At 47.7% G+C, this 60,948-nt stretch overlaps 1 protein-coding gene across 1 annotated transcript; it reads right to left on the bottom strand.

The window, feature by feature from the left end:
- Positions 1-1,754: 1,754 nt before the first annotated feature.
- Eno4 (enolase 4) lies at positions 1,755-29,217 on the bottom strand. The gene is given in 19 exon segments (XM_042054484.1): positions 1,755-1,891; positions 3,075-3,192; positions 3,714-3,781; positions 6,897-7,092; positions 8,425-8,550; positions 10,706-10,870; positions 11,086-11,095; positions 11,890-11,939; positions 13,847-13,903; positions 15,217-15,354; positions 15,446-15,600; positions 15,603-15,614; positions 17,236-17,331; positions 17,334-17,376; positions 25,532-25,653; positions 25,656-25,722; positions 27,067-27,195; positions 29,052-29,120; positions 29,122-29,217. Coding segments are annotated over 19 exon segments (1,854 nt in total).
- Positions 29,218-60,948: the final 31,731 nt, after the last annotated feature.

Here is a 60,948-nt window from a genome sequence, read left to right as displayed (position 1 = left end):
AGTAAGAGGGTTATTGCACAAGGAACGTCAGCATGGCCGGGGGTCATCTTTCCAGACCACTTTAGGTTGCATGTTGGCCAAGCGACAGCTTGTACCACAGTCTCACACACATCCTGGAGTGCTTTTGCACAGACCCAGTATGTTCAAATCACCTTCAGCAGAGAACAACTTGGAGGGCTGTGGAGGATGGGGAGCCCATTTGTTACTGTTATAGAAGCCCCGGAATGGCTTCATATCCATCGCACGGACATCTAGGCTATGATGAATTCCTTTCATCTCTTTATAGATGATGTTATGCGTTTTATCAGCAAGGGAAGAATGGGGAGAGAGAGGGAAGGAGCATGCTAATAAGAAAATGAATAAATAACAAAGAGAGGCAGTGTTTAGCCCTCTAAGAAAAGTACACCTAGCCGTTGGTGCACTGTCCTCGAGCAAAGCTAATATGAGCCGAGTGCATTCTGGGCGGATGCTAAGGTCGTTATTTCGCTCTGGTTTCAATGGTTAGAATTTATATCCATCGCAAAGCATACTCATGTCATGAGGACAACTGCTTAAGGCCAGGTAAACACCTCCTCTTCTCCGTCCTGACTTTAAAATGGATTTTCCTTTCAATTTCTTCTGCCCCACTGTTTGTTGTTAAGTGTCAGGAGAGACAGTGGCCACCACAAACTGTGACACATTTTCCCAGGCTTGGAATGATGCTTACCAGTTCCCCATGCCATGCTTCAAAGAGACTGCCACTGAGCCAATCTCAAATCGCAGTGCTGAGAGGGAGGGGGCTGGCTCTCCCATGAGGACATGATGTTCCCTTGGTCATTCTCCTCAAAACAGACTATTTAAGCCCGGGCTGAAATGATTCGGCTGCAGGCCAGGACCCTGCGATTTATGTAGTCTTTAGTTACCAACAGCCCTTGTGCTAACTCACCTAACAAAGGACGCGATAATGTAAGGGGTTGGCTGCTATTGTCTCCCTGCTTGAATATTCACTTCGGTGCTCTCACTAAAAGCCCAGCACAGACTCACAGAAGAGGTGCGTCTGTCAACATGAATTTGTCATCGTTGTTTTAACCACTTGCTGTGGTGTAAATCAGAGGGCACTGGATGATGCTACAAATATCCATTTGCAAGTATGCTTATTAAGTTATACCCAACTCTGTTCCAGAAAGGATCTAAGGAAAAAGTCATACGGGAATGACGAAAACCTGAGAGGAAAGGATGGGCGGAAGGCAATCAAGAGTAGGAAGAAGCTAAGAGAAAGAAAGTATTGCTGCAGACAGCCCTGTGGTGCTGCCCTGTGGTGCTTGGTGCTTGTGGCTGGCTATGAAAACCATCTGAAGTTAGCAGAGGTCCTAATACAAATCAGTGGATGCCTGTGGGGCGCTGGGAGCTATTGAGGGAAATAGCCTTTTGGTTATGGAGGTGTTCTGACTTGAGAGGGGTGCATGACTGAGTATGGGCCTACCATCAAACTGTATTACCCTCTAATGAAGTCAGGTCATGACCTTCAGACTTAGACAGTAGATCCTGTGTCCCCATGGCAATGTGATGGCTGTAAAATAAAGTTCACGGAACTTAAGGTAAAACCACCAGGGGTTTACTTTATCCAATGGTGAAACTGAAATAATAAAAAGCGTGCCCAAGCTGGTGGAGCTTGGAGTCGAGCCAGCATGGAGACACCCTTCACGCCGGCTAGCCAACACTTGCTAGCCAACACTTGCGGTGTTGGTATGCTCTGGAGTCCAGCCCCAGGAGGCTCATGGCTTAGCTGATTCCTCCACAACTTCTGTAGGGAAGATGGAGTCCAGGGGCCCAAGAGTTTCCTCCGCCATCGTGGCCGGTGTCTTTTCAGCATCCTCTTGGAAGAAAGAAAAATTGTGTTCTTCGCTGGAACCTATTTAAAATAAATAAATAAGGCTTACATCCTGACCAGTGGCACTGATTTCAATGTTGAGTGTGGCAGGATTAAAGGTCATCACCAGACCCATCCAGAAAGGATCCAGATTCTCAGAACAGCCTGTCGCTTGCTCCGGTCTGTTTGTGTTACACCTACTGTGACATTCAGGGCACTGATGTACACCAGCAAAGGCCAGCCCTGCACATGAATACAAAGGAGCACCAACCACCCACCCCAAGGGAAACCATGGCAGACAGGGCCCATTCCAGGCAGAACCACATATAGTAACAGCCATACTTTAGTGGCTGACAGTTTGCCAAGACAGCTTCCTCAAAAGTGGGAGTGGAGCTATTTGTTTTGCTAATTCGGGTGTTCTTGGTGTTTGCCTAACAGCTTTAGAGAAATTCTCACTAATCACCCTAATCCATTCCAGAATGCCAGGGGCACTGGCCTAGCACCTAAGGAGGGGCTGGGCCTCCGGTGTCCCAGGATTCTTTTTGATGGTCTGAAGCGGTTCTAGGGAACTGGAAATAGGAGGGGTCTTCAAAGGCCCCACAGTCAGAATGAAAAAAACAGATGAGATGATATTTAGAACAATAATCAACACAGTAAACAACACAGACTAACTCTAGACTGCCTTTAAAAGTGAGTATTAGTTAGCTTCTCTCCGACAGAGACACAAGAAGCTCCTTGTGCAGATTTACCAAGTTCGGGTTTCATAAGCCATCGGTTCCTTTCTTGGGGGACCTTATCCTCTCTGTGGTATCGCGTTAGAATCAACATGCTGCCTACTTGTGGGAAGCGAAACAAGTTGTTTTCAGAAGGAACACATCTGCCTTTAACTTCCAGGGACGGCCCCGGCCTGCAGAAACCTTAAGTATAATTTGGGCCATAACAAAAGGCAGGCTTGGAGATTCCAATCAATTAATTCTATTGTAAAGCACCAAGCAGCCCATTCAGCCAGGAGAAGGGTGGTGAGAGTCTTAAGCATTCAGGTAAATAGATAATCCATTAAGCCAACAATGGACATTGTGACGAGTGCCATCCTGCTCTTGTCAGCGCTGATTTGTAGTCTTTGGATTGTCCCGCCCTCCTGCCGAGGGACTTCTATTCCCTCCCTTCCACTCTTTGTTCCCTTATTCAGGGCTAAGGGAAAACAAAGCGAGAAAGCAGCGCCTACCCCGTGTTCCACTCTGGATGAGTTCTTCCTCTATAGCGAGAAGGCGGTTGTATTTGGTCACTCGTTCGCCCCGAGAGAGACCCCCCAACTTGATAAACCGGGCGCCGAGTCCAACAGCCTGAAGTGGGGAAAACAACTTATTTTAAACAGTGGAGTTTTGGTTTTGAGCAGTCCTTTAACGAGACAGGGAACCGCTGCAGGACTCTGTTGAGGGGGGTTTCTCTTCATCTTTGTGGGAGTAAAGTGGCCTGCTGGCAAGCTGAACACTGAAGGGCAAACAGATGGTGTGCCTGACAGACCATCAGGCACTTTACGAGTCTTGAGAGTGCGCCGATTTCATCGGAACACGGCCTGGCCTTTCGCGCCCCGTCTTGAGCAGGGGAGGGGGTGGGGGAGATTGCAAGTGTACACCCCAGTCATTTTATTGTGCCCGCCATTTTCCCTGAACTTCAATTTTGCCTCTTTTAAAAAGTTCAAAGATTAGCACTTTGCAAAAGGGAGCTGTCTGGGAGGAAGCAAGTCTATTTCATAAAAGGTTACTCGACTTTCTCCACCAAAGACTGCATTTCCCTGAAATACCGATTCATCATAAAAGCGGTGTTTTGGCAATTCCGCAATTGACCACCGCTCTGCACTTACCAGATCGACAAGGCTGTCATCAGAGGACTCTGCCTCCGTGCTCCCGAAGACCGCGAGTTGCTTTTTACCTGCAAGAGCAGCCCCCGTCAGTCACGCATGACTTACAAGCAGTTCACGCTCGTGGGGGACTCTGATCAAAACGACAAGTTTCCCCGAGATTTCAGAGTTTCTGGGGAAGGAACCCACGGTCTAACCCCTTCAGCATTCTCACCCAAGCATCTGTGGCTTTATCTCCCTGGCTTTATCTGTTCAGTTCCCCTTCAGTGTCTTACATGCTAATAAAAAACAAAGAGGGGCAGAGGAGATGCTCCCAACAGCACTTTCCGCACAAGCGTGAGGGGCCCCGGGAAAGCTGCAAATAACACCGCTAATGTCTGTAATCCCACTGTACCATCAGTATTTCTACAGGGAGAGGAGATGGAAGAAACCGGGGATGCTCTTAAGGATGGCCAGCCTGGCCTGCACAGTGGGTCACTGCCAAGAGACTGTCTCCAGCAAGGTGGAGGGAGAGGACCAAAACCTGAGGCTGGCCTTTGACCTCCACATAGAACATGCATACGAAACCACAAAGGCTATTAAATTTAAGATATGTTGATTGTAAGATACAGTGTTATTACTACTAAAAGGAAGGGGAGGATGCTTGAATCTGATGGAGTTTTTATTAGCATAGCTATGACATTCAGTTCCGTTGCTGCTGCTTGGTGTATAAGAATATGCTTCAAGGACATGGACTGTGGAGTCCTTACCTAGCAGGAGAACTTTCTCAACTCATCCAGGGGAAATTACAGCCCCTCCCCTCAGGTGCTGTCCCACCATGCCCGCCTCTCTTTCTCCCATCTGGATGTCAGAGTTGCTGGCATTCAGACATTTAAGAGTCTTAAAACCTCTTGAAACTTGCCAAGGTCTCTAAAAGGCAAAGTTCTATAGTGACAGGGTTTGTGTTTTCCTGGCAGGAGGCATTCCAGCAGGCCCCTCCTCACCAGTTCTGCCAGCCCACTTTCTGGTACCTGCCCCATCCCCTGGCTGCCAGTCTGGCTCTGAGCCCTGCTCCAGGTCCGAGACTCCTTCTGCCTAGCTTACAGCCCTGAGGATGGTATCTGTGTGTCGGGTACTGTGCGTGAGTGTACAGGACAGCTGTGACCTCGCCAGATTGATGCACTGTGCTGGGGATATCAGCCATCAACCACACAGGTCTTCACAGTGATCGCCACAGGGAGAAAACAGGTTGCTATTGCAATGAAGAAAGTTCAGGGCAGAACCATTAAGGGTCAGCAGGTCAGGTGTGGTGTGAACGTGAGCACCAGTCCATTTAAGTCAAAACTTGAAGGATGGGGAGGAACTGACCAAGAAAAGGGCAAGGCGGGGCATCTGAGTCAAAGGGGCAACTTGCCCTGACTTTGAAACATTTGGAACTGAAAAGGAGCAAGGGTGGGCAAGTGGGGTGAAGGGGAGATTTAACCTCTGCAAACTTCAATTTTCATCAGGAAAAGGAAGAGGGCCTTGTGTACGGCTACTTCAGCTGTGAGGGTTTACCCTGGGGTTGAAACAGCTGCCACTTCCACCACACAGCTGCGCTCCCTGGTGCTCCGAGTCCACAGGCAGCGATGCCTTGAGTCTCACTTGGCATCCCCTGGTGCCTGTTCTGGGATCCTGTTCCTTCCAGATTCCTTGCTGGGGACCTGCATCCAGATGCTTTTCTCCCCTCCAACACTACTTGGAGGACTGCACGGAATAAGGCGGAGAGGAAGGCCCCCCAAAACGCTGGATAGACAGCATAAAGGAAGACTGTGGTACCCTGGGTGTGAGAATAACACAAGCATCTAGGACTGCCCAGGATAGGAACAACCGGAGAACCGCCATAAACGGGCTGCCCGTGCATGGTTCAGCATTGCATCATTGTTATTGCTGGGGCACACATGATGGCAAAATGATTACGTGCACTGGTGTGAAGGTATCAGATGAGCTGCCACATGGGTGCTAGGAACTGAACCCAGGTCCTCTGGAAGAACAACCAGTGCTCTTAACTACTGAGCCGTCTCTTGGCCCCCAGATGTTACATAGCTTTGTTGACCTGCTGGCGGCTTTCTAGTACTGCAGTTAGAGAGCCTCCTTCCTTCTCCAGGGCCCTAGGCTCACAGAAAAACTGTTTCTCTTAAATGGGGCCTTCTTGGCATTTCCTTAATTGTCGAGACAGATCAGCTCCCCTCTAAGGGTGACCTAGCTCCCAACTGTGCCCAGTCTCCAACTTCCCCAGGCCAGTGTGAAGTAGAATGGCCCCAGGAGGTCTGGAGGCAATTAAGGTTCAATCAAGTTAATTGCCGCATCCTTACTTGGTCTGTGCCTGCGTGGAAGGACGGACGCTTACCCTTCCACATAGAATCTCCTAGATCCATGGAGGAAATGAGCCTGTTATTAAATTAATTGTGTGTGCCCATGTGGGTGTACGTGTATGAACAGGCGAGCATATGGATGTGTATATGCATTTGGAGGTCAGAGGACAGACAAGATCTCTCATTGGCTTAGAACTGCACCGAGCAGGCTGGATTAGCCAGCAAGCAAGTCCAGGGATCCTCCTGTCTCTGGCTTCTGTCACACCATCACTGGGACTAGAAACATATACTTGACTTTTTACATGGGTTCTTGGGATTCAACTCAGGTCCTCATGCTGAAGAGCGAACGCACCGGTCCTGATATGTAGGGGCGTTCATAGGGCCTTCCCGGGTGTGGCAGGCTAACACATCCAGCCCTCTTGGCCTCACCTTTGTGAATGTCACTGAACTGTCTCTGGCGACCTGGCCAAGGTACCAGGGACTTCCCGGGGCAGAGTCACAGCTTTAAACCTGTTGCTTAGCAGTAAGGGCTGGGTACCCCTTCTGAGTCTCGGATATTTCTCTGTACCCCAAAGTTACAGCCTAAAGCAAATGGATGGGTGTGCTAAGATGGCTCTGCCCTCTGGAAGGAGACCGGGCAGAAAGCCTGACGCCGTGAAGCTGCCAGCGGTTGTGACCAGCGAAGGGTCTGACTCAGTCTGTCACAGAACATCCTGGCTCCAGGCGTAGAGCTGCACTTGATCCCCCACCAATGGCTGGACTTCCTTTGCCTTCAAGTTTTAATCCTTGCTTTTTATTAACTTGGATGTACTGTGTGGATTTGGCTCGTCTCTCAGGTCAATATTTTACTCACTGTTGAGAAGATGGGTTATTTCCACCAAGTCCGACATGGTGGTTTGGTTTGTGTGGTTTATGACCAGCCCGTGGGACTTGGGGGTGCTGGTGTTCCTATGTGCCAGGAGTTTAGAGACGCTTCTGGAAGCAGCCCCTGCAATGATGTAGCACCTGGAAGCAAGAGCAGTATAGAGGCCGTCCCACTGTTCAGAGTCCTGGGTAAATAAATATTTAAGAGGTGATCGTTATAATGCATCGAAAGCTTTCACAAAACAACAGGAATAACAGCATATAATCAAATCATACACTTTTTCTGAACACATAAAATATTTTCCTTGACATCTGTGCCCTAAGGATTTTTGTGCCACTGTCAAACAAATTAGCAAGCTTCGTGGAGAGAAGCCTTGAGTGATTTAATTTGAGCCTAAAGATCTTGCGGGTGAAGAAACCAAAACATTAGCGCCTTAAGTATTATTCCCCACACTGCCTATGGAGTTACTTGAGGCCCGGGTATCACCACCCACGGCTTTGTCCACAGTGCAGCTAAACACTGACTGGTTAGAAGATTCTTCAGTTATTTCCATGAAACAAACTAACACCTGAAAAAAAGCTTATAAGGGCCTTGAGCATCTTTATTTATTGTATCAATGACGGTGAGACCACTGTAGGGCATGGAATATTTAATTAGATGTGTGTTCATGCGTATACCTAGATGCACATAAAGTTATCCTGGCCACTGGACCAGATTTCAAGCCATCCCATACTTGCTGACTATGCAGTGGGTCCTCTCAAATGGACAGAACTTGGTCAGCCTCAGGACTGTCCTGACAAGGCCCAGTGAGGTCCTGAGGCCCTGAGTTCAGCTGCATTTTCCGAGAGTACTGAAACTCCAATTCGATCTAGCTTCCCTATTGTCTGGAATCTAATTCGTTGTCTCAGAGAGGATATCTGCTCCACATACAGATGGTTCTCAAAGCCATAAAAATCAAGAAGTCCAGTTTTGGATGTGGTCTTCCCAGGTCTTTAGATGGCCCTGGTCAGATGTGTTCCTTTGAATACGCTGCGAAACCTCGGAGTCTGAAACCTTCTCAAAATATAGCCGTGCTACTTGTAGGCATACACAGTAACCGGCCTTCGCCTGAGGAATATCTGGCTTTATAGAAGTCCTGTTTCCATGAGCGCATGAAAATGATATATGATTAACCTATCGAAGCACTGGCTGGCACAGCAGGGCCGGCTTCTGTCCGTCAGGCTGCTGTAAATACGCAGGTACTCCTGAAGGGTTTGCGAATGGCTCGTTTCATTTCACAGATGGGCATGCTCCCTGGTAATTGTGTTTCTGCTATTCACGGGCTTGGTGAGTGCCTTTTCACAAATGCCAAAACAAAGCCGTCCAGCCCAGCCCAAATTACAACACGTTCCCAGCAACAGACGTCCAGAAGAATGGGTTTTGTATTCTGCTTTGCTATGAAGTGTGGCAGGTGAGGCTCCTTACTTTATCACGTGTAAAATGTATGTTGGGGATAGAGAAGGTGGGCCCTGCTTACCTCCTTCCTGAAGGGATCGATCAAGGCAACGATGGCAGGATACTTGTTGATCAGATCCACGTACAGGTCCACCATCTCAGCCACGCTTTTGTGTGTGCCCGCCATCACTTCGTACTTTCCCTTGCTCTGAGGCGTGTGAGGAAGGCAGTGAAGGATAAATGATGGGCTCTTCAGAGGGGCGACATGTCATTCAAACCCTATCGTACCGATGATTATACACTAGTTCTTTTCTGGGCACATTCCACTGAGCACTGTACTTTCTTCTTTTTTAAATTCTCTCATATATTATATCCCGACTGCAGTTTCCCCTGCCCTGTACTTTAGATTTCATTTGAGTTTCTAACCCAGGGAAGGCAAGTCACCGTTGCTCTCGATGCCCCAGAGCGAGCTCTTCCCACTGACTTCAGATGGAGCCATCTGCACACACACACACACACAGATCAAGGCAGAGAGTGGGAGAAGAATGGCTTTCTATTTAGGGTTATGACATGGTAGTGCAGGCCCCTAGCGGCCTGGGTAGGTGGGCGATAACACCAATCCCTAAGCTGCCACACACAGCAGCAACACAGCCTGCCCACTCGAGAGGCCCACTCTCCTTCAGCTCACAGGGAGCAAGTCGCTTGTTTCCCCTTTCTGTGAACATAGCAAACTCTGAATTCAGGGCAAAGTTTTCTGCAAACTAACACCCAGCAGTGGCGGCAAGTGGTCCTGGCAAGGTAGCTCTCTCCCAGGTAGCCTGCCCCTTGCCCTGGAAGGGGAGAGTGCTGGTGCAAGCCTTTTCATTGATTTCTGCAAAGATTCCTGACCTAAGTGTGGAAGCAAATGGGGTTTGAAGGATCCAGTTTAGTTCTGCTAGACAAAGCAGTTTTTCTTTCAAGCTTGTGACCAGGGGTGGCGCCGGGGTGCTTAGGTTAGGGAGGGAGGTGCGCTAGGAAGTAGGCGGTTCACTTCGCTAATACCCCTCCTGCTGCTCCAGCTAACAGGGCGGACTCTACTGGAACTAAGCGGGTTCCTAAGAAGTCTACAGTTAAAAGGATTTTCTACCTTTTTCACATTAAAAAAAAAACAGCGAGAAGTTTTAGCTTCTATAATGAGAAGCTTAAAAAAATCCTATCTTGTCAGTAAAGAAATGCTAATGACTTTGAACTAACATTATTGTAAGAATTATCTGATATCAAGCTAATACATTTTACTGCCTATAAGCGATAAGTACTGATTCTAGTTAGCGCTAGCAGTCAGCATATTCATAGTTCTGGGTATACGTTGCTGATGCAAACATGCAATTATTTTTCTCAATGGTGTGCCTGGGAACCAATCATTACGTGAAGAATAGGAAATTACTTCAAGCATCCCTTTATGTGCCTCGTTTCTGTACAAAGTAGAATAACTTCTAGAAATCAGCCAAAACTTAGGGTTCTTCTAGACTGTTCAAAACTGTCTTTGTAGTGGCAGTTAGAATTGCAGTCAGGTGAAATCCCATTGGCTGTGTCTCCTGAGCCGACGTTAATTACCAAGTTGGCACTGGTGTGCTTCAGTATGACAGGCATTAGGTAAAACCAAGAACCAGCCGTGGTGTATTTGAGGATGGGATGTATGTGCAAGCGTGTAACATGGAAAGGGACTAGATTTCTTAACACACAGATTCCCAGGCAGAGAGGTGAGCTGCTGCTGTAGCCTGGGGTGGGGGGGGGGAGGGGGGACAGCGTTCATTTCCTTTGAAGTGTTCCTCTCTGTAGGTGAACTGATTGCAAGGCGTGGTCCAGGTGGGGGGCAATGATGTATTTAGTTGGGATAAAAACATATTCCTCATAAACTTAATAACTTGGGGATGTAGCTCAGTGGTAGAATACTTGCCTAGCATGTGTGAATCAGGGCTCGATTTCATGCTTGACGAATTCAGCATTTAATAACCAAATTATTTACACTCACAAACGTACCGGACTGCTATTTCCCAACAGCTTTCATGCTTACACTATGAATCACACAATCAAGTAGGTTCCTAAGGAGTCCACAAATGAAGGGATTTTATACTTTTTTTCACTTTTAAAACCTTCATTTTACGTGTCCATTTTAATTGCAGAATTTCTCAGTATGTAACCATGACATTTTATGCTACTTTAGAAAACCAATAGTACATTATTTTCTAGTCATTACCTAATCTGGCGTTCTCAACTCCTCTTTTATTTATGCATCTACGACAGCATCTGCTCAGAAAATACCCAGGTAAGTTCTAATGTAGACATCACATCCTGCAAACAGGGAGGCCGCGTTGGGAACTCACATAGTCCATTAACTCGTGTGCAGCGCAGTTGATGGCCAGGTGCAGGCTCATTCCCAGCTCTAGCCCCAGGTTCGCGCAGATCCCCTGGATAAGAAGCAGCGGCTGCTCTATGGTGTCGTAGTTAACAGTTAGACAGCCAAGGTGGGACATCTTGCCCGTGATCGGCTGCTGCAAAATCCAAAGCAGACGGTTCAAGTCACCACGGTGTATTTAGGTTCCTGGAACACCCTGTGACAGACGTGGGTCTCCAAAGATCGACTCCTTCCACTTTTGATGACATCTGCTTCCAAACCACCCCACCCCCACCCCTGGTCTGGGCATTTAATTCCCCTACCCCATCTGCTTGTCTTTCTTCGGTGCGCCTAACTACTCTACCTTACTGGCTCTGCCCTTCTCCATTGGGCTAACCTGAGCCACCTTTCACCAGGCTATCCCTGTAATCATCCATGGATCTCCAACTTGGTCAAACCTCCCCTTCCAAACTGACTTTCTTATGTTCTGGTTTCCTCTAGGTGAGGAGCACTGATCAATTTTTTTTTTTTAAAGATGAGTGCTAGCAAGGTAGCTCAGGGGGAGGCACATCCTCTCAGACCCGGCACCCAAGTACCACGTGGTGGAAGGACAGAACCAACTTTTTCCACGTGTTCTCTGGCCCTCCACAAGTGTGAGCACTGCCCTTTTCCTTTCTCCCTCTGTTGGTGGTACTTGGACTTCTAAACGATCCTTTGCTACTCTGCTATTTATACAGACAGTCTCTCTCCTAAGTCTTTTACCTGCAGGGTTAAGTTCAGTCCTGATAGTCATAAAGCCCTACCCTGCAATCTTAAGATTTCAGATAATGCTGGGTGGTGATGGCACACACTTAATCCCAGCACTCAGGAGGCAGAGGCAGGAGGATCTCTGAGTTTGAAGCCAGTCTGGTCTAGAGTGCTTTCCAGAGCAGTCAGGGCTACACAGAGAAACCCTGTCTCCAAAAACCCAAATAAACAAAGATTCAACAGTTGATGATGGCTCCAGGAAACCGTGCAGCCAGGAAGAGAAAGGCTGGGACCCCAGCTCCACATTGCACCTTGAGCAAAGTTACCACTTCTTTGACTTGGTCCTGGTCTTTGAAGCAAAATACTACGTGTGGGGTGCTGGAGCAGGGCGCATAGGCGCCCAACCGAGGTGGCGAGCACGCTTACCTGGCCTCTTTTGTCATGCCCCTTTTTGTCTCTGGTTTTGGAGGTGGGAGCTGTGGGATGAGAAGATAAAATGTATCCCTTGTATTTCAGACATCTCCGAGACAGCAAGCAGAGCTGAAGCACCACAATCCTCATTTCCATTCACATGCAGATGGCGTCGGCCACACACACACACACACACACACACACACACACACACACACACACACAGATCATTCCAGAAATTGCTCTTCTTAAAGTCCCTAGTTCTTTCTCCACTCAAGTCCACTTTTAGTTCATCCTTTTCCGCCCTTCACCCACTACACGTTGGTTTTCTCCAAGCATGCACAGGTCACACCAGCAACTCCTGGTGTGGCAGGAGAATAACAAACCCTCTCCTGACCTTCAGAACTTCTACCGCCACTGCAGGATTTGCTCTTACAGGCCCAATATTCTCAGAGTAAAATCAAGGTGTATTTGATCCTTGGAGAGAGCCAAAGGTCGTGAAATACTTTATAAATCCTAACAGATGACCTCAGCAAAGAGCCAGTGTCTCAGGAACTAAATCGGGATTGTCTAATACCTCGGAAGGGAGATCCACTGCCAATGAACAATGTACGCATTTGGATCACAGGGAGCTTCAGCTGTCAACTTGACAGAAACCCAGAGTCACCTCGGAGGAGGGACCCTCAGCTGAAGAACTGCCCAGGTTAGACTGGGACCATGTCTATGAGCGCTCTCTCTCTCTCTCTCTCTCTCTCTCTCTCTCTCTCATGGGATTCCCCTCTGTATGCTGTGAATATGTTTTATTACCATTGGTTAATAAAGAAGCCGCTTTGGCCTATGGCAGGGCAGAATATAGCAAGGTGGGAAATCCAAGCAGAGATAGCAGAGGAAAGAAGGTAGAGTCAAGGAGATGCCATGTAGCCACCCAAGAAGCAAGAGATAACAAACCATGAGTCTCGTGGTTAAATATAAAATAATAGAATTGGGCTATTTAAGATGTAAGAACTAGCTAGGAATACACCCTAAGCCATTTGCCAAACCATGTTGTAATTAATACAGTTTTTAGTTTTTGTGTGATTATTCGGGGCTGGGTAACTGGGAACCAAAGTACAGTCTGTTTCTCCTCTCTCTCTCTCTCTCTCTCTCTCTCTCTCTCTCATCTCCTCTCTCTTCTCTCTCTCTCCCTCCCTCCCTCCCTTCCTCCTTCCTCCTCCCTCTCTCCTTCCTCTCCCTCCCCAGCCTGCAAGTGCTGGGATTAAAGGTATGCATCACCACCACCCAGCTGTGAGGCTTTCCTAACTGTAATTGGTATAGGAGAGCCCAGCCTACAGTGGTGGAACCATCCGCAGACTGTTTTGACTGAGCCCCCTTTTGTAACATGCCTTTTGCCCCCCCCCCCACCACCATTAGGACAATTCAGCCCCTCACACCTGGAGTCCCTTTCTTTTTCTTAGTCCTTCCTGGTGTCTATGACCTAGGGTGCCTCCTCCTCTCCTGCCCACTCCATTATTGCCACCCTGGCTGGATTTGTATACAGTGAACCCCCCACCTCTATAATTTAAACAGGTCCAGCACTGTTGGTTCTATTTAATGGACCCAAGATCAATGTTGGACATTTTAAAGTGATTAACGTGCAGACTGTGCGAACCAGGAGAGAAAGAAGGTAGCTGAACAAGCCGGAGGAAGCAAGCCAGCAAGCAACGTCCCTCCATGGGGGTCTTCGGTTCCAGGTTCCTGCCCTGACTTTTCCTCAGTGATGGAGTGGTACCTGGAAGTGGAAGCCAATAAACCCTCTCCTCTCAGCTTGCTTTTAAAGTCATGTTGTTTATTGCAGCATGAGAAAGCAAACTAGAACAGCCTGGTTTGGATGGAAACCCAAAGCAAATGAATGCAACAAAAGCAATACCGATTTAACCCGGAATGAACCAGGGGCTGAATTCGGCTGTCGGCGACGTCCCCGGGCTGCCTTCACCTACGTCTCAATCACCCTGCTGATTTGTTTCTGAATCTCCAGAAGCAGCTCTGTACCCTGTAAGCAGAACAGCCATAGTGTAACAACTTCAGCCTGCAGATGACAAACATGAGACGCACACCCCGATGGCCAGTGTTTACTGAACTGTTCTTGAATTTCTTCCTGAGGATTGCCAGTTAGTGGGGGTGTAGCCTACATAATGAGAAGAATGAGTGTTCCTCCTCTGACCCCTGTGGGTTTGATGGTGAAAACCGGCAAACACTTCTCTATCGTAGCCTCTTGGCCAGGCTGGACAACGTAGCAACGCATGCCGCAGGTCACCAAGGAGGCCTGGCTAACTAGTCACGTAAAGAAGTAGAACAGTGGGGCTAGAGAGACGGCTCATCTGGAAACACACTTGTCTTTTGCGGGGCACACAGGTTCAGTTCCCGGCATCCACAGGACGGCTAACGGTTATCTGTAGTCCCAGCTGCAGAGACTCCAGTACCCTCTCCTGGCCTCCTCAGGCGCTGGATAGGCAGGGTGCACAGACATATGCAACCAAAACACCCATACGCATAAAATAGAAATAAGTGCGTCTTTAAAAGGAGGGAGAGCAGGAGGTGGGTCGTGATGGTGAGGGCATCTGCACAGGAAGGTGAAGATGGCGTGCAGAGTGCTCTGGAGTCCAAAGACCACAGAGGGGTCCTGCCACAGGGTCTGAAAATGGCCTCACAGATAATCTGACGGCTGGGGTGTCACGTGAAAACGGAAATTGTGAGGTAATAAGAATGTTGTTTAAAAGGGATTCTTTTCACAGAGAAAGCAACTGAAATTTTTGTACAGCTTATGTTCAATATTTTACAAAATTTCACTCATCACAGGAAGGATGGGGGGAGCTTCCTCTCCTTTTTCTGAAAGCACTCACCATTAGCATGAACCTTGGTGGTTGTTTCTCATGCCTAATTGGTAGAGGGACTCGGGAACATACTGAACTCTCAGGGCACCAACGGGCGATGTAGACTTTCACCAGCACACCTGAGAAATGAAACTCCCACATAGGAGCATGGTCCGCTAGCCTGGAGTTCTTATTGAACGGATAGGTCGCTGGGGAGCGCCAGCTCCTGCTACGGCGACAAGCAGATACTCCCACAAGACCTCGCTCCTGTGGGTCACTAATATGAACCAAGGCTGTACCAAACCATACCACTAAGAGGGTCCTGTTTCCTTTTGTTTGAGTTCCTGCTTTCTTCTGATTCATTTGATTTCCTAAAATATCATTTCATATATTTTAGTCACTCCCCCTTGATTGACACTAAATTCACCAATGGTAGAGGATGGAAGGGGGGGGGGGGGGGAAGTAGGAAAACTGTCTTAGCTGAGTCAGGTACTTGTTTGGTTGTTAATCCAGGATGGGGGATGCAAATCACTTCCTTCATTAAGTTTAGCTTCCCAGGTGATGCCTTCCCACAGCTGAGCACAGATCCCATCAGCAGAGGCATGGTGAGTGTCGCCGCTGAGAGCTGCTCCTGCCAGGGAAGCAGAGGGGAGAGAATGGAAGTTCAGAGGCACCGCCTTGTCCCAGGTCCCGTGCAGAGATGGGGTGCAACCTCCACTGACCTGGCCATGCTTCAGGGATGCAATGTTCATGTACAGAGGAACACTGGCCAGACTGGCACTGGTTTTCGCCACTGCTAGTGAAACAGCACCTATGGCCATGCTACCGTGGAGGACGGGTTCAGGGGGCTCTGGGGGGATGACAGGCTTTTCCAAAGTGTGTCCCTCCGCCCTGGAGAGGAAACACAGAGACAAAGGATTCGCTTCTAGAAGCCTCTGCTGTAATAAAACCGCATCTTCTTCGGATCTGCACTCACAGAAGACCCAGCACAGACGGAAGGGTGGGGTTAAGGTTGGCCTTCTCCCCCTCAGCTCCCAGGGGTTTTCAGATTTGCTCACTTAGCCATGGGCTCTGCCTGATGATTTTCAGGCCACTCAGCGTGGACGCGGTCCGTAATCATATGAGTTCGACACTGATACTCCCACATTCGCGTGTAAGTGAACTGAGATTTGTTGTGGTGGCAAGACCACAACATAATTATTGTACAATTTTGTTGGGGGATATTCGACCACACTGTGAACCCCGAGTCTGCATTGGTATTAATTAAATAAAATTCACCTTGGGTCAGGAGGCTGAGTTAGCAACTAGTTACAGAAAGCAATTATGGAGCATCAGAGGGCATCCGGGAGGGATAGAGAGGGGTACCAAAAGTAGTGGGTTGCAGCTTAGGGGATGCACTCTTGGGGAGACGCCAGCAAGGCGAGATGAGCTAATTGCAACTCATCCTCTCTGAGCTAGTGGGTTTTCACCCCAGTCTTTGAATCTCGAGTCTTATTTATAAATAGAACAATAAAGATTTAAATTAAAGCTACTGTTAGTGGCAGCCAAAACTGGTGCCTGCAGGAACAGAATTCCCTCCAGGATGCAGCTGAGCGCCAGGGCCGCTGCCAGAGAAGCAGACCAGGACTGCTGACTGAGCCTCTGTGCCAAAGATAATACGATATCTTACAGGAAGCAGATGCAGGCTCAGCTTGGAGTGCTTGAATTCCAACCCTGCTCTGCAATGTCACCGTGGTTTCCATAAACCTCACATCGAGCTCCTCTTCCTAACTTATCATCCTTTTTCTCTAAACACCTTCCTCTTAGCCCTCTCTTGCCTGCCACTGTTTTTAAGGCCTTTTATTCATAAGTGGCTCACGTATGAATAACAGCACATCGTTTCGTTTCTCAAATAAAAGGGGAGGGTTAAAGTGGGAATAAACCTAGTCCACCCCAGCACAGCAGTTTCAAGAGAGATGGATGGCACCCTTGCTGGGCACTGCCTACCCTAAGTCCGGCCTTTATTCTTCATACCTTTGCTGCCAACGGTGCTGTGACGTGGGAAGTCCTTCTGTATATGTATTGCTTTTATTGGTTGATGAATAAGCTGCTTGGGCCAGTGGCTTAGCAGAGTAAAGCCAAGCAGAAAATCAGAACAGAGAGAGAGAGAGAGAGAGAGAGAGAGAGAGAGAGAGAGAGAGAGAGAGAGAGGAGACAGGCAGATGGCATGTAGCTGCTGAAGGAGAAGGATGCCAGAACCTTCCTGGTAGGTCACAGTCTCATGGTGATACATAAAATTAATAGAAATGGGTTAATTTAAGATGTAAGAGCTAACTAGGAATACACCTAAGCTATTGGCCAAACAGTGTTGTAATTAATATATTTTCTGTGTTATTATTTGGGACTGAGTGGCCTGGAAACAAATTACAAATGGTGCCCAACATGGGGCACAACCATTATTCAGGTCTGGGTTGGCTGGCTGGAAATGAACACGGTCTCTGGTTATAGCACTGGAAGATGGCAAGCCACTCACCTGGCTTCTGCCCTTTCTTCTTGGAGGGAGGGGGAGGAGGTGGTGGCAGAATTACAGGCGGAGGTACAGGCACTGACTCCTCAGGGCTCCTTTCCACTCTTTTCTCTCTTTATCTTCTTGTACTTTATTTCAAAGAATAGCCTGCATGGCAAGAATTATAAGACTTTACAATGGAATGTCATGATTTAGCTGACCCTGGTATGCTTCAATATGTTTTTTAAGCTAAGGGAAGAACAAATTAGCTTTAATTTCCAAGGTTAATAAAAGTAATGATGGTGTTAAAAACCATTTTTTCTTCAAGAACCAAATTCTTATCATTTAAAATTATTTGAGCTCTTTTTATACTCTCTAAATAAAATTCAAAGGCATAATTTGATTAGGGGGTACTGGATTTTCTTTTTATAAAAATGACATTCAGAAGCCAAACCATTCAAGAATCCTTAGTGAAAACAGGGTTGGAAATATGCCTTTCCTTTTTCCTCTTAGCAAGAGGTTTATTTTTAAGTGTGTGTGCACACATGTGTGTGTGTGTCTATGCACGGACACATGCAGGTATTTTGTAAGACCAGAGTGTCCAATCTCTCAGAAGCTGGGCTTCTAGGCAGCTGTGAGCTGCCCAGTGTAAGGTGCTGGGAACAATTTGGGTACTCTGCTAGTACCCAAGAGTGGGATGCCCCTCTGTATGCTGTGATTATTTTTTTTATACTATTGGTTAATAAGGATGCTGCTTTGGCCTATGGCAGGGCAGAATATAGCTGGGCAGAGAGGCCAAACAATACAGGGAGAGAGAAGGTAAAGTCAAGGAGGAGTGCCAGCAGCTGCTGGGGAAAGCAAGATGTGAGGTAACAAGCCATGAACCTCGTGGTAAAATATTAAATAAAAAACGGGATACTTTAAGTTGTAAGCACTAGTTAATAATAAGCCTGAGCTAATAAGCCAAACAGTATGTAATTAATATTAAACCTCTGAGTGGTTACTTTAAGAGTGGCCTTGGACCTGGTGGATGCGTCTCCAGTTACACAGGATGGAATGACTCTTACCTGCTGCTCCATCTCTGCAGCCTCCCTTTTTCCTTCTGGTGAGGGGAAGGTGTGTACGACTTAGAATGAGCACGTATACAAAACTTTCGGGAAACCCCAGTAGACACAACTACACAAAACCCCTCCTGTTACTCTTTTGGCCCTTTAAGGGGCAAGCCACGCCCACTCCCGGCGAACCCCCCCCCCACCCTCTCGCTGCATCTTGAATCTCTCCCTGTCCTTTTCTTGCCTGTGCACGTGCGTCTCTCAGTGTCTCTGTCTCTCTCCGCCTTTCTCTTCTCCCCCTCCCTCCCCTTCGTGCTTTCTCTGAGGAACCTGCCCTGACACCATTTCAACGGCAGAAGCCCATCTTGCGCTATTGTTAAAAACAAGTTTCTATTCACTGTGAGCGCGGATTACTGTTTCCTGGAACCTGACCTTCCCCAACCCATGACCTTGAGTGATTTTAAGAATCCCCTAACCGGGGGCTGGAGAGATGGCTCAGAGGTTAGAGAATTGCCTGCTCTTCCAAAGGTCCTGAGTTCAATTCCCAGCAACCACATGGTGGCTCACAACATCTGTAATGGGGTCTGGTGCCCTCTTCTGGCCTGCAGGCATACACACAGACAGGATATTGTTACATAATAAATAGATAGATAGATAGATAGATAGATAGATAGATAGATAGATTGATAGATAGATAGATAGATAGATATATAAAAATATAAAAATAAAAAAAGAAATCCCCTTACCCTCCCTGATCACATGGTGACCACATGTTTTCTTTGAAGAGTTTTTTAGTTCCTTATTGTCCCGTTGTCTTGTCTTTTTCTGTAAAACTACTTGTGATGTTACTTCTTGGAAGGAGCCCGGAACACCCCCTTGTTGCCCTACCCAGAAGCCTGGAACTGGAGACCATAGACCATACAAGACGTGCAGGAAGTGGAGTAAGAATGTAGAATCGGTTTCACCAGCTACGTTCAGATCCTACAATTGCTCAGTGTGTTGCCACCAGAGGCAAAAAGTTACAGTGTACTGTGGCTTAAAGATTCATTCTTCTCCATCCCCTGTCAAATTCATATAATCCCAGCTTCACAACTGGAATGGGCTGAACTAGGGATATCAGGACAACCAAGCTGGACCAGACCGCCTCAAGGGTTCAAAAACTCTCTCACCGTACTCGATGAAGCAGTCAGCAAGGATTTAAGTCTCTCCCGAAGTAAATACCCTGAGGTAACCTTGCTTCAGTATGTAGGTGATTTATTTTTGGATGAGGAGGGCTGTTTGAGAGCCACCAGAGGCCTTTGGGAAACTCTATCCAGTTAGGCTATAGGGTTTCTGAAATGAAAGCCAATGTGCTCACCCAGATCTCTGATTGGGATGTGAGCTGAGATAAGGGGGAGAGACTGTTGTCCCAGGCCCACAAAGCAGCCACACTGCAAATCCCAACTCCAGCCGCCAGGAAAGGAGTTAGGGAGTGTCTGGGAGCTGCTGGATGTTGCCGTCTTTGGATGCCTGGGTTTGCTGAAATTGTCAAACCCTTGAAACTCTGCTGTGGGCCTGGGGTAACACCCCTTTGGAGGGACTGAGGACATGAACAGGCCGTTAAGGCTTAAAAGAGGCCTGGTGGTCGGCCGGCACTAGCTCTCCCTATCTCTCCATGACCTTTCACCTAAATGTCCATGAAAGAAAGGGCATTGCCAAGGGAGTTCTGACTCAGGGCCCTGGGGTCCCTGGAAAAGGCCGATAGCTCACTCTCAAAGAAATGGGACCCTGTAGCCTCTGAATGGCCCCCCTTGGTTTAAGAGCCATTGCGGCCTCTGCAATTCTTTTTTCCTTTCTTTTTTTTGTTTTTAGATTTATTTATTTATTATCCAAGGGAGTTCTGACTCAGGCCCTGGGTCCATGGAAAAGGCTGATAGCTCACATCTCAAATGGACCCTGTAGCCTCTGAATGGCCCCCTTGTTTAAGAGCCATTGCGGGCCTCTGCAATTCTGTTTTTAAGATTTATTTATTTATTATGTATACAACATTCTGCCTCCATGTATGCCCGCCCGCCAGAAGAGGGCGCCAGATCTCATTACAGATGGTTGTGAGCCACCATGTGGTTGCTGGGAATTGAACTCAGGACCTTGGTAGAGCAGGCAGTGCTCTTAACCACTGAGCCACCTCTCCAGCCCCTCTACAATTCTTGTAAAAGAAGCTGACAAGCCCACGTTGGGGCAGAACTAACTGTAACAGCTCCACGTGATGTGGGCACCCTGTTGGGAGATGCCACCAAAGTGGATGTCTGCTGCCCATTTGACCCAGTACCAACCCTCCTTTTAGATAAGAAACAGACTGACTTTCAATAAATCCTTGGCTATTAACCCCACCACCCCTGCTGCTGGGCGATGATCCTGAGAAGCCCAGTCATGATTTGCCCAGAGATGCTGGACACTACTCAACCTGAACCTGACAGACATTACTCTCACTACCTGACATGCAGGTCTCTATACTGATGGCAGCAGCTTTATTCAAGAAGGAATGTGGGGGTCAGAGGCCAGAATGAAGGTCATCTGGGCACAAGCCTTAGATCAGGGGTTGGAAACCCAGAGAGTGGAAATGATAGTTCTGACACAGCTTTAAGGTGGGCTTGAAGGGAAAAAAAGGTGAACATTTAATACAAACAGCCGATATGCTTTTCACAGCTCATGTCATGGACAGAAATACAAACATAGGGGCTTCTTCACCTCAGAGGGAAAGACTGTTAAAAATAACATTAAATTGTCCACCTCGCTAGAGGCCATCTGGCCGCCCACTGAACTGGCCGCTATTCACTGGCCAGGACACCCAGGATAACAACCATGCAGACCAAGTTGCCAGAGGCTGCTCTGGGGGAACTCGAGTCCGGACTGCCCTGTGTTTGTCTGAGCTGTAAGACTTCCTACAGCAACCTGGAACTGTCCTGCTCTCCCGATTCCCCACTCTGCCTCAGGGAAGATGCTCTGACTTGGGGGTTCAGGGGGCCACAACAGACAGTGGATCTTGTCTGATGGGAGAATCTGCACGCCAAAGGGACCGGGCCAGCACTGACTGATTACTGCCTTGCCATCCTGCCATGCCCTTGTCACCTAGGAAGCCCTCAGAAGTCATCTCCCCTCATGTCTGAACAGGTGAAGGCAGGGAAGAACATACTTCCCCGTACCTGGTGAATTTTGGGAAGTGGGCTTCCCTGAAGTCAAGCCAGGGCTGTATGGCTACAGATATCTTCTGGTCTTTGTCAATACCATCACAGGCTGCACAGAGGCCTTAACATCCCGAATGTAAATGGCCCAATTGGTAGCTAAAAAATTAATAATGGAAATTATTCCCAGATATGGCCTCCCATATCTCTAGGATCCGACAATGCCTTGGCCATCAAGGACAAGTTACCCTAATTGTTCTCTAAGGCTCTTAACATAAATTATTGGAAATGTATGTATCATCCCTCAAAGCTCAGAAAAGTAGAGAAGATGAATATAACTTTAAAGGAGATTTTAACTAACTAAATATCCTCTTGAAACTAGCAGTAACTGGTCGACCTTTTGCCTTATGACCTTCTCAGAGTCCAATGTACCCCCTATGGAGAAAGTTCACCCCATATGAATTAGTTTATGGATGACCATTTCCCATGATTCCTTGAGTACAAGGCTAGACTTGTTACCAGATTGCCTCACTCCAAACCTCTGAGTCCTTAAAAGGACTCCAATTAGCTCTGGATAAAGATTATTGCCTTGGGTCCAGGTTGCTCAACCTGTTGGGTACCATCCACCTGATCACCTGTTCCAGCCTGGAGATGCTGGATTAGTCTGTCACTAAAACTGTATGAGCACCCACTACCAGCTTGAGAGCAGAACATCAAATGCCAGCCTCCCGAGAGCAGAATCCTCCAAACGTCCTGCATTCCGAGATAAGCTACTATCACCAGACCACACAGACTACGCTGTCAAGCAAGCTTCATGATCAAGCACCCACTGCAGTTGGACTTCTCCTTTCAGCCCTTTACAGAACAGATCAGGTCATGTGTGTGTGTGTGTGTGTGTGTTAGCAGGATTATTTAAGTAGGGGCACTTTGTAACATGTGTTTAGAGTGTGAGTTGTTAAAGTTATTGAAACATGGGTATTAATATTAGAGCATGAAATGTTAAAGGAAATTGATATTTTAATACATATGTTTAATGTTGGTATTAGTATTAGGAAATGTTAATTGATAAATTGCATAAGGTTAGAAGTGCTTCATGAATAACTGACAAAGCTGAACTGAGGTTATGAATTGGTTTTACATACTAGGATTAGTAGGATTGATAATTGTGATATTGAATTGCCTGTGTGTTGCCCATTATCAATCCCCCATGCCTATTAAGATTGTAAACCCCATTGATGCCTTGGATATTGAAGTTGCTAGTAAAAAATCATTATAAAGACAGTTCTCTTGCTTGGTCTGGTTACTCATTGCTCTCTGGGGAGAAGGGCACTGAGTCCTCCTGGCATTACTCATAAAGAAACCTGGAGCTGGGGAAGCCACGGTGATTGAAGTGGCTAAACCCTAACAGCTCACTTCAAAACTGACCAGCTTGAACCTAGACGGAAAGAACCTTACATAGTGATTCTCTGGACTCCGAATTGCTATTAAAGAAGTCGCTGGTATTTCTGCCTGGGTTCATCGCTCACATCTCAAAAGAGTACTTGAGGAACCCACAGAAGAGAAGCCTGACCCCCAGAGGTGGGAGAGTGACAGAAAGGGACACTGTGCTCTTCCTGTTGAAATGCTGCATCGCGATTGTCCTATGAGCAACAGTTTTTGTTTTGTTTTTCAGCCTACACAAAACAGAACAAGTGCATCCTGACAGGGGAAATAAGAGGCACCTCCATCACAGGAAACACCCTGCCTTTATCCAGCAGGGCCCATAGTTTGGACAAAAGAAGATACCTGCTTGTAGATGCCTGTCTAACTCATAACTAACTGCATGAACCAGTCCAGATAGGAGGTTTGGGGAGGGAAACCTCCAGAAGAAAGTATGCAATAAAGTAGTAGAAGCTGTAAGCCAAAAAAAAAAAAATATTAGTAAGGGGGGGGGGGTTCATTAACTCAAAAAAGACAAAAAAAAATGCCTTTTCAAAGTGTTTTTTTTTATTTATTTTATTTTTATTTTTGTCATCAACCAACTCTGAGGCAAACAGTACAACATGCATTGCTCAAGCCATGCAACAGAACTAGAAAAGAGGCTGGGTTGACCTGGCCTGGCCAAGGCTGTAGAATGCTAAAGGTCTAGAGTCGTGCCTGGAGGGCAGAAAGTAATAACAGCTACCTTGTCCACAGGCAAGGGTCTGAAGCCTCAAAGTTGGCAGTTCTCTGACAAACCTGATCCTTGTCCTGAGAAGTTCCCCTGCAGAAGGGGGCCACAGGCTGGCCCCACCTTACACAGGGAAAGGTAGGAACAGAAGAAAACCAGACTTCAGAGAACTCCAGCTGTTTTCACTTGCTTCTTAAACTGTCTCTTTCCCCAGTTCTACAGCCCAGCATCTTACTCTGGTCGGTTGCAACCTCCCGTGGGGTCAGGTAGATGAATGCTGGGGGTTGTGAACTATGTAAGTAACAGTGGAAGGTTTCTGAACATGTTAGGAGTGAAAATTCATTCCAAATCAAATACCAACGAATTTGAGGTGCTTGGGGCAGTACAGCTCACCCTTGCTGCCGTGTGGTGACTTTGGGTCTGAACACGTATGTGTGCTTTGGCATTGCCACAGCACACCAATGAGGTTGCCTGAAACACCTCCACTGTACATTACAAATTGTAGTGTTTTATTGTATATACAAGCTTCTTGTTTTGTAAAACAAAACACTTAATTATCTCCCCAACAGGTAAACACTGCATTCGTGTCTCTTTGGATTGGATGGTAGAATGTTTGATTTTCTTTTTTCTTTTTAAAAGATTTATTATTTTTTCTGTATACACTGTTCTGACTCCATGTATGCCTGCAGGCCCGAAGAGGGCACCAGATCTCATTGCAGATGATTGTGAGCCACCATGTGGTTGCTGGGAATTGAACTCAGGACCTCTGGAAGAGTAGTCAGTGCTCTAACTGCTGAGCCATCTCTCCAGCCCCAGAATGTTTGATTTTCAAAAGTACTACTGCTTCAGCTGCTGACCTGAGTTTCATAAGAAAAGCTGTCGAGTGAGGGGAGGGGAGATGGCGCAGCAGGTCAGAGAGCAATCTTGTTCGTGTGGAGGACCTCGTGCAGGGTCCAAGCGCCTACAACCGGTGGTTCTCAACCTGTGGGTTGCAGCCCCCTGTGGGGTGGAAGTCACGGTTTGTTACAAGGAGGGGGGCCCTTTGTTTGTCCCAGCCACCTGGCTAGCTTCCACGCAAAATAATCACACAAAAACTGTATTCATTAAATTACTGCTTGGCTCATTATTGGCTAACTCTCACATCTTGATTTAACCCATTTCTATTATCTGTATCACCATGTGGCAGTGGCCTACTGGGAAAGAGTCAGCACGTCTGTCTCTGACAGCTCCATGGTATCTGTCCCCAACTCTGCTTCCTTCCTCCCAGAATTCAGTTCTGTCTTCTCCACCTACCTAAGTTCTGCCCTATCAGGCCAAGCAGTTTCTTTTATTGATTACCCAATGCAAAGCAACACATAAACAGAAGAACCTCCTACACCAACTGTTTCGCTGGGGTCGCCTAAGATCACTGGAAAACACAGATGTTTACATATAACTTCATAACAGTAGCAAAAGTATAGTTATGAAGTAGCAACAAAAATATTATGGTTGGGGTTCAGCACAATATGAATAACTGTATTAAAGGGTCACAGTAATAGGAAGGTTGAGAACCAACACCGTGGCTCACAACCACCTATTATAACTCCAGGTTCCAAGAGATCCAATGATCTTTTCTGTTTCCTCTGGGCATACATTTGGTACACATACATACATGCAGGAAAAATATTCATACATATAAATGAAAATAAAACAGAACTTTAAAGTCTAGTTGAATAGGTGAGGTCCAGGTAAAAGCAGGATCCCTTGTCTCAAAATACGAGGTTGACAATGACTAAGGAAAATTACTGGCCTTGAACTCTGACCTTCACAGCACACACACACGTGTATGCACGCGAATGCACACCAATGGTTTTTAAATTTCTTGGGTAAAACAGGACTTGAGTGATACAGGTCTAAGAAACACTGCTGCCTGGCAGGTGAAATGCAGAGACACGAGTCAGGCGCTCATACCCAGCTGTTACCTGAGGCCTGTGGTCCACCTCTGCCTGGTTGGAGGGGACCAGACCCCACAGCTCCTCTGTCATGGATTCATTGACCCACTGCAGAGCTGTGCTCACTGCCAGGTGCCGTTCTGTCTCCTCGCGTCCGCCACCTCTGGAGGGGCATTCTCTGGGACTTCAAAGTGCGCAGGTATCACCACGGAACAGATGTACTGGCAATGACACAAACGGGTTCTACACTTTCCTTCTGCCTCTCCCAGGAGACAGGAAACTGAGTTCATCTAGCATTTAATATTAATGGTATTTTATCACCTACTTCAAAGAAGAAAACACACATAACTTTTCTCTATATTTGCATACCTGTTGAAACATTGAGAAATTTGACTTCACAAACCATTTCAAAATTACTCTCTTGTAAAAATACTGTCTAAAAGTCCCACATTGAACTTTCCCTAATATATATTATATACATAGTTTACCCTTATTCTCCTCTCACAGGCCGTGGCAATTTTATTTATAAAAGGTAGGTAACCACATGAATTAAAGTTAAATTGCTTTTATTTTTAATTTACTTTTATTTTCTTGAGATAGAATCGATGAAGGGACTCTTGTCCTTCTCCCCCATTTCCTCTGCCTTCTAAAATTTCTTAGATGATATTTCTAAAGCTAACCCACCAAGGTTTATGCCCTTATTTGGCCACTTCCTCCTCCTGAGGCTGACTACCAAGGTACAGCTATTAAAGTACTGAAGTCCAGCAATCAGAAGCTACCTTTGGCTCACCTAATTAGATGCCCAATTAAAATAAAACACCTCATCCTCCTAACCTGTGGTTTCCCATTTTGCCTTTATTAAACCACCATTTGCCAATGGGCTATGCCTGCCCCCTCCCTGTCCAGCGGCAGCCGTTTGTCCTTCTGGGACAAATACCCCTTTCTCTTCTCCCTCTATCTCCTGTCTTTGTCTCTTATTCCCTGCCCTTTGTCCTTCTGGGACAAATAAGTCTCCTAAGAATCCCGAGCCACTACTGGTCCTTAAGTCTCAAGTAGCCCAGGCTGGCTTTGAACTCACTAAGTATAACAGAAGATCACCTTGGACTGCTTACTAGTCCTCCTGGCCTCTACCTGCTGAGTGTTGGGATTACAGCCGTGTACCACGACATCCAGCCACTAAAATTATTTACCTTTTTTCTTTGTTTAAATCATTATTCTACATATTCTCAAACACATAAACCCAAATGTAGACATATAGAATGTATTGCATTGAAATGTCAGAATATTAAAGGCATTTTTCCTTTCCTTTCCTTTCTCTCCTTGGGATTGAACTCAGGTTAGCATGTCATGACTCATGAAAGCCACACTGACACATAAGCACACTGCATTGCTGATTCTATGATTCAAGCATATGGTACTCGTGAATAAGAAGCATATGTATGAACATGTATCTGCTTCACGAATACTGAATCCCAAAACATTACGTTTCTGCAGTTTAGATATTCTTGCTACTAAGTACAGAGCCAGGCAGGATACATGAAGAGCAACCTTGAGCTGCCTCATACCTTGGGGAGATTTTGGATGGTGCAGGAGATTTCCACCTGGAGAGTAGGAAGTCCCAGTCCATCCAGTATGATTTTTCCCGCTACTTTGCATATGGAGGGAGGCTTTGCAAGTTTAGAAAAGTAGTTTGCCTTCAAGACACACATAAAATCAAAAATCAGAAAACCCGCATCGGATTTATCTTACAAAGGCCAGGCACACTGACCTCTCTATCCTACAAAACTTCTCAGATCGGGATGAGTTCCACACCTCTGCTAGAACAGCCCATGCTGGAGCGGACTCTCCAGCCCAGGGGTGGTGTGTTGTATTCTCATTGATCTTTCATCAAGAATGCAGAGACCCATCTTCATCAACAGACCTAGTACTCCTCTTTAGCAGGGATACTAACCCTAACCCTAACCCTAGTGAGTTCAAAGTCAACTAACTCCCATACTTCATTCCAAGTTATGGAAGTTATTGATCTTTACAACACCGTGATGCGTTCAGATTTAAGAATCTGAAGGGGGGCTGATTTTATCCCCCCCGCCCCCACCCCACCTCTCACTCCCAAACAGGCATCTGGCTTCTGAAGAGTGAAGTTAAAGACAACAACAGTCTCGCCTGTCATCAGCTGATGTATAGTGCTACCTCACTAAAAGGCCTCTGGGGAGTCTTAGTAATTCCAGTTTTCTCTTAAGCGGCAGAGCACAAGTCATTTGGAAGAGATCCAAGATCGATGCGTGGATAGCTTAGCCCTCTAAGGGCGGTGCCAATCCTGGGCAGGGTGACCTGGGTGGTATAAGAAAGTGGGCTGAGCAAGCCATGGGTAGCAAACCAGTAAGCAGCACTTCCCCATGGCTGCTTCTTCGATTCCTGCTCAGACGACTTTCCTCAGCCAAGAGGATTGTGACATGGAAATGTAAGCCAGGCGAACCTTTCCTCTCCCTAAGTTGCTATTGGTCAGAACGCTATATATATATAAAAAAAAAAAGCAATAGAAAGCGAACTAGGAGGTTCCAAAGAGGTGTACCAACCAGTGCCAGGCTGCTAAACAGACTGGTGAGACCACCCCACGTGGAAACAAAAGTGCAAGTGTCTAGCTTTGCACACTGAGTGCCTATAAGACAGGGTTTGGTGTCCTTTAAATTGAGACCAGACAATGTTAACAGCTCCTTTAGCAAGAGGCCTTAGGAACTGAAGTCCTTATCAAGCCTTCACCCACTTCACAAATGTTCCTGTGTACCACTGTCACTTAAATACCCGAGGGCACAAGTTCTTTAGTTAGAAAGAGGAACCGGGTGTTTTTGGTCTTGTTTTAACCTTGCAGAGAGTTTCTAGAGACTGAGACAGCAAAGTGGTGCCCTAACTCGCTATCCCCAAGACAGTCTCTGAGGCACAGGGATCCCCCTCTCACAGCTGGAGGACGCGCCCTGAGAGAGCTCAAGAACGCTAAAACCAGAGACAAGTGGAGAGGGCCTCCGAGCGAAATCTGCAGTTTTGGTATTCACTGGCCCGTGAAGTTGGGTACCTAGCCAAAGTAGGGTGCATGAGGCATGCAAACCCTGGTGCCTAGGCTTGGCATCTGAGAAACCTGGAGGCAGTGAAGCCAGTGGAATGAGGCCTCCGGGGTGGGCTGGGGCCAAGTCACAGCTCAGTCCCGGTCCCTGACAGCAGCATCCGAGGTGAGTTTGGCGTTCAGGTCTGTGTTTTAGAAAACCAAAGGGCGGGCGGGCTCCCTGCATCGTAAAGAAGCCCGCAGACTCGGGACAGCCTCCCAGGCTACAGGGCCGCCCAGTTGTCCCCTCGACTCTCGCTTCCGCGCCTCAACTTCGGTCCCCCGGGGCAACTTGTCGCGACTTCCCTCACCGCATCCTCCCGCTCGGGTGACTGAGCGCCTGGCCCCAGCAGCGCGCAGGCGCGACTCCACGGCGCAAGCGCAGCGCGCTGCCGCAGCGTGGGCCGGGCTGGAGGGGAGGGGGAAGGAGGGGAGCTGGCCGCAGGTCCCTACCAGGTGCCCGTAGACGTCCGCGGGCTGGAGGTAGAAGGTGGCGTTGAGCAGCTCTTCCAGCCTGCGGGGGGACGTCGTTCTCCTGGTAGTACGCCATCGCCTGCTGCTTCAGCTTCTGCAGGTCCCTGGTGATCCCACAGCTGCGGCCGCTGCCTTCTTCCCCCATGGTAGGACACTCAGGGCTCCAGCGGGGGTTTCGCTAAGGGGGCCCGCCAGCGTCTTTTGGTCGCTAGGCAACGCAACGAGATTCCCGACCCCTAGATCTCGCGAGGCTTCCTGCCCTCAGTGCAAGGAACCCTTTGCATCGTTATCCCGTGCGTGCTTCTTTTCCTTGTGCTTCGTTCTCAGTGCTCTCCCAGCCTCATTTGTCAGTGTTTCTCCCAGAACCGGGGGAAGCATTTAACAATTGTTTGAGTTCATTTTGCAGAAGTTGGGGAGCGGTACCCGCTACTGTTATCTGTGGACAGGTGCTCCCCGGCTGTTCCAGTTAAGGGAGGGAGAAGGGATGCAAGAGCCCAGGGTGCCCTTCCTGAGCCGTGGAGGTCCCGGGAATGCATCCATTCCAACCCATCAGCGTGCTTGCTGCACGCTTCGTGATCCTCTCAGAAACAGCTTCGCACACTCTTCCCGGGAGATTACTGAGGGTGAATTCTCTGCGAGGAAAACTCAATGTAGGCAGTAAGGATAGTTAGTGATGCTTTGGAAAGACCCAGGGTGCTGGCGGAGGTGACGCCGAAGCAGCGCTTGGGAAGGTCATTGGGGTCCATGGTCTCTGCAGAGGGCTTCCCGTATCCTGTGCCAGTCAGGTACCATACGCAATGATAGAATTTACTGTGTTCTAGTTACTTTGATGGCGCAGGAGTGGGCCGAGACAGAAGGGGACAAGGTGTTCTCATTTTAACCGTTGCCTGTTTATGTTCCCAACAGAAAGCAGGTTGCTTAAAAGTTCTGTGCCTCCATTGCTCTTCTGGAAAACATAATACTACCTGTCCCGTCTGCTTGCAACCACTTAAAATAACCCTGAGAGTGAAGAAGCATTTAGGAACAGTTGTTTTCCATAGTTGTACTGTTGAGTGTAGGTGAATAAAATATGGGATTCTGTAAGTACTGTTACATAACCCGGACCGACCCTCCACCTCCCCTCTTCTGTACTTGCCAAGCGATCTCTCTCTCTCTCTCTCTCTCTCTCTCTCTCTCTCTCTCTCTCTCTCTCTCTCTCTCTCTCTCTCTCTCTCTCTCTCTCTCTCTCTCTCTCTCTCTCTCTCTCTCGTCTCTTTGAGAATGATTTCCTTTCTGTGGTGTGATGGATCGTCACACTCTTGACCTACCCTCCCGGCTGACTGCAAGTTCTTTGATGGTGGAAGCAGAGGCTGAATCACCTTCCTGTCCACTGCAGAGCTAGCTGCTGACGGCTGGGTTTTTAGAAGATCCTTATATAAAACGAGTCCCCAGTGTTGCCACTGCTTCCATCCCTCTGCCCTTCCTCCTAGCCGCCCACCTCCGGTTGTAGACACCGCCTTCTCCCATTATGGTATGTGTGGGTCCTGTATCCTAAGGAAAATGATGCTCTACATTCACGCCCCCCACGAGCCTGTTCTTTTTTCTGAACTCCTTGCCCACTTGAATCCTGGACCACAAATCTCATCCCTCATCCCTTAGGGCTGACCCATTTGACTTTCTTTCTTCTTTTCATTGTTCCTCAGCTCTGCTTAGTTCTCTGGGCTTACCACCTGGATGCAGCCACTGAACTAACTTTAGCTCCAGACCCCATTTAATTTCTTTTTCTTTTCTTTCTTTCTTTCTTTTTAATGGGAGACTTTTTATGTATCCCAGGATGGCCTCAAACTGGCTATGTAGTGGAGGATGGCCTTGAGCTTCTGGTCCTTCTTCACCTACCTCCCAAGTTCTGGAATTACAGGCGTGCCTGGTTAATGCAGTGCTGGGAATGGAATCCCAGCCTTCTCACATGCCAGGCAAGCAGTCTGCCAGTTGAAGTATACCCACAGCCCTCATTTAATATTTTAATGAAAGTCTGGAATTGTTTGTTTGTAATGGGTTCTTCCCTCTCTTACCCACTGGCCTCTGTGTTTCATGAGGACAGGGATTGCATGTCTTATTCAATTCTGCATCCACAGCATCAACTCTAATTGATTAGATGTTCAGCAAATAGTTATTGGATAAATGAATGGGTTTTGCACATAAAAACCACAATAAATACTTAACTAGCAAATGTTTTGGAGTTGGGTGAATAATAATTACTCTGTTTCAGAAATGAGAAATTTCTCTACTTAGCTTGTAGAGAAATTGTTAGAGAATCATACCATTCTGCATTTCTGAAAATATAGGCTAGGCAAGACAGAAGTGGTTGACTGGCTACACTAGCAAGAGTGATGCATGTTCGGTTCTACAGAAAGCAGTGAATCCAGGTAGAGAGGGATGTAGAAAGGTTAAATAGTAAGGTTGCCCTTGGGAAAAGATGGGTGAGAAATAATGTAGAGAAAGGATGAGCAGGCTGAGTGAGAGGGTGGAGGTTGGGGAAGTGAAGAAGACTTGAGGGAGTGTAGAGTTCTCTTGAGAGGAGCGTGGAGCTGTCAACAGTGGGCATACACAGGGCAGTGTGATCAAGAGTGGGCATACACAGGGCTGTGTGGTCAAGAGTGGGCACACACAGGGCAGTGTGGTCAAGAGTGGGCACACACAGGGCAGTGTGATCAAGAGTGGGCATACACAGGGCTGTGTGGTCAAGAGTGGGCACACACAGGGCAGTGTGGTCAAGAGTGGGCACACACAGGGCAGTGTGGTCAAGAGTGGGCACACACAGGGCAGTGTGGTCAAGAGTGGGCACACAGAGCAATGTGGTCAAGAGTGGGCACACACAGGGCAGTGTGGTCAAGAGTGGGCCCACACAGGGCAGTGTGGTCAAGAGTGGGCACACAGAGCAATGTGGTCAAGAGTGGGCACACACAGGGCAGTATGGTCAAGAGGGGGCACACACAGGGCAGTGTGGTCAAGAGTGGGCACACACAGGGCAGTGTGGTCAAGAGTGGGCACACAGAGCAATGTGGTCAAGAGGGGGCACACACAGGGCAGTGTGGTCAAGAGTGGGCACACAGAGCAATGTGGTCAAGAGGGGGTACACACAGGGCAGTGTGGTCAAGAGGGGGTACACACAGGGCAGTGTGGTCGAGAGTGGGCACACACAGGGCAGTGTGGTCAAGAGTGGGCACACAGAGCAGTATGGTCAAGAGTGAGCACACACAGCAGTGTGGTCAAGAGTGGGTACACATAGGACAGTGTGGTCAGGAGTGGGGCACACACAGGGCAGTGTGGTCAAGAGTGGGTACACAGGGGGACTGGGGAGACGGCTCAGAGGTTAAGAGCATTGCCTGCTCTTCCAAAGGTCCTGAGTTCAATTCCCAGCAACCACATGGTGGCTCACAACCATCTGTAATGGGGTCTGGTGCCCTCTTCTGGCCTGCAGGCATACACACAGACAGAATATTGTATACATAATAAATAAATAAATAAATATTAAAAAAAGAGTGGGTACACAGGACAGTGTGGTCAAGAGTGGGGTACATACAGGGCAGTGTGGTCAAGAGTGGGCACACAGGGCAGTGTGGTCAAGAGTGGGTACACACAGGGCAGTGCTGGCACTTGCCTTTAATCTCAGCACTTGGGAGACAGAGGCAGGCAGAACTCTCAGTGTGAGACCAGCCTGGTCTACAGAGTTGCTTCCTTGACAGCCAGGGCTACACAGAGAAACTCAGAAAATAAAACAAAAACAAGAGTAGGACATGTGTATGACCTGGAGTTACTGCATCGTGTGCACTGGGCTGTACACCTGCTGGCCTAGAGTCTGGGAATCCTAGAGGAAAAGGGGGTGGGAGGTCTGAAGACATAGCTAGAAGATATCTTCATACCGTAACAACCTGAAGAGTGGAGATGTTGACAGGAGGGAAATGGGCCAGAGTCCTCTTGAAATAGGAGCTGAGTGCTACAAAAGGATTGAGGACACAGGAGGAGGGCAGCAGCTATAAGAGGAAACAGACAAAGTGAGCTTAGAGCAACAGTCCCAAAGGCAAGGGGAGAGACTTGGTGGTGTGCCAGGTGTGTGCGCCTCTGCACCCATGCACACAGAGGACAGCCTGTGCACACACAGTATGATCTGTGCTCACACGGGATGACCCGTGTACTCAGAGGACAGTCTGTGCACACACAGAACAGTCTGTGTGCACACAGGATGAGCCGTATACTCAGAGGACAGCCCATGCACACACAGGATGGCTCCTGAACACACAGGATGGCCTATGCTCACACAGGACAGACTGTGCACACATAGGACAGCCCGTATACTCAGAGGATGACCCATGCTCACATAGGATGGCCTGTGCTCACACAGGATGACCCGTGTACTCAGAGGACAGTCTCTGCTCACATAGAACAGCCCATGTACTCAGAGGACAGCCCGTGCTCACACAGGACAGCCTGAAAGGATGGTAGTCATCTCATAAGTGGGTGAGGACAAAGACGAATATATGTGTTCATGCTTTTCTCTATCCTGTCTAACACCTTTATTTAGGTGGGAGCCTGCTTGCCACAACTTTAATGTTCAAGAGCGATTGTTTAGATGTTTCTTGGAGGCTGCTATCAAGTGCTTGTTAATTCTTCTTCCCGCATTTGACATTTGTGTTGAAGTCATCTTCACAGGGAACTAATGAACGTGATTGCAGGTGCCTTTCTTTAATCACAGACTCCTAGAGACAGAGTGGATGGAAGCGGGAGGAGGAACATTCACCTTCCTCCCGGAGTTGCCAAAGCCGAGAGGTAGGGTTGCCAAACTAATGGCGATTATAAACACCGAAAATCGAATGCTAAGTAAAGTGGGAATGATTGACTACTAAATAAAAGCTTTTTACATATTTTTATTATTATTTACCAATGCCCCCTGGCAGTAGCCATTTATCTCTATAGTAGTAACAACAAAATTCCCAGCAGCAGCTGCCTTTGACTGGGACTTTTCAGGTCTTAAACCTTCCAGACATCAACCCTCTTGAGTTTGCAAACCAGTGTCAAAAGGTGATGGGCCAGAGTGCACACAGCTCCTGCAGAGCAGGAGGGAGACCTGAACACAGGTCTGGTTGACTCCTGTACCCATTCATTCCCATCACGCACCATCCCCATTGTCGTAGGTTCTGTTCTCTCCTGCTAGCTCTTGCTGGTCTTTGGTACCGGTGTCCCTTCCATAGCACAGCCAGTTGAATGGCTCACATGGAAGTCTTCAAAGACTCAGGGTAGATCATGTGACTCTTGGTGACTAGTTCCTGTTGTGACTGTCACTCCGGAGCCCCCTGAGATTCCACTTACCTAAGCACCATTTAGAATTTAAACACTCCATAGAGGCGTGTTGGGAAATGCTAATTATGCCTTTCCCAGGTCCAAATTTAAACCTTTCCCAGGCTCAAATCATACTCGTGCAGAAGTATTTTTAAAATATTAAATTACAGCCGGGGTTAAGACCCACCGCTCTGAATCAGGTAGGGAAGAGAATGACTGTGACTTTCTCCAAAAACGGAACAGGTACAGTCAAGAAAGCCCAGAAGTGTTGAGTCTTGGGATCGGAACTCATGATTTCAACTCTGTGACCTTGTACACTTCACATAACCTCTGAGTCTGTTTCCTCGTTGACTAGCATTTTTTTTTTTAATTTCATAGTATTGCTGTGCAGTTAGTTAAAAATCCACATTCTTCTGTCTTACGCCTCACACACAGAAATTGGGGGATGGGAAAGCACAGCGTTTGCTGTGGGTTTTGTGCTGTTCTATTGAAAATCTTCCTTTAGCTCTGTACGGAAATCTAGATTGAGTGGAAGGGGAGACCCTTTCCTTTTAAAACAATATTAGTGACCTTTGAAAGTGATTAGTCTCCCGGGAAATGGTCACTTTTATCACAACCTTTAGCACTTAGGGAGCGACCGCAGAAGGCTCGCACAGAAGCTAAAGTGTGACTGCCCAGAGCTGGTGCCCTGGCAGAGCCCTTTCCGATTCAGCCTTCCGGTCATTCATTCAAAGGCCTCTGACACCGAAGACCCAGGGATACTATGCTGGAGACGCTACGCTGGCAGTTTAATTGGTATTTTTCAGGAAATAAACATGCAGTTTCCATACAGCCAGAAGTGAGGCAATTATCCAGCGAGTTCAGAACATAAAGAAAAGAGGAAAAGATAGGGCCAAAGAGATTCTCTAAGCAACCTACTTTTGCCATTTTAAAATAGATGGTATGTTTTTTAAAGCTTCATAGACGTAAAAGCAACTTGAAGGTATTTTGTGGCATAAGTACAGTCTGATGAAGCCGAGGAATGCTGAGAAATGCCCTACATAACTAGATTTTTCTCATCTGCACTTCCCTTGATACAAGTAATAAAATAAGGCTTTTATTTTGAATGAAGAAAATGGTATCCTGTATGTTTTCCACATAGGGAGCACCAAAGAAGAAAGAGAAAGGTTCCCAGTCAAGAGGACCTGTCTGTTTTCTTGTTTACTGTGTATTTGCCTTTATGCCTGCTGGTGCCTGAGGCAGCCAGGAAAGGGGGTCCCCTGGAGCTGGAGTTGGAGGCAGACGTGAGCCACCTCGTGTGAGCGCCAGGAACCGAACTGGGGTCTGAGGCCAGAACAGGAAGTGCTTCTAATCACCCAGCTCTCTTCCCCACTCCCACGCAAAAAGTACTTTCTTTAACACGGTCAAAAGGAAAGGGGTTGAGGTTTGGATCTCGCTTCCCCGTCTCCCCGGCCCCTGGACTTGTTCGCCTTATCAGTTTTGTTGTACTTGAGGGAGAGTTAATGCGTTGTTTGACTTTTGTAATTAAACCTAAGAACGTGGCTGAAGGGGATTTCCAGCTTCTCTGAAGTTGGACTTTAAGCTGCTTAAGAGGGGTAATCTGTTTCTTATTAGCCAAATCAAAAGACTGTCTCTGCTTTTCCACTTTTGATTGCCAGGAGCCTGGCCTGGAGTCTGGCAGTGACGACGTTAAAGCTGGTGAGACAGCGGACGTTCAGTGTCAGAAGCTTGGGACTAAGTTTTTGCATTTACAGCTGACTGTGCAGCGGTCTTGGGTTTGCTGTCCTTGCTGTTTTATCTTTCTGGCTGGACTGGCCTCTGTATTGTCCTGTTTGATACATTAAGAATTCTACTCTTTTCAGTATTCAAAACAAAATAAAGCAGTGGTCACAAATTCAGAGCAGGAATCATGCTTCAAGAATTGTGATCTGGGGAACTGAATTCTAGGACTTTTGGTGAATGTAATCATTTGAGGCAAGCTTCTCAGTTGTGATCTAATCATATCAAATATGCCAGTCATGGGTGAATGATTTCGGGAGCATTGTGCACTTTTCAAAGTTGAGGTAATACACTAGATTAAATTTCTGCTCCCAGTTTAATATAATACATTGAATTCCATGCTAGCAGAGAATGTGGGGCTAACATTGTAGGAGTCGTGATAAGGATTATTTACTCAGAAAAAAACAGGGCTTTCGTTAGTCCTCCAAGAAGAAACATTGCTTGAGGGTGAAAGGCTGACATGTCTGAGCACCTGCGCCTGTCTCTCAAACTGAAGGGAGAACTGGAAAAGGAAGAACATACAATGAGCTCCCAGGACAGGGGATTTGGGGGGAAAACCCTGTCAGCTAACCTCAGCTCTCTGGTCCTACTAAAGAAGTTTTCTACCTCTGCTAGTTTAAGAGCACAGTTCCTGTTTGAGGGGCCAAGAACCGTGTGTCTGTGGGTGTCTGTGTGTCTGTCTGTCTGTGCCTGTGTGTGATTGTGTCTGCGTCTCTCTATGTGTGCATGCATATATGTGTGAGAGGGAGAGCATGTGAGCGTCTGCTTCTGTGTGTGTGATTGTGTCTGTGTCTCTCTGTGTGTGTGCATGCATATGTGTGTGAGGGAGAGCATGTGAGCGTCTGCTTCTGTGTGTGTGATTATGTCTGTGTCTGTGTGTGTGCATGCATGTGTGTGTGAGGGGAGAGCATGTGAGCGTCTGCTTCTGTGTGTGTGATTGTGTCTGTGTCTCTGTGTGTGTGCATGCATGTGTGTGAGGGGAGAACATCTGCTTCTGTATGTGTCACACTGCCCCATGCTGCCACTTGCTAGGATGTAGCTGACTGTAGGTCTGACCTGAATGCTCCTTGCTTACTCATAAATATTTTCACTTCTTTGTCACTAAGTTGACAAGAACAAGGCTTTTGAGAATGCAAAAACAAAGAACTAATTTTTGGGGTAAAAACAAGAGGTTCTAACTATCACTTTTTATTTTAAAGACTGGTATTTAGAAGTTTTAGGATGTCTGTAATAATTTATTGTTTGTTGAAAATACAGCTATTTTGAATTCACAACTGAGACCTTTTCCAGAAAAAAATTATATATTCAGTAAAAAATTCTGTACCTCTCTCTTTATTTTTTGGGTGTTTTGGTTTTTTCTTTGTGTAGCCCTGGCTGTCCTATAACTTGCTCTGTACACCAGACTGGCCTCAAACTCACAGATTCACCTGCCTCTGCCTTCTAAGTGCTGGGATTAAAGGTGTGCACCACCGCTGCCCAGCTACATTCTGTACATTTCTAATAAACCCAAGAGAAGTGGAAATTATTTCCTTGTTGATGGAGATAATTACAAATCTGCAGAAGCAGAAAATTCGACCAAAATGAGTAATGTAAAATTAAAATGCTTTGAAATTCATCTCCAAATATTTGCTAGATGAAAGCAAAAATAACAGTGTGTATGTGTGTGTATGTGTGTGTGTGTGCTCGTGTGTACACGTGTGCACGTGTGTTTTCACATTCCCCTTCCCTTATGAATGCTGTCTGGGTTTGGCTCAGACTCACTGGGGGTGTCCTGGAACTTTTCACAGCCTGGTTGTGCCACACACACGTGACCCTCTGGGTTGGTCTGTCCTTTGTTTGGTGTATTTCAGACACACCGTACTCTCTAGCTGTGGACAAGGATTTTTACCCCCCCCCCCCCATGTCACCCTGTGTCACCTGTAGCTTGTGGTAGGCATTTGTAAGTCATCCCAGGGATTCAGGCGCACTGGTGTCGATAACCACAAGTGTGCATCGGGTTCATTTGGATATTTTAAAATAATCTGTAACTCTGGAAAAATATCATTGTTGAGGAGGCTGCTTGTTCGTTACCCGGCTGCCAAGATTCCAGAAATAATCACACAGAAACTATATTATTTAAATCACTGCTTAGCCCATTAGCAGATTCCAGATATAGTCACACAGAAACTATATTATTTAACCCACTGCTTGAACCATTAGCTCTAGTTTTTTATTGGCTAATGTGTACATCTTAATTTAACCCATCTCTATTAATCTGTGTATTGCCCCATGGCTGTTGCTTACCCGGTAAAGTTCTGGTGTCTGTCTCCATTGGGGCTACATGGCTTCTCCCTGACTCCACCTTTTTCCTCCCAGCATTCAGTTTAGTTTTCCCTGCCTACCTCTATTCCCTGTGTGGGGGCCCAAGACAGTTTCTTTATTAACCAATGTTATTCACAGCATACAGAGGGAAATCCCACATCATATCACTGGAGTAGGGAGGCTGGGATTTGTATCAAACTGAAAAGAAAAGGAGGGGCTGGAGAGATGGCTCAGAGGTTAAGAGCATTGCCTGCTCTTCCAAAGGTCCTGAGTTCAATTCCCAGCAACCACATGGTGGCTCACAACCATCTGTAATGAGGTCTGGTGCCCTCTTCTGGCTTGCAGGCATACATACAGACAGAATATTGTATACATAATAAATAAATAAATATTTTTTAAAAAAAGAAAAGGACAAAACAGGAAACTTCTGGGGTTAGTCAGGCTTTCTGACTTCCATTGGAATGACTGAAGTCGGCTCCTGTGGCCGCAGTCATGTGTGACTTCACCATCCACACTGTGGTTGAAATGTTCACTGAGAGTTCTCCCTTGCCTTCCACCAAGGCCTTTCTTCCCTTAGCCTGTGATTCTGCACTGGCTTGGGTGCTGTGAAAGCCAAGCAGCTTCGCTGTCTAACTGGAAGATGCTGAACCCACATTGCAGCAGGTGCCGTACCCATCGGCCTGAGGTTGCCTTTGAATGAGTAGAAGGAATCTGACCGCATTCTTTTGGTAATTCCTAGTGGCTGAGATACATGTCAGTAACAAATACAAACGTGTGGGTTTATAAGTAAATTAAAAGGCTCAGGCTGAGCTATCTGTGGCTTTCACCACAAGTCTGGGTTTTAACCCTAGGAATAACTACTCAAATTAGCTACAGATGAGCCTGGGCTGTGCTTTTACCTTATTAGACGAGTATGCATGTCAGAACAAGGCAATGTTTTAAAATGCATTTATTAGCTCTAGGCACATGCCTCACAGCTTCTCAAAGTTTGCTGACTGTGAAGTTCGGATGTACTTAGCCAAAGGTTAATTTATACCTCGTGAGTCAGGTCATTTAAAACACACCAGAGAGATCCCCATTAGGAGTAAGCGGTAAAGCAGCTTGGTGTAGACTCTGGGATTCCTGTCAAACCTCACGCATCTTGTCCAGAGCAGAGAGGACACGGAAGAGATGGCAGCAGGCCTGTGACTCCTGGCAGATTTGACATTTAGTTCCTTTGGACTTGTTTTGTCCTGTATCAGATAGTCCATTTTATCCGCTCCAGGTACATGGTATAGCCACATCACCCCCCAACACATACACACTCACATACACACAGACACACACTCACGTACACACATACATACACACCCACACTCACACACATACAGACACACACAGTCACATACACACATACACACTTACATACACACTCACACACACACTCACATACATACACCCATACACACACACGCATGCACACACACACACACACACACACACACACACACACACAGCATATACCCTGAAGTTCATACAGAGGACACAGGCTGTCTGTTCTCACCCCCTACCCTGCTCCCTCCCACCCGGACAGCCAAGCCTCTAGTGTGATCACAGCAGGAGCCTGCATTCTGTCCTATTCTTTGATTATGGGGGTTGGGTTTCCGCCCCCAAGTGTTTGTGTTCCCCTGCTCTTGACCTCAAGGGCTAGCCTCAGCCTATTTTCCTGTAGAGACCACTGATGGATAGCAGAGCTGCAGGAAGGAACTGTGTGACTGTATAGCACTCAGCTATTTCTCAACAAGGTCACTCTTCTGTGTTTTTGAGATAAAAGTCTTAGAGCCAGACAGAGCTTCTGAGCATATGCATATTTTATCTAGTTCTATATTAATCATCTCATTATATATCTAATTAATTTTACTGACAGACCATGTCCTTCTAGCTGGGCTGGAACTCACTGTGTGAAGCTGGCTTCCAACTCACACAGATCTATCCTCCTGTCTTTTCCTCTTAAGTGCTGGGATTTAAGGTGCACACTGCCACACCCAGCTCTAAAATGCCTTTTAAATATAAATATAAATAAACTTTAAGGGTCACTTAATGGCTCCCAACCCAATTCTTCATAGTCAGGGATAGCGTTTCCTTAATAGGCCTAACTTTAAAGAACACTCCCTTGCCTTCATTTTCTTCCTTGGCTAGGTAGATTAGGGGAAATACGTATTCTAATATGTGTGGTATAATATGGTGTAGTGCATATGATTTCCTAATTGATTATCTGTCCTGCGTGTTCTAACAACATGAGATTTTACAATCTGAACCCCCCAAGTCTTTAAATTACTCCCGCTTCCCAGCAAGGCAATGCTTACTTAATAAAACTGTTTATGAAAACTCCTCAAGTGTGTGGTCCCCATCCCCACGGTGTGTCACTGCTGCCGCCAAGTGACAAGTCAGAAACATCCTCAAACCCTAACAATCAGGGCTTTCATTCTTCCAGTCCCAAACCAGGGGCCCCCTGCTATCACTCAGAAAGACCCGTCCCCTCCCCCAACCCATGATGCACCTGTGGGGTGTCCTTTGGATGCAGGATTCTAATAAAAGAATATTGTCAATCGTTAAGAAAATAGCTTCTCTGATGACATCTATCTAGTTTTAGGGTTAAGCATGGTTGGGTTTTGTTGCTTAATGTGTTTGGTTAGTGTCTCAGAGTCTTATGCAAAAATCATGGCAGGCCACAGGAGAGAAATTCTCCATCTTAAACCTCATTAGTCACATCTCCAAACTCTAGTAACACAGGAGCACTTGGGGTTACACGCAAAGACCCTTCTCTTCAGCCACCTCGTTCCTGAACTGGGCTAAGAGCTTTCCAATTGCTGTGACATTTTCAGCCAGGGAAAAGTAGTGCTTGCTACGGTGTAGTGTTTTACAGGCAATTGCTTTATATGATCAATGGAGCAATTCCCTTACCAGAAAGGAACCAAAGCGATCAAGTTAAATCATTAAAGAGAGAAAGAGCAAGTCGGGAGGAAAGGGTTCATCTCATTAGCGGGTACCAGAGCTGCAGGCCCCGCGGTAATGCCACACAGTGCCACTGGCCCTTTAAGACAATGACTGTGCTCCCTCAGCTGCTGCCCGCCTCCCTTCCCCAGAGCTGTTGACAGGCAGTCCATTGTGGCCACAGTAGGAGGGACCTGCAGAAAATGTGCCAAAACCAGGCAGGGGCTTGAGGCTTTCAATAAGCCCCACAGCTGGAGAGGAGCCACCGTGCTAAACAGCGGGGCTGGGACCAGGCATGTGACTGGAAAGGGGTCAAACCCGACACCTCCTACAGGCTTTCTAGGCTCAGTGTGGTTCAATTGGATGGCATCTTCTAGCTGGTGTTTCTCTATTTGCTTAATATGCAGAGGTATTTAGCTTAAAAGCAGTAAATGCCTGGCGGCTAGGAGGAGGTTCCCCTCCCTCCCTCTCCACTAAATGTTACTAAGAGCAGCCTAAGTAGTTTTTCTCTTTCTGCCTCGAGCTAAGATTGTTTTCTTTTTGCTTCTGTCTCATGACTTATCCCAGGCATTTTTTTTTCTTTACCACCACACACCTTTTGATTGACTTCACTCATCATTAATGCAGAGACAAGCATGGCTCTCCTGCCCAGGGTTTGCCTAGTATCCACCCACATCCCTTACATCCTGGGGCCTGGACTCTTGCGTCCCCCTCCCCCACATTTATTGCCCGTGCATCTACCATCTACCGTGTACCCACAACTGTTCTGGGGCTTCCTGAAGCCCGGAAGTAGATGAGGTCTGCCATCCGTTCATTCTGTGTGCGGTCCAGAGGAGGGAGTACATAACTCCTTTACTGACGGTTTTTGTGAGAGCCGTTTTACATCCATGTCCCCTTCTGAGAATAATAAGCAGGGTCGGGGAGGCCAAGAATGGACCTGGGGTGCTCTGGTTGCTGTGCCCAGCGTGCCTTGTCTGGAAAGTCAGGCGTGAGAACCTGGTGTGGTTCCTGGCTCAGGCAACGCTCACCCATCCGCTCCTCATATTCAGATAACGGCTTCCTGCATTCAGGGTACTTCCACTCCCTCGCTCCCCACTTGAGACAGCGAAGCATTCTTTTCTATCTTACAGATGATAACATCCGAGGCCCAGAACTAAGCACCCGAGGCCAACAACAGCGGCACTGGGACTGGGTGTCAGGTACCCTGCCCCGGGGCCCAAGCACCTCTGCCAGCCAGCAGGAGTGTGCAACCTGGGAGCCACAAGGAAACAAAGCAAGGGTTCACAGTGCAACTCTTTCCTTCCCCTCCTGCAGATGGAGAGTGTCGGTGTGTACGGATTCTGTGGGTGTAAAGGAAAGAGCAAAATGAAGTGCGATCCAAGGCGGGAAATAACCACAGCAGGTAGGAAATGAACTCTCGTGTAAGTATCGGACCGGGCACATTGGGAACCGGTGCATGACACGTAGGCACACACGCCAGCAGCATGGGCTTCACAGAAGGCACAGCTGGACCATGGGAAGGGGTTTGAAAGAGTGTTTCAGAGGGACCGTGGATGGCATGTGGAGTGGGGCCTGGCATCTGCTGGCCCTGTGGGGCTCTCTCTGTCTCCTAGTTCCGCGCCGGTGGACCCGGGAGATCATCTGCATGCCCTGCCATATGCGGGCAAGAAGGGCCGGCCTTTCTGGTGTTCCGAGATTGTTTATGCTTTAACACGTCTGTCTGTCTCCTTAGAGGATGGTCTTCTTACCCCCTCCTTCCTCATGCCTCCCTCCAATTCCGGAGAAAACAAGTGGGCTATTCATGCAAAAAGAGAAAAAAAGGGTGAGCCGGGAGGGGGAGATGCCACCAACAAACTCCATTGAAAGCCACTGGCTGTTCATTTACATTCACACTTTTTAAAAATGTTAACTAATGATGTTAAATGGTCCGCCAAAGGTCCGGGCAGGTCAGCTGTAGAAGTGTCATTTCTGCCTAATTAGGGCTCTTGTGGCTGCCCCAGGCCTTCCAGTGGACCTGGTGACAAGCAGGAGCTGACAGCTTCAATTGCTGCCAGTAGGAAGGTTGGGCCGGGCCTGTTTTCCAACTCAGCCAGGTGTTGGCTGAATGGGGGAGGGGGCCTGGCGAGATCTTTCACTCCGCCCTCCCAAGTCCTTCCCCTCTGCCTGTCTTGTCTTGTGTCAAGGTCAAGAATGGGCTTTGCCAAATCAACCATTTGGATTATCTCTGGGAGGTCCTTAGCCGTCCCTGCCCAGACTTTTCAAGTGGTTCCAGACCCAGATGCTGGGTTTTCTCCCCCTCTCGAAAACTCGGGGAAAAGGATAAGAAGAATAACTTGCTCCGGCCTAGTAAACACCAATGAGAAGAAAACAAAACCAGAGGTTTATCTTGGAAAACTCCGCGTGGTCATCCAAGGGTTAAAAATCACCACCAATAAAACTGCTCCAGCACCGTGAAAAAGAACGGGGTGGGAATTCCTCCTGGGCTCAGGGTGCTGGATTGTCCCTGCTATGCAGTAGGTGTCTGCTCATTTATTTCTCGGTTTGAGGCACAAAGTTGAGACGGTTTAGAAGCTGCTATTTCTTTTTCTGTGCCTGCCGGCACTGTTCCCAGCATACTTTCCGAATTTCCCGGTTGCTCCTAAAGTAAACACGAACTTGTAGGCTGATACTATAACCTTGGTTTTTTGTTTTTTTTTTTTTTTTGTTTTGCTTTCATGGCAAAACAAGCTACACGTCCTTGGTGCTGTGTACCGCTGCGTGCAGCCGCCCCCAGAGATGATTCGCAACAGAGGCAGGGCGCCTGGGTCCTGCCTCTGAGTCTGCGCTGTCCTCCCTGGCTGGGTGTGAGTTAAACACAGAAACACGTGAGAACACATGAACACACGTGCACAAACAGAGCATTATTGGGTCTGTGGCGTGACAGCAGGGTAATACATGGGCACTTGGGAACAGTGCCATGTTATGGGGGAAACTGATCTGGAAAAATCAATGCTTAATGAAAACCCAAGACGAAATCCAAAGGTCTGAAGAGGTAAGGAGTGTCTGAGGGGGTGGTGTCTGCAACTCTAGGGCTTCAGCTTCTGTTGCTTGCCCTCCCCTTCCTTGCTGTGACTTCTGTTTTCTCTCGTTCTGAATACTGAGAATTGAGGCCTGAAAAGTAGATTATCTATGCTGATGGTTTTTGTCAGAGGAGGGTTACAAAGGCTAAAACAGGATGGCACACAGAAGCACATCTAGGCCAACACTCAGAACGAAGGACCGGGTGCTCAATACCAGCGGCAGAACTCTCCCTGCCTCCCCAAGTCCTCCATGACTGGAGATAATGTGTCCTTCTGTGGCACCGAGCTAAGTGGAGACAGAGACCAGATACTCTCTGAGCCGTGCCTCTTTGGAACCTGGCACAAAAGATACTCAGGCGCACTTGAATAAAGAGAACCAATAGGAAGGCTACGCTTAGGAATGAAGTATGAAGAAACCGTCCTGCATTTATTCCAGCAGCCACCTTTGTCTGCCCTGCCCAAGACTGGAGGGTGCTCCTCCACCACTCACTGTGGGTCTTGTCTTAGGCTGGTTCCTCCTCACCCCCATCATGCCACAGTGAATCTCTTTCTCCTCCTCTTAGGTGACCTGTTGTGCCTTTCCAGTTCCTGGGGCTGTTGTTTATCTCCTAGTGCTTTCTGCTCGGGATGTGTGGCACCAGCTCCTGAGAACAGTTCTGAGCCCCTTCTGGGCTCTGCCTCCCACACCCACCTCCCTTTCAGAGAGTCTTGACCCTCGAAGCTGCCATTGCAGTAATCTCCCCTGAGGGCAAGCCATTGCTGTGTGAATCTTGTAAGTGCAGAAAACCGTGGCCACTTCAGAGTCTCCTTGTGTTTGAAACCATTGGGGAGGGATTAGTGATAAAGAAAACCTAAGTCAGATTAGTTGATTAGTTACAGAGATAAAACAAACAAGACACCTTTGATGCTCAGAGCGAGGATCATGTGATGGCAACAGTGGGATTTGCGGGAGCTGGTCACCACCATGATGACCCTGGAAAGGGAAAGTCGTGTCCGGTTAATTTTGCTTGAACTCTCTGAAAGGCAGCTCTGATGGTTGGTATTATGTCGTTGAGCTCTTGAGAGTCTTCTCCAGATCCGACCCTAGTTCTTCTTTGGCCTAGAACCATTACTCTAGGTATGTGGTTCTCCGTACCTGATGGGATGTTTCACACTCCCCCCCCCCCCCCCCGGGCTTTGAACAAACTGGTTCTCGGCTGGACCACTGGCCCTTCCTCTCCTTGGTCTTCTCATAGGCGCCTGTTCCTAGAAGGATCCATCTCCACACAGCATCCACAGAGCTCCCGCAGGGCCCCTCAAGCTAGACCGGCCTTTCCATCTTTTGTGCCCACTCCAATTTCATGTTCTTCTCAGTAATGAAAATTAATAATGATACACGGCAATGACAGCTCACTTTACTGAGTGCCTTCTGGGGGCCCAGAAGTATAAAAGGCTTTCAGTGTTATATCATGGCACCCCAAGAAGAAGGTACTGTTGTAGATATTCAACTTAATAACAAGGGCTCCGCAGCTCAAGATGCGTGCTGGGTATCACATGGTTTCCAAGTAGTGACATCGAGACCTGAGCCCATCTAGCAGGGTTCAAGTCCACCTCCTCTTGTAAACAGCCACCATGCTGATTGACAGGGGCATTTGGGTTTTCAGTTTGTGTCTTCTCTGAATGGTGAGTTCCTCTGAACTGGTGACACTCATTTAACCATGTGTTCTTGTGCCAAGCCAAGGACCGAAATACAGCAAAGACTCTTACTGTTGGTTGACTTTAATAAAGCTGAATTATGCTGTTTATGCATATGCATGTGTATATTCTTTCTTCTTGCCTGCTTGTGTTTGTTTGTATTTAATATATGTATGTATACACGTACATGCATATTTAATATATGTGCACACATTCATGTTATATATGCCAACATGTACACATACATGCATATGTATGTCAACATGCCATGTACCTCTAGCTGTAGAGTCTGGAGTGGAAGAGGGGACCCATTGCAGTCTGGAAGCATATGAAAATGGTATGTGGTCTCATTGACTTTGAATTCTGCATCTAGCTCGCTGCCCTGAGGAATGAATGGTACCTCCTGCATCTTGGTCTGTGTGTTCTTTGAGACATGGCAACAAACTGTCCCTTGTCTGCCCAGGTGATCTTGCCATGTTTCAATGAGAAGGCCCGCTAGAGGGGGAGAGAAGACAAACCCAACTGTTCCAGCATTTTCCATCCTTGTTTGAGCCCTAGAACTGTTTGTTAATGGTGAGCCAAGTTGTACCCTTCAGTGGGAGGGAGCTGCCAACATGAGTCCCCTGGGAATTGAAGGAGTCAAATGAAGGACCACCCAGGTCAGATTTGACCATGGGTATGTCCGTTGGGGGTTATCTTGATTGTTCACTTAGGACTGCTCATGGCACTGTGGGTGAGTTGGTGAGGGCTGGGTGACAGCCAGTTTCATGGCAACAGACCCTTCTATTTCTATTTGATGGTCTCTTGCCTCGTGATACCTCTGGTGTAGGGACCACTCTTGTGGTCATCCACCCACAATGTCTCACTACCCACCATGCTGTGCTGTGCCGCGTCAGACTTGCTGCCCCTCCTGTGCGTCTGTCTCTCTGACAGACAGAACTCCAGCAGGGTGCGGAGATCTGATGAAAACATAAAAACACACTGGTCCCCCCCCATCATCATCAGACTGCAGAGCTGAGTTAGCTGTGCTTCCATTACAATGGCATATCTTTCTGTGATGTTTTGTATTTTGGTTTGTAAACACTTGCAAATATTTAGCATTCTTTCACAGAAACAAAAATTCTTACTTACACATAAAAATGGCTTTCAAAGTTTTTTTTTTTCTTAACGTCCTTGCTGCAGGAATGGCTTGGATGTGTAACTGTCGTACGAGGCTCTGCATGCAATTTAGTGCTGTGCTGTTTCCAATGTGAACTTCTCCTCAACCCCCCAGACACAGTTTTTGAACTCGGGGCCTTGTGCATGCTGGGGCAATCATTCTGCCACTGAGCTGATGTCAGTCTTCGTCCCATGGAATTCTAATGCCTTGCATGTGAAGTCCCGCATTTTCATTGTGTACTGGCGTCCTCATGCCTCTTGGATTGCAATGGAGTCCACGGAAACTTTAACATGAAAACATCTGTCTCAGCCAACCCATGCACTGGGCGCTCCTTATGCAAGGAGTCCGGGGCCAGTGAAATGGTTCAGTGGGTAAAAGTACTTGCCATCAATCCCAGTAGGGACCTATGTGGCTTCTCCTGTCAGTCCTGAAAGATGCTGAGATATCTTGAAAGTAAGTTGAGTTCTTCAAGGATCTGTTTGGTTGAGGGACTAAGTAATCTCTCTGCCGAAAATCCCGAGGTGGTTCAGAGAGAGGGGGTAACCTCGAGGGCAGTCGGCCCTTTGAATCCTCTGATTCCACCTTCATGGATTTAACCAAGTAGGTGTGGAAAATAAATGTATGTATAGCTGACATGTACAGACTGACTATTCTTGTCGTTGTCCCTAAACACAGTAGTGTGGGAGCCATCCCAGTACATCAGTGTTGTATTCGATCCTGTACATAATCTAGAGGTAACTTGAGGTGTTCAGATTGGTGGGTTCTATTCAAGGACTATTCCATCTTCTACCAGGGATTTGAACATCTGTAATGCTGGTACCTGTGGGGTTCCTGGAACGAATTGCCCTAGATACTGAGAGAGATCTGCTCTCCTTTTACCTAAAAGTCAGTGGGACCCAAGTGCACAGTCCACAAAAAGCACGCTTCTCCTCCCGACCTGGCGACAGCAGTGGCGAATCCGGCATTGGCAGTGTCGGCGACCCTTGCATGGTGGCTATGGTACGGGCACTCACAGCACCTGTGCCAACAGCAGAGGTAGCTCTGTCACCTTCAGACTGGACTCAGTGGCAGAGCAGCAGCATCAGGTGTGCGAGAGTGGCGTGGTCTCTGCCAGCAGTAGGAGGAGACCATGGATGTAAGGTGTGACGGAAAGAGAGGCCTTAGCCTTCCCCTTGAGGAAGACGTCGTCAACGACTCTGAGAAGTAGGAGCCAGCGTTAGTGACCTGTGAAGATCAGATGCCAAATCCAGAGTGTTTCTAAGACGCCAGCCCGCCATGACATGGCCGGCAGACATGTCGTGACTTAGCTTTCCCTAGGGTGGGCGTCTGAGCGCACAGTCTCATTCAGTGCAGCGTTCTGTATATGTCTGTGGGAGCCCCACCTGGTTCTGGAGTCAGGTGGCTGAAGTGAAGCCTGGTTCTGCCATTACTACTCTCTGACCTAAGGATGTTACTTGGTTTCCTCAACCCCCAGTAGCTGTCTCTGTCCTGAGAAAATCTACTTCATTGGGTTTTAGGCGACTCAGATGCCTGTAAGGTATTTGGCATAGGGCCTGGCACAAGTTACCCATCTAGTTAACATGAGTTATGATCAGAGAGTCACATACTCTCCAACTAGTTAAAGCATTGTTTGTGTGTGAAATGAAGCCCAGAAGGCAACACTGTGTTAGCTATGTTATCATTTGGTAGCAAGATTACAGGTGGTTTGATCAGACTGTACCCCTACATACATACATGTATGTATGTATATAATAAAATGTATGTATATAATAAAAGATGTGAGATTTTTAAAGCAGAAGGCGAAGCAATCCCATCTGACCATCTCTGGTGCTTCACTCAGCTCCATGGGTGACCCCTGGGTTCTGTTTCTTGAGCACTTAGAGAACAGAAAGGAATAACTGTGCCTGGGACGGCCCATTTGTGACACCTTCAGAAGACTCTTCCATGGACTGTCAGCTTGAAGTTTTCATGTGTTGCATTTGCCAAACATATACTAAGCACCTTCTGTAGGGCAGACATGACAGTCCTGAGGAGACATGAGTCACTGGTTTTCTTAGGTGGAGCTGAGGTCCGCAGACCATCATCTGATACTTTGAAATGGTTATTGCAGGTGTCAGGAGTGCTTAGCACACTCAGGTACCTTGTTCTGTATTATCTCTGAAATCTCTCTATCACACACACATACACACACACACATACACGCATGTGCACACTTGGGTGTCATTATGTATCACTGACTGAATTGGAACTAGATATATAAACCAGACAGTCCTTGAATTCATAGAGAGCTGCTTGGAATGAATGAAAATACCACTACACTCAACTAAGAAACAAACACAAAATCAAAAAACAAAAGAAAACAAAAAACACCCAAACTCTTAAAGCATAAGTGTTCAAGCTTTGGGCTTCTCTAGGCCACACATTAAATCCAGGAATGCCCAACCCATGGTCAGTGGTTGCCGGATCACACATAGGTGTATTTTGCGTGTATTGCGGAATGACACCATCTACAGAGTTTCACATCTAAGAACCACACAATCAGTATACCGAAATCCTTGCAAAAACTATCCCTCCACATTCAAAGTAAGTTTGTGTTAGATCACATTCATAGCTATCCTTGGAGATACGCGACTCTAGGGGTCCTGAGTTGGGCAGCTCTGCAAACTCCAAAGAGCAGGGGTGGGGGTGAGGGTGGAAGAAGCCATAAGCCACTAGCAATGAAAATCCTAGTACTGGATCCCTAGTGGGGAAATGGCTGATAGAGTTTCTCCTTTGGTTCATTGAAAAGAAAATTAAGGAGCAGCAACTCTGGTTTGGTAAAAAGGAAGAGGAGATGCCTGTGGAGTAGAGTTTAGAGTCAATAATCCAGATTATATGAGCAAACATCGGTGCATGTGGAGAAAGGAAAAGACAGCATGGTAGACTTCAACTCTGCTTTAGTTATGTAACTGGATGGTTTCAGCCTTGCTGACTAGTTTATAAACTGTTTTAGCACAGCTTGGGGACCGGTTCCCCCACCAGACAAAACAGGATCCATGCCAGCATAGTATCAAATAGGTGTGTACTTTAGAATGCCCCCCCCCCCCAGCATACACACACAACGTGGAAAGCGTTGTCTTGCACCATGGTTCCCCATGGTGACTTGGATGAGAATAGCACCCCCCCCCCGTAGGATTAGGAGGTGTGGCCTTATTGGAGGAGGTGCATCACTCACTGGTTGCCACCTTCGGGGTTTCTAAAGACACGAGCCATTCCTAGTGTGCTCTCTGCCTCCTGCTTGTGGTCTGAGATGCGAGCTCTCAGCCATTCCAGCTGCCTTGCCTTTGCTCTGCCATCGTGGGCTCCAAACTCTCTGGAACTGTAAGGCCAATTAAATACCTTCTTTTATAAGTGGCCTTCATCGTGCTGGTCTATCACAGCAACAGGAAAGTAACAAAGACATCCTCCAGACTGTATTAAGGATTCCAAGCAGCAGTGAGCTTCATAGTTTTTCATTATTAAAAACTTGTATCATGCCGGGCGGTGGTGGCTCACGCCTTTAATCCCAGCACTCGGGAGGCAGAGGCAGGCGGATCTCTGTGAGTTCGAGACCAGCCTGGTCTACAAGAGCTAGCTCCAGGACAGGCTCTAAAGCTGCAGAGAAACCCTGTCTCGAAAAAACAAAAACAAAAAAAAAAAAAACCAAAAACTTGTATCATTCCAAAACAGGAAGGAACAGTCTCCCGCCCAACCCCCAGACTGGGGCAGCTCGGACCACTTCACACAAGCAAGATGGCCGTTTTCAGTAGCAGCACATTATGCCAGCCTAGGTTCAGGAGTTCAGCATGTGAGCATCTCCACTACTCCTTCCTTGAAATGATTCAGGTACTGTGAAGTCAGGCAGCCATAGGTGCTGTTGAAAAGCCCAGACCCTCAGAGAAAAGGTTTTGAGGGCATTGATTAAACTATATCTGTAGCATCATCAGCAGGCACTTGGCCAACATTAATTGTTTTGCGTGGGGGCTGCAGAAACTCACCAGGCAACCCCCGCCTCTGGAAATGGGAACTGATCAGTGAAAGCAAAGCCTGAGAGGATTTGTAGCTGTCCTGTGGCAGGGGCCTGGATGATGGCAAGTGTTACAGGAAAAGTTCAGTATTTGGTTCAAGCAGGCAAGACTGGGACTCGTGTTGGGAAGTCTGCAACTTCCTCAATACCTGAAGCTTCAACATCCTTGTGCATAGAACAAGGAAGTAACATTTCCACCTGTATTATAAGTCCGTGTCACAGCAAGCAGCTTAAGGAAGAAGGGTTTACATTGACAAACCATTTAAGAGAGCAGTCCACAGAGATGGGGAAGGAAGACAGAATTCATGGTGGTGGTGGCAGGGGCATGCAGCTGGACGCTTCTCATCCAAGAAAGAGCAGGAAGCAGAGAACTGAGCTTATTAGCTCTCCTTCCCTCCCTTTCTACATGATCAGAGATCCCACATCAAGGGATGATGAACCCAAATTCAAATGAATCTTTCCCTCTCAGTCAAACCTCAGAAACACCTACGTGCCCTGTCTGCCAGGCGACTCCAAATCCAGTCAGCTTGACAGTGAACTTAGGCATCACACTACCTGGGGATATCTTCAGGAGGACTTAGACTCCAGAACTGCAGATGTCAGCACGGTGTTGACCCACACCAAGTGCCCATTTAGAGAGTCAGCTTTCTCCCTGTATCCCTCTGGGGATGTGTATGCATCACACAGATGCGCTGTTTAGGGGCACAGCCCTTCCAGCTGCGGCTTTCGGGTCTTGAGCCCCACTAAACAGCCCATGCCAAGCAGCCAGCAGCGTACAGTTGAAAGGAAAATTTGTAACTGGTAGGCTAGGTGGGAGTAGGAATATTCCAAAGGAAAATGGAGAGGCTTGATCCACCGTACTATCTTGGACAATCCACATAACTTTCTAAAGAGGGCACCAATCACCCGGTTCTCTCCCACAATTCTATGTATTTATTCTTGTATATTTGACTCATGGCAGAGGAAATCTACTGAACTGGACTAGGTTTACATTATTCTGAGTTGGCATAGCTGAGGGTGAGTGACTGAAAAGAAACGATGCTAATCAAAAGCGCATTGGGCAGGCGTGGTGGCACATGCGTGTAATCTCAGTACTCAGAAGGCTGGAGCACGAGGGTGGAAATATTGAGGCCAGCCTGGGTTACACACTGAGCTGCATGGTGAGACTCATGGAGTTTTCCTGTCCCAACCATCTGCTCCCAAATAACCGGCAGCTGCTTCCCAAACAATTGATTCAGAGAATTAATATAAATTGCAGATGCCCGACCAATAGCTCAGGCTTATTACTCACTACCTCTTACAACCTAACCCATTTCTATTCATCCATGCGCTCCCCCTAGGCTCGTGGCTTTTATGCTTCTATCTCATTTTGTGTGTCTGGTTCGTTTTTCCGTCTGGCTGGTGACTTCTCTAACTCTGCCCTTCCTCATCCCATCCTTCTCCGTTTGGATTTCCAGCCTAACTTCATCCTGCTCAGCTGTTGTTCAGTCGGCTTGTTTATTAAACCAACCAAAGTGACATATTCACACAGTGTTCAGAAGGATTATTCCACAGCACTCTTGTCTCCAACAGACATAACTGCCCGACCCAAGACCGCAGTGTCCTGGGTATGGGTAAACTTAGTGGTCTTAGATCCACCTGCTAACTACAGGAGCGGAGGAGACGATAGGTGGGTGAGAATTCTTGTTGTGCAAGCAAGAGGACTTGAGTTTAGGTCCTGAGGACCTGGGGCAGGGAGCTGGGGAACAGGAAACAGGCACGACTGTGTGCACCTCTGAGGCCAGTGATGTTGGGGATTTCTGGGACTTGTTGGCTGCCATCCTAACCTGGTGAAAATTACCTATTTCAAGGTAATAAGGCAGAGATTGACAGATGACAACACTTGAAGTCTTCTAGAACGTGCGTACGTACACCTGCACAAACATGTATATAAACTACACACACACTCACACATGTGCATGCATGTGCATGACTGTATCAATCAGCTACATAGCTACAGAACGGAGGGGGGGGGCATGTGCAAAGGGGCTTCTAAGGTTTGTCCGAGTTTACTGAAAAGGTAGGACAAAGCATTGTGGGTTTTCCCCCCATCTGATGCGATTTTTAGGAAATCACGTCTTGGCTCTCGTTACATGGTTCTTACTTCCCTCCCTTCGAGTCTTATTCTCCGTAACAAATTTACACTCAGTCGCCTTCTCAGCGGAGGAGACGGGAGTTACTGGATTTTAACAAGAAGGTGTTGGTAAAAGATGCAAACCAGCTTTGTGGTGGTCCTCAGTATGTCCTCATGCAGCAGTGTCTGAGGAGGTCCCAGCATGTCCTTCCCCTTTGGCACTAAGCTGTCTGCTCCGACTCTTCACTGGGTCACAGTCAGGTCCTAGGTCCTGGTGTGCATTGGAAGGGTGGCCAGCTGAGAGGCTCCAGTTCATTTGCTGGAGTTTACTGCGAAGCCAAGTGGAAAAACACTGCCAGTGGTTTTTAGCTGGGATGAAAGCAAGTGCTTTTGCCTAAGCTGTGTCGTGACGTAAAGGGAAAGGTGAGGGGTCAACAGTAGGTCCCTGTAGAGATTCTCCTTCTGTTTTTCAGAACTTCACGACAATTCAGATCTTTTCGTAGGTCCTCATACGTCTTGCAGTCTGCATGTTCTTTTCCCTCTGAGCGCTATTTTCTACTGACATGTTCTCACACCCACTGATCCTCTCTTCTGCTGTGTCTGACCTGCACTGAAACCCTCTTTGGGGGGCTTTGTCTTAACAATGTTTCCAATCCTCGGCACCAAAGACTTTACCCCAAACCCAACCCCACTGTGGCTCCTCTCGTTCCCGGGCCAGCACCTGTCATCCTGTGAACCACCACCTGCTCCAGGAAGCTCTTCCCCACCGGTCCATCCCAGGGTCTCTTTTCCAGTTCCTCTCCGTCTTGTCCCCATGTTTCTTTCCTTGGTGTCACAAATACCATCCTGTCATCGTTTGCTTTGCGCCCGTGCTTGTTGAAAGCGAACCCACGAGGACAAGCCCACTATCCTACTTGTCTTTCTTGTTCTGTTTAATTCCCACCACCCCGTCACAGTCTTGCTGAGTACCTACATGAGTGACCTCGACCTCATGACCACAGTCTCCGAGTTCTAGTCTGTTAAGCGGAGAAGAGGCACACACAGCAGAGCTTTGGTCACTGCGAGGACGCCCAAGCTTGACCGAGTGGGCATCAGAGTCGCCGAGAGGACTTGCCTGTCCAGACCGGTGACCCCACTACAAAGTCTCTGCCAGTTATCGGAAGAGAGGCAGAAAGTTTGCATTTCTAACATGTTTCTGAGCCAATTTGCTGCTTCTGTCCTGGAGGCCTTCTTTGAGAACCATTGGAGAAGACCATCGACACAGGCCTCTTTGGACAGGTTTGGAGTCCAGACCCAAGGGAGACAAGAAGAAACACCTGTAATGCCAGACGGTGGGGTGAGGGTGGGGGTGCATGCATTAGTTGAGAGCAGCCCTGGGTCGGCTTCTCCACCTTTTCCTTGGCAGGGCCTCAGCTCTTCCCCACATTCATGCTCCACACAGCCTTCCACAAACCTGGACGTGTTCTTTCCTATGTCTCTTCCCACTACCAGCCTTTTGTAGTTAGGTTTTAAGACTGAAACCATGTAAGCTGGACATGGCTGTCTCCTCACTCTCTGCAGTTCCCATCTGTTCATTGCTTTTCTGATTCTGTTGAACCCAGGAGGGAGCAGCTCTCTAGCGATGGCCTTCTTTTAGGGGTGAAACTTCTTCAGAGCAGATACAGTGGCAGGGCCAGGCCTGCTGAGGCTCCAGAGAGCAAACAGTCAACCGTGGTGGACATCTGCCCCCTAGAATACCAGGTGACTTCCTGCTTGCTGCCTAGGTTACCACCCTATTGTGAGGAGACATCATGACCAATACAACTTATAAAATAAAACATTTAATTGGGCATTTGCTCACAGTGTCAGAGGGTTAGTCTGTGATCATCCTGGGAGGGAGCGTGGAGGCAGGCAGGAAGGCATGGTGCTGGAAAAGTACCAGAGAGCTCACATCTGTTCTGCAAATCGTAAGCAAAGAGAGAAACATTGGGCCTGTCTGGGCTTTTGAAACCTCAAAGGCCATCCCCAGTGATACACCTCCTCCAACAAGGCCACACCTCCCAATCCTTCCCAAACAGTTCCACAGAGGACCAAGCATTCAGACATAGGAGCCATGGGTTCCCTTCTCATTCAAGTCACCACACCTGCCAGCAGTCCTCTGAGCTGCTGAGACGCGTTGCTAGTGTTCGTCATCGTCGCCATAGTCAGCGGCAGCCTTGCTAGCATCCATCTGACATTTCTTCTGTACCAGGTGATGGACTGCTTGCTGCACTGGCCTCCACTCAATCACCTTGGTCTCAAAAGGCTGTTTTCAGAAGTGGTCAGACTTCGAAAAAGTTGACCAAACCCAGGCTAGGAAGAACAAGACCTGGTGTTGGGTCCGAGCGTGTCTGACTCCAGAGCTAGAGTGTGCGTGCTGGGGCATTATGATGAGAACAGTTCCAGTGGCGGTCTGTGCCGGAGCCCCCTCCAATAACAGCCTGGCCGGCACGTGTGGACAAAGTGTCCATTGGGTTTTAAGTTCAGCCTCATAAGGTGCAGTGTGGTGAATTGTATCATCTGACTTTCGAGAGGGCTGTGTTGTCAGACCTGGACTCAGTGAGGAGGAGTGTCATGGCTGATAAGTGGTGTCTGCCCCGGCAGGGAAGTAGAGCCCTGGTACCCAGAAGTCCAGAGATCTGCCGTACTTTTGCTTAAAGCTGTATCTAGGAAAGAGCCGGGAACAGAAGTTAAAGGATACACTGATCCGAGATCCCTCCAAACTTGCAGCAAAACATTCTAGAAAGACGGGTCACCTCTGAGATCCTTACTTCAAGACCTGGCCCTGTGGTGGCCATACTCACCATCCTTATATCATGAGGAAATGGGAACGATCTACTGACAGACGTGGAGTCAAGTACCAGGAATGTGCTGTTAAGTAGATCAAATGCGTAGGTAGAATAAATCAGGCCGCAAAATAGATGCAGTATGCTGTAAAGCAGTTTCATTGCTTCAGTAACCCTAGTAACCTGGCTCTTGGCGGGATCACGCAGGCTCCCTCAACTCTGCTAAGAGGAGATTTTCTTTGAGTGGATTGTTCCCCAAAGCAAGAGATGGTATAGGATAGGGTGGAGTTAGCCGGAGGGCTAAAGACCCTACAGGTTGAGGAGCCCTCCCAGGGTCCTAGAATGCCCTTAGAGATAACCCCAAGCCCTACAGCCAGGAATCAAAGGAGCCCACTGGTGAAGTCCAAGATCAAGGTATTTATGAGTTTCTCCTCTGCTCCATCCATCCCCACACACTTCCCTGCCTGTTCCTGAGGCATGTCCTTCTGCCTGGACGTGTCCTTCATACAGACACTTGTCACTGGACAAGGAAGGGTCAGATATCCCAGGGTGATACTCCTCTCACATTCCCTGATGCAATCACATCTACAGATACCCTTTTCTGAGTGCGGTGGCATCAACAGGTCCCAGGGGCTGGTGTTAAACACCTTTTCGGCCCCACCAGCTGCTTGTGACACTGGAAGCTGAAATGTAAAGCTGAGAGGCAGCTCTGTGTGTCTGAGCCAGGCTGCGAGCCCAGCCTCTTTGCACAGTTACTATAAGGATTCTTCACTGGGGAGCATCTATGTAGTGTGCTTTTTTTCTTTGTTTCACAAACTGATAAACATCGTAGCCTTTGGCAAAAACAAGTATCGTCTGTGGGGGGCTTGTCTTACATCTTTGAGATGAAGCTCAAAGATGTCTGAAATAGTCTCTATCCCTAGAACACATTGTGCTGTAGCACCACAGCGAGGTGGACCTCTCGGGCTGCTCTGCGCCCACACTTCTGCTCTTGCCGCATTTGGTGGCACTCGCATTCCAAATCCAAGCCATGGGTGTCTCCGAGCCCCCGGATCAGAAGATGGTTTCCATCTTCTGTGGTCAGTGGATCACAGAGATGACCTGTGATGGTTCGCATCTGTCCCTCGGGACCCAAAGTGCACAACTCAGATGCCCTCCCAGGGGTTCCCTTGAGATGTTCACACTCAGGCACCCCGAGTTAGTGCAGACTTGCAGCCCGGCACTTCTTAAACCCTCCACACAGTAAAGTGTGTAGCAGTAACACCACGACACCTTTTCTAATTGTGTTTTAATTGAAAGGGCTTGATTTGATTACAGAAGCCCACACTGTGGCTGAAGGGCTTGTTAAAACACGCATTAAATCAGAAGGACCGCACTGTTTCCTGTGTAATTATGTAAACACTCGCGTCAATGGGGCTGTTGGCTGTCAGCAGGAGTGTGCTTTTTCAGTAGCTTGGTGGTGGACTGGCATTGCTGATCACTGACAGGTGAATTTGATTTTTGTATGTATGCATATATATATTATATTTCAAGGACGAACATGACTTGCTATCTCCCCACCCTGCACCAGCCAGGCCAGCTTTGTTATTCTCTCTTTTATGTACATTCTTTTCTGAAATCAGCTTTAAGTAGTGTTTCTGTGTTCTCAGGTGGGCATGAATTTCTCATCATTGTGAAGGAAAAGAAAATGGGCTGCATAGTTAAAATGTTTAGGTTTCTCAGCAGCAGAAACAATCCAGGGGTTACAAAAGAAAAATCCTCAACTACAGTTTTGAAATAGGTGTAGAACTCGCTTAAACTTCCCTGCAATTTTAATGAAAGCACCTGCTAAATTTACTGAGGATAAGAGTGATTTACCGCAAAACATACTATCTGTGCCTTCTGAAGGACCCACGATGCTCACCTATCGTTGCTGAAGTTCAGAGTAAATGAAACATTGATCAGAGCTGTCATGGAAACGCTACCTCCTCTTGCTGGACGCTTGTTCCATGCCGGCTGCGTCCTCTTTGGAGGAAACAGGACTCTCAATTGCCATTTCCTCCTGTCCCCAAGAAAATGGGAGTTGAAAATGGGCTGCGAATTATGTGCCTCCAGTGGTTTGGAAGGGAAGCATTTACTGAGGGAGAAAATTGTTTTAATCTCATAACAACCAAGGAGGGGAGTTTGTAAAAACACAGAACACCTACACACACACACACACACACACACACACACACACACACACACTCAATCTTGTTGCATAGGAACACACAGAATGTTTCTTCCCACTACTGTGCCCGATGCCTGGGGGGGGGGTATCTTGCTGTAGCCTGAGGGAGTGGGGGATTGGGGGAATGAGGCTGGTGAGGCTGAGGTGGAGTTTCTAGAACCCTGGGGACCCAAGGAGACCACAGCTGAGGCCATGATGAAACTCTCTAGCCCCGTCTGGAAGCATGGGGCAGATGAATTGCCCCAAGTTTTGCTTTCCCAAGGTCCAACCCCTTAAGTCACAGGGCACCAGGGAAGTGTGACAACATGTCTTCCCAAAATGACTCATGTGTGTTTAAGCGGCTATATGTGTGCACTTGTGTACAGGTGCACATGCGCAACCAGAGACCATAGGTCAGCATTAGGCGTCTTCGTCCGTGGCTCTCTACCTTGGTTTTGAGGCAGGGTCTCTCCCTGAACCCAAAGCTCACGGATTTGGATAAACTGGCTGACCAGGGAGCCCTAGGAATCCTCCTATCTCAAGCTCCCTAGTGCTGGGGTTGAAGGCACTCACAATTGCACGCCCAGCTTTTCCGTGGGTGCTAGGGATCAAACGTGGGTCCCTCATGCTTGCACAATACGTTACCAACTGATCCCACCCCCAACCTCTCAAGGGGACTTTAATAAATTTAACAGCCAACATTTAATAACTTTTTAATAGCCAAAATTCTTGCCTCAGAGATGCCCAGCAGAACTCAGCCCTTCAAGTTCTTTGCTGAGTTCAGCAGCTGCGGCAGCCCAAATGGCATCCATGTCAAGAAACACACCCAGAGCTTCAGGAAAACTGTCCTGGAGATGGCCGAGAGGAGAAATAAAATTTAAAAGCATGATTAATGGTCTGAAAGGAAAGTACATCCTCCCCACTCTTTGTGAGGGCAGGAAGAAGAATGAGAAGGAAGGTAAATAAAGGCTGGCGCCACAGGTGTCCCGCCTCTTCCTGTGGGCACAGGAAGTGCATAGGCCAGGTGAGCTGTTGATGAAAGAGGCCTCACAGTCTGTTCCAGGGCTTTCCTGGCCTGCGTCCATTTCTGGGGACTTTCTAGCGCTGTGCTCGTGTGTCTGTGAAAAGGGAAACAGCCAGGTTTGGAGGACATGACAAGGGGCCCGCCTGTCTGAAACTGTCTGGGGATGGCTGTGGTAGCAGGGTGAGGAAGGGGCCATGGGGCTTAGCCCTCCACAGAGCCTGCGTCCCTTAGAGGCCTCCTACCCAGAGACAGACCTCACTGTAAATCAGAGCACCTGGTTCCTGGGAACACCCTAACAATCCTATCATTTTCAAGACACAGAACACATCCTCCAAGAAGGGTTCTTGGACAACACAGAGGGCTGCCTACCCGGAGACAAAAGCCCAGCACAGAACCCCCAGGTGCTGGGGATTGTCCTGGAATCTTCTACTTAAAGGGAAGTGTGGTTAAACTACCAGGGATTGCTTTTCTGCTTTATTAGAATGCCCTGATTTAGCCCAGTGAAAGCCATGAAGATTAGATACCAACCCAAAACATGGTACCTGGATGTGGGGTGTGAGATTCTTCTCTTTCGCAGGGTGTCTCGTTTTCTCTAGGCCGACTGTTATTCTTTCCCTGTGCTCCCATGATCCCAGACGTCTGTGGGAGCAGATGGCCTCACCTTGAGGGTGTACTGTGTGGATACTCCCTACCCTTCCATCAGCCCTAACTTGTGTATGAGCATACGCCTCGCCTTCAGCTTATACCAGACCATGTGTGTTGCTTTTTCCAGTGACAAGCATCCCTACCTCTCTGGCTTGCTCCAGCATTGCCTTTTTCCTTGCCTCCCTTTCTTTACCAGTTGGCTGTGACTCTGCGCCTTGAGTCTGCCCCGTTCTGGAACCCACATTGAAGGGTTAGACCCTGTTGAAGAGCCTTTGAGCCAGAAGACCTACTCAATTTAGAGTAGGCTTACAATTTAGAGTCAGCCTTAGCACTTTTTAGTTGCTGAGTTTCGGGTTGCCAAGCTAGCCTCATGGCCAAGGCCACAGGAAGACAGGGAAGGCCATTTCTCCCATGAGAAATCTTTGCACTCCCCGTTCCTATAGATAGGGATGTCTGTAGGCGCTAGCCTCTCCCAGGGAAACAGTGGGGGAGCCACTCGGGCTGTACCACACCTTCTTTGGGTTTGTTGGGCTCACTTTCCTATGGTTCCCTTTCAGGCCTTGCACGCCTCTTCCATTACACTCCTATGATGTTCTTTATTTCCGTTATTAATTGCTCTACTTATAAAAACAACACATTCTCACTGGCTTGTATTTCCTACAAAGTGAAAGTGACCCTTTGTGATGCTGAACCTTGGTTGCTAAAGTTGACTCATTTTGGAAGAGGGAACCTCAGCTGAAAAATTACCTCCCTCAGATTGACCTGGGGACCTGCCTATGGGGCTTCCTATTAATTG

Source organism: Arvicola amphibius, chromosome 1 (genome assembly GCF_903992535.2).
Source record: "Arvicola amphibius chromosome 1, mArvAmp1.2, whole genome shotgun sequence".
Taxonomy (NCBI): domain Eukaryota; kingdom Metazoa; phylum Chordata; class Mammalia; order Rodentia; family Cricetidae; genus Arvicola; species Arvicola amphibius.
This window is presented reverse-complemented; position numbering and strand designations above follow the sequence as displayed.